This window comes from Propithecus coquereli, unplaced genomic scaffold, assembly GCF_000956105.1.
Source record: "Propithecus coquereli isolate 6110/MARCELLA unplaced genomic scaffold, Pcoq_1.0 Scaffold3, whole genome shotgun sequence".
Taxonomy (NCBI): domain Eukaryota; kingdom Metazoa; phylum Chordata; class Mammalia; order Primates; family Indriidae; genus Propithecus; species Propithecus coquereli.
In genome coordinates this window covers 2,577,689-2,641,095 of record NW_012148618.1, presented here as the reverse complement: position 1 = coordinate 2,641,095, position 63,407 = coordinate 2,577,689, and the positions used below count along the sequence as shown (strand labels likewise).

Sequence of the window (63,407 nt, the reverse complement as noted above, 5' to 3'; positions counted from 1 at the left end):
AGACCCATCTCTGCAAAAAATAAGAAAAAATATCTGAGTGTGGTGGTGTGTGCCTATAGTCTCAGCTTCATGGGAGGCTGAGGCAGGAGGATCACTTGAGCCCTGGAGTTTGAGGCTGCAGTGAGCTATGATGGTGCCACTACACTCGAGCCTGGGCAAGATCTTGTCTCTAAAAAAAAAAAAGAAAGAAAGAAAGAAAGAAAGAAAAAGAAAGAAAAAACAAATCCATGGAATACAAGTACAGAGATAGAACCACACATATATTGTCATTTGATTATTGGCAAAGTTTCAAAGGCAATTCAGTGGAGAAAGGTAGGTTTTTCAACAACTGGTGTTAGAAAAATTCAACAAAAATATTTTTAATTCCTACATCACACCATAATCAAAAATTAACTTAAAATGGATCATAGACCTAACAAGAAAACCAAAAACTACAAAATTTTTAGAGTAAAACCTTTGTCAGCTTGTGTTGGGAAAAGATTTCTTAGATGCAACAATACTGAAAATAGGACCTACAAAAGAAAAACATGATTAATTGAACTTCATCAAAATTCAGAACCTCTGACCTATGAAAGACACTGCGAAGAGACAAGCCACACACTGGGAGATAAATATCTTCAGAGACGACTGTCTCCTAGGGGACATTTGACAATATCTGGAGATAGTTTTGGTTGTCAAAGCTGGGGAGGGAGAGCAGTATTACTGGCATCTTGTGGGTAAAAGCGAGGGATGCTGGTAAACATCAGGCAGTACCCAGGATAGCCACCCCCATAACAAAGAATTATCCAGTCCCTGTTACTGTGGTAGAGTTGACTTCAGTAACAAGCCACATGGGCAAACTTACCCCTTGCCTCCTTAAGGCATGGGCCAGTCAGGTTCCATCCCCATATACGAAAATGAACTGTGACTCCTTCCCAAAGCCTTGAGTAAAGAACAGTGCCTGATTCAAACCTGGGTGTGATGGATGCCAAATCCTGCCCAGTGCACTTCCAGGGTACCATGGGTACCTGGGGCAGGAAGGTCATTGCACTCAAAGATCAGAAAGTAAGGATGTCCTTTAAAGAACTCAAATTCTGACTTTGAACTCGTGTTAGGACTCTTTGTAGGCTGGGTGAGGGCCAAGGTGGTCTTCCTGGTTGGCTCAAGCCTGGGAGTTGAATCTTCTTTAATATCACCTCTCTGAGCTAGGGGACCATTGCCCCCCCAAGGTGATTCGTGTCCTGCTTAACTCATCTCCTTTGCTATCCTGGTGGTGGAGCTGGAGGGAAAGAAACCGAAGAAGAAGGGGTGGGTCCAGGAGGGGGTTGTAGTAAGAGATCAGACAATGAGCAGGTGGAGAAATAGGAGACAACAACCTGTAGGAAACGCAGTGGGGAGTCTATGGACTCTGTGTACAACTGCCCAAATTTTTTGTAGTTGACACTTAAGAGTAAATGAGACAAAGGCTCACCTCACTCCCTGCTCCCTTCACCCTACTCCTACCCTACCTTTCAGGAAACACCCTGCACTTTCAAGGTTATTTCATGAGCTCCCTCAAGGTAGGCTGTGAGACATTCATTCATTCTCTGGTCCCATTGCCCCAGTCCAGTGGTAAGTATTCAGAAAATGCAGATGTTAGGTTTTGACTTTAAGTCAAATCCAGGGTGAGGACACACGGAATAATCACTAGTGATGCAGAAAGAAAAGGTTAGCAGTGGTGGGATTCGAACCCAGGCCTCTGGAAAGACCAGAGCCTAAAACCGGCGTCTTAGACCGCTCGGCTACACTACCGTCCTACCCAGAGTTCATTTCCCTACTTTTCCTAATTATATCATTCTGTCCTTTTTTCAGTGCTGTACTCTGGACCCCCGACTTTAAACCACGATTTTAGATATCACCAAAAGATGCTAAGGAAGTTCCCGGGAAGAGCCTTTTTTTTCTTCCCTTCTTCCGCGGCTCCATTCGAGTCTGCATCCGTCCGCCCCGACCAGCTGCTCTGGGATCTAAAGGGAAGCATCTTCCTTAAACTCTCGGTTCGGACAGCGAAGCTCTTGGGATCTAGAATGCAACCGCTCTCAGACGGCAGGGGCCGCGTCGGCCTGGCACTCAAAGGCTATTTATTGAAAGGACGAATTGACTTCTTGATTTCGACCCCAGACCGCTTGAGGGGACCGGTGGCAGTGCGAAAGATGAGCAAAACTCTCTCCTGTCGCCCCTGCATGCCGCGACTGCAGTTCTTTGCTAGATATTGATACTTTTCGGTTCTGAAGCGGGAGGGGAGTCTTCCAGTCTCCAAGAAGCGTGGGCCGGGCGTTAAAAGGACGGAGAAAAAACCTCGCCTCCCAGTTCTCCTCTGACCCCGGACACCCAAAGCGCAGGTAGCCTGCGTCAGTCAGTGCTCGCTCCCCAGTCTCGGCCAGACAGACTGCAGTCTTCACGCCCCAATTCTGCAGGTCCGCAGAGAAGGCTGTCTTTCAGGCTGGGTCGGTTCTTGCAGCCGGGGAAGTCCCCGGGGCCCCTTCCTTGGAACCTGCATCTTTGTGTCTCCCAGAGAGTCCTCCTGCGAAGCTGCAGGCGCGTCCTCCACCGCGTGGTGGCTATTGTGACGGGGCCGGGGAAGGAGATGAGCCGAGACGCCCTTCCCTAGGGACTGTGCCCAGGTGCGGAGCCTGGGCTGGTGCTCCGGCACTTGGAATTCCTGAGAACTCAGCACCCTCCCTCTCCTCATCTTCTCCAGAGGCCCAAGACTGCCGGCCTCGGCTCAGGAGCTAGCGAGCAGGGCCAGAACAGACAAGAAAAATAGATTTCCACGGCCACTCCCCTTGCCACCGGGAAGAGGGGCCACACCTCAGTTCTCCAAGCTTTAGACCTTCTGTTATAGGGTGCACCAAATGTGGGTTTCCACGCTCCCTGTAGGAGAAGGCGTTCTTGATCCTTTTGATTACAACGACACGGAAATTACAGAACGCCAAAATGCTGATGGGTCTCTTTTGCTATTGTGTGGCAGTAGCAGAGACTTAACTCACAACTACTACCTAGACTTGCAGAGAAAAACGGGTGACTGTCCCAAAAAGAGGCTGGGGGATTGGATTGGGAATGTTTTGGCCAATTTTCTACATTTCAAGGGCAGAAATTGTGGCCCTCTGGTGACAACCAATCACATCTTTCAGTTGATAAAATTAAGGCTATTTGGGGGCTAATTTCCACAAAGAGGTTGTAAACCGGAAGGCTATATACGTTCATGTTCTGTGTTTTCCTCTCTCTTTAAAATATACACTCCATGTGGCAGAAGAGGCACCTAAACATAGCATACATCCTTAAGAGCAGATAATAGACAAAATTACAATTTTCTCTGAATCATTCTTCCCAAGAGAAGGGAAAGTTACTCCCATGGTGAGGGGGAGGGGAGGTTGGGAGGTATTCTTAGGACACATTTAGAGGATTTTCCCAAGAATCTCTGATAAAATTCCATAGTCTTTGTTGTAAGTTGAATTTTGTCTCTCCAAAAAAATATGTTGAAATCTTAACCCCTAATACCTCAAAATATGACCTTATTTAGAAACAGGGTTTTTACAGAGGTAATTAAGTTAAAATGAAGTCATTTGTGTGGGCTGTGATCCAATACGACTGGGGGAAATTTGGACACAGAGACAGAAACAGAGCACAGGGAGAACACCATGCATGTGAAGATGAAGATGGAGATTGGAGTGATACGTCTATAAGGCAAGGATACCACAGACTGCCAGCAAACACCAGAAGCTAGTGGAGAGCCATGGAACAGATTCTCCCTCACAGCCTTCAGAAGGAACAAACCCTGCTGATACCTTGGATTCAGACTTCCAGCCTCCAGACAAGCCGGAAGTTGATAAGCCACCCAGTTGGTGGTACTTTGTTTCACATCCCTAGGAAGCTAATAGTCTTTAAGGTACTATCTGAATTTTCTAGTTTTTTGAGTTACTATGCAGATAGTCTCTGTGGCAGAGATGTTAATAATTAGCCTTACCCCAACATTGTCCATTCTCTTTTCCTTAGTGGTAAAACTTCTGTGTTAGTGAGGCAGTAGAGTGCATTTTCCCACTTCCCTTTTCATTCTTTCACCTTTATTAATCACCTCTACATGGCAGGCAATATTCTAGGTACTTGGATAAAGTAAAATGGACAAAAATACCTCATGTATAGAATTTTATACTTTAAAATTTTATGGGGGGGAAGGAGACAATTTATAAGTAAGTATATACATATATATGCATGCTATTTCCAGTTGTAGTAAATGCTACAGGGGAAAAGTTAAGTGGGATAGGGCATGTGGGGGTAGTTGGGAGTTTGTGCTTTTAAATTGAGTGATCAGTGAAGGCCTCACTGAGAAAATGACATTAGAGTAAGGATCTGAAAGAAGTATGGTCATGAGCCATGAATATTAGGAGGAAGGACTTTCCAGGTGTAGAGAAAGGCAGGAGCCAAGGTCCTGAGGCAGAAAGTGCTTGCTCTGAGAACACGGGTGAAAGTTGAAAAAGAAAGGTCAGAGCGATCACTGGTGTCCTGGTCTTCTGTGCTTTGGACTTTACTCTGAGGGAAATGGAAAACCACTGGAGGGTTTTAAGCAAAGAAATGGTATGACCTACTTTACATTTTACCAGGATTACTCTGGTAGTGGAACTGGTAAGTGGTGGTAAGAGTCTATGTTTTGAGATAAACCTGACAAGATTTGATAACAGATCAGATGTGGGTGCAGAGAAAAAATCAAGACCATTCTAAGGTTTTCGATCTGGGCACCTAGATAATGGATGGATTTGGTATTTACTGGGATAGGTAAACATGTAGGAGGAGCAGAGTTTTTAATTGAGTATGTGGGAGGACTGGGGTAGGAATATTAGTTCAAATTTTTAATTGATAAAAACAATTTATATATTTATGGGGTACATGTGATATTTTAATACATGCATACAATGCGTAATGATCAAATCAGGGTAATTAGGATATCCATCACCTCAGACATTTAGTATTTCTTCATATTGGGAAGAAATCTTCTCTTCTAGCTATTTTGAAATATACAATAAATTATTGTTAGTTATAGTCATCCTACTGTGACTATAGCTACTACACTATAACTTATTCTTGCTAACTATATTTTTGTACCCATTAACCAACCTGTCTTCATCCTCCCTTCCCTGGCCTTCCCTCCACCTTTCCAGCCTCTGGTAACCATCATTCTACTCTCTACCTCCAATGAGGTCAACTTTTTTAGCTCCTACATATAAATGAGAACATGTGATGTTTGTCTTTCTATGCCTGGCTTATATCACTTAACATAATGACCTTCAATTTCATACATGTTCCTGCAAATGACAGTATTTCATTATCTTTTTATGGCTGAATAGTATTATGCTGTGTACATATGCCACATTTCCTTTATCTATTAATCCATTGATGGACACTTAGGTTGCTTCTACATCTTGGCTATTGTGAATAGTGTTACAGTGAACATGGGTGTGCAGCTATTTCTTTGATATGCTGATTTCCTTTCTTTTGAATATAAAGCCAGCAATGGGACTGCTGGATCATGTGGTAGGTCTATTTTTAGATTTTTGAGGAGCTTCCATATTGTTTTCTATAGTGGCTGTACTAATTTACATTCTAAACATACTAGCATTTCCTTTTCTCTGCATCCTAGTCAACATCTGTTATTTTTTTGTCTTTTTAATAATAGCCATTTAAACTGAGGTGAGATGATATCTCATTGTGGTTTTGATTTGCATTTCCCTGATGACTAGTGATTTGAGCATTTTTTCATATACTTGTTGACCATTTGTATGTATTCTTTTGAGAAATGTCTTTTCAGGTGATTTACCCATTTTTTAAATCAGATTATTTGTTTTTTTGTTATTGAGTTATTTGAATTCCTTATATATTTTGGCTATTAATCCCTTGTCAGATGGATATTTTGAAAATATTTTCTCCCATTCTTAGGTAGTAACTTTACTCTGTTGATTATTTCCTTTGTTGTGCAGAAGTGTTTTAGCTTGATGTAATCCCATTTGTCTATATTTTCTTAGAATCTTTGCCCAGACCAATGTCCTGAAGCATTTCTCCAACGTTTTCTTCTAGTAGTTCATGGTTTCAGATTTTACACTTAAGTCTTTTTTTTTTTTTTGACAGAGTGTCGCTCTATCACCCAAGGTAGAGTGCAGTGGCATCATCACAGCTCACTGCAACCTCAAACTCCTGGGCTCAAGTGATCCTCCTGCCTCAGCCTCCCAAATAGCTGGGACTACAGGAGTGCACCATGATGTCTGGCTAATTTTTCTATTTTTTAATAGAGACAATGGGGGCTCACTCTTGCTCAGGCTGGTCTGTAATTCCTCAGCTCAAGCAGTCCTCCCTCCTTGGCTTCACAGAGTGCTAAGATTACAGGCATGAGCCACCACACCCAGCCTATGTGTAAGTCTTTAATCCATTTTGATTTCATTTTTGTATATGGTGAGAGATAGGGGTCTAATTTTATTTTTCTGTATATGGATATCCAGTTTTCCCAGTACCATTAATTGAAGAGACTGTCCTTTCCCCAGAGCCAATACCAATAGGAGAAAGCAAAGAGAGAGAGAGAGAGAGAGAGAGAGAGAGAGAGATTTTAAGAAATTGACTCATGCAATTGTGGGGACTGACAAGGCTCAAATCTGAAATCCAATATCTGTAGAACAAATTGGCTTGCTGGAAACTCAGGATATAGTAAATAAGACTGGATCTTTCTACAACTGTTGCTTTCACTAGAAAATTATCTTAAAGTTTGATCCCTTCTTTAAATACTAGCTTCTAATTCAAAAACTGGCTGGGTGCATTTGAACAGGAGAGGGACGTGAGTATCTGGGATTTTCAGCTTCTATAATAGTGAAGGTGTTCTGCTTCTTACCATGACTGATAAGGTAGGGAATTCCCCCAATTTGGGAAATGGGCTCAGAGTCCAGATAGAGAAATAAAGAATAACAAATATCTACTAAATCTTCCTTTGTAGATATGTTCATATAAAGGGAATATGCTAATAAGGGAATCTAGGTATATAACCCAACTTGACAGTTGTTTTTATTATAAATTAATAAATTGATATCCTCTTTTATTAATTTGTATAAATCTTTGTCAAATGTGCAAATGTGTTTTTCAAATGTGTGCAAAAGTGTTTTCTAAAATTCTGCCTATACTGAGTGTGCTGAAAATGTTGATTTTTCCAGCCTACAAAAATGACAGCTGACCCAAGACTATGGTGGCCCTAAAAGGGCACTGGCTTCTTAAATTCTTGACTAACCAACAAAGGCCCTTCTCAGAGCTTCATGCATTTGCTTCCCTCCTAATTTAGGTATTGAGATTAAGTAGGAGTCACTCAAGAGAATAGGGGCAGAGAGAGATCTAGGCAGAGAGAAAAATTTGAGCAAATGTACAGAGGGAGCCAAAGAGCCAGTAAAGGATTGGAAATTGTGATTACCTTTCCATGTCTGTTACTCAATGCCTCATTTTCTTCCTCTTCAGAATCCAATCTCACTGCATTGTTAAATATAATATCACTGCCTATAAAGTCTGTGCAACTAATATGAAGGGAAAACATTGGGACAAATTTGTTAAAGCAGGGAGAGGCAGCAGTCTTTTCTGGCATGTTCCTCACTAGATTGCAACGTCACAGGTGTCTTGTAAATTGTCATTGATCCAGAATGAGTTAAATCACCAGCGATCTTTCTTATGGCCCAAAAGTCCCACAAGTCTGACTAACTCCACAATTTCCTCCCCTCTTTCTTCTTGGAGGATCATCCCTACCATGTGTTTCCAGATTCTGTCCATATAGATGGGTATGATGAAAGAGCACACATTGTATTAAGCTTGATACTGAAATCAGACTGAGAGGCAATTTCCTTAAAGAAACTCCAGAGTTGCTCAGAATAAGGACAATAGTGACAGAGAAAAGATTCCAAAAAAGCATTGAAGGAAAGAGAAATATGGCACAAATTTAATACAAAACATGTATTAAATACTCAAAGGGTGCCAAGTTGTGTATTACGGTTTCTAGCAAATATGAGAGTGGCTTACTCAGCATTCACTACAAACCCTCCTGACATGATTTCCTGCACCACAATGTCTAAAAAGCTAAAAATATTTCACAAACTTTGGTAACTAAAGTCCTGCTTGTGACCTAGGCTCTGGTGCCTATAAGAGACTGACAAAGAGGAGTAAGAGTCATGAGGTAGTACCATGAAAGGTTTTGTATATGCTGGGGTAGCTGTGCTAAAGATTACAAAGCTGGTCCTTAGCATCACACATGCAAAACTGCACACAGCAGCAGCAATGGCTTGCCAGAGATTTTCTGTTGTTATTTGAGGCTCTTCCTGCCCTTCCTATTCTTCTCTGTATACAGGGCACTGGAAGCTTTAAACTTGTAGTTTCCAGACTCTCTTGCCAGCTGGTTTCAGCTTAAACTCATTCAGTGGAATTTACTGGCAGGAGATTAGCAGACAGCACCTACAATGAAGCCATTCTACTTTGGCAGCAGCAGTGGTAGACCCAGTATCTGCAGGCTACAACAGCTTTAGTAGTTCTATGGGTAGCAAGGCACCTCCGCTTTGGGAATCACTGATGCTTTCAACAATTCAAGGATAATGCATCTCTAGCTTTTCCAACACCTCTGTTACCAGTTTCTCTCATTAAAGTTTTCTCTGCTTTAAATATCTAGTATGGTTTCTATTTTACTGATTGGAGACTGCCTGATATAAATGAGGTTTCCACTACTGTACTCTAGTAACATATTTGTTCCTGGCTGTGTGGCATCCAAACTTGGTATTTTAGCACTCTTGGGAAAACTGAAATCTATTTAATACCTAATAATAGGAACTTTGCCTTCACAGTAGGCATCTTCAATATGTAGCCATATATTTTCCCATTTTTCTGCAAGGATATTGTGTGTGTGTGTGTGTGTGTGTGTGTGTGTGTGTGTGTGTGCATATGTGTGTATGAGAGAAAGAGGGAGAGGGAGAGAGAGAGAGAATGTACATGCATTGAGTAAGAGCAGGGATAACTTTGTTCTACTTTAAGTTATACCATTTAGTGAGTACGCACACATACAAAATGAGAATTGGCACCTGAATTGAGATTGGTTTCCTGGAATTCATACTCATACAATATCAAAGGTGGAGGGAAGTTAGAGATTACTCAGAAATTCCAGGAAGAGGGAACTGAAGTGTTCCATTTCTTCATGGGTAGTAATGGGTAGTAATTTCCAAACTCTGCATGTTTGTAAATTTTTTTGTTCCTGCTATTAAGAATTTAATGACACCCTTAAATTGTGCTGGACACCATGTTAGGTATTTTGGACTCACAGAAGTATAAACCACACAACCATCCTAAAGGAACTGAAGATATAGTTGAGATTGCCAGACTAATGTCCATGAATCTGAGAACAGAACAAAAGAATCAAAAGTAATTAAGTACTTTCTCTTCTTTTACTCCTCATTCAGCACTTTGTTTATGTCTTTGAAAAATTTTAAAGATGGCTGGGCGCGGTGGCTCACGCCTGTAATCCTAGCTCTCTGGGAGGCCAAGGCTGGCGGATTGTTTGAGCTCAGGAGTTCGAAACCAGCCTGAGCAAGAGCGAGACCCTGTCTCTACTAAAAATAGAAACAAATTAATCGGACAACTAAAAATATATAGAAAAAATTAGCCGGGCATGGTGGTGCATGTCTGTAGTCCCAGCTACTCGGGAGACTGAGGCAGAAGGATCGCTTGAGCCCAGGAGTTTGAGGTTGCTGTGAGCTAGGATGATGCCACAGCACTCTACCCCAGGCAACACAGTGAGACTCTGTCTCAAAAAAAAATTTTAAAGACGATGAACATTGAGATAGATGAAGAACCATGACTCAGAAGTAGTCCTGGAGTATTTAAAATATCATACATTTGTTTTCTCACATCTTTCTACACATGGTAAAGATATGTAGGATACTAAATAGGACAATTTGGTGAATTTGTGACTAGAAAGAATATATATGTGAAGACTGATGTTGAATGAGTTTTATTAGTCTGAGGCCTTCTTGGTGTCATGGATACCACCTCCCTGTGTCCTGTTCAGCATTTTGAGAGTAAGGGTGAGATAGGAAACTGATAGGAATTGCATAACTGAGCCAGGAGCCCCTCTTATCAAAACAAGATAGGGGCAGGACAAGTTCCAACTAGTTAGAACCAAGATGGCTGAGAAATCTACTGCTTCTTGACTTTGCAGCTTCATTATACCCTCATTACCATAGAAGATTCTAAGGAAAACTCCCACTCCCATCATGCACCTGATGCCATGACAATTCCGGTTTGACCATATTTAGTCAAAAGGAGGGCATCACTCTAATTCCAGGAAAACACTGTCCCTTTCCAAGAAATAACATGAACATTCCTCCCCTTGTTTAACCTATAATTAAGCCATTGCTTAAATAGAGGTACTAAAGGAATGACAAGGGCTATTCTCTGCAGAGAGAACTAGCCTCTACTCTATGGAGTAGATTTTCTATACTTTCTAAATGAAATTTGCTTTCATTTATACTGTTAGCTTCCTCCTGAGTTCTTTCTTGTGTGAAGCCAAGGACCCAGTTGGACTTCAAGTGATTCCCAGCATAGTGAATTACTTTCCCGGTCAGGGGCAAATCAAAGAAGAAGGCATTGGCCTGAGGAAGCAGGTCAGACATTTTTCAGAGAAAACCTGCCTTAGCAGGGCTGAATACATATGCATGTTAAACTAATCTACCTAGTGTTTTGTTGAGGATATGAGAGGTTCACATTATCAGTTACTAATCCTATGTTTATTTTCAGGTAACTTTCTCCTTTTTCTGTAAAGATGCTCTGTATGCGTTTTGGGTGAGTGAAACATTCATCTCTGTACTGGTGTAAAGTACACCATTTAGTGACCACATGAATCTAAGAATTGGCACCTGAATTCAGACTTGTTTTCTAGAATTTATACTTAAATTATATGAAAGCTGGAAGGCATTTAGAGATTTTTTTAGTGCTTGTTTTACCAAGAATTCCAAGAAGAGGAAACTAAAGGTTTTCATAGTGTTTCAGATTTCTGTGGGAAGCAATTTCCTTTATTCTCCATACATGTCTGTTCTCTATTTCAAGTATTTATTAATATCCTGATATGTGATGGTCACTTTGCTAGGTGTTTTGGAGACCCAGAAGTATGAACCATACAACCTGTCCCTCAAGGATCTGAGGTTATAAACTGAGCATGCTGTACTAACGCATATGATTCTAAAACCAAATAAAGGAATCTATAACTAAGTGCAGTAAAGTCTCCTTCCTTTCTTCTTTGCCTTCTCATTCAGTTCTTTGTTTGTATCTTTTGTAGCATTTTCAAAAAGATGGACTTATGAATAGATGGGAAACCACAATTCAGAAGTAGTTCTGGAAAAATTTAAAAAATTAAAATGTGCATTATCTTTTGACAATCTTTTCATTTCATAAAATGAAGAAGTATGGGAAGGAGAACAATTTGATGATTTCATAATTGACTGAATATATGTGCAGAAAATGTGGTATTGAATGGTTAATGTCAGTCTGGATGCTTACTTCTGGGAACCATGGGTCACCTCCATTGCATGTGTCCTGTTCAGTACCTTGAGAGTGGACTGAAGAGGAAGCAATAACAAAGATAAAAAGGTGTCATGGGCTTAGAGGAGAGAAGAGATGAATCTACTGGGGTGAACAGTAAAGGAATTGTGAATTAGAACATTGAGATGGTCTTTCTAGGATAAGCAGTGTTTAATAGGTGTAGAGAAATGGGAAATCATTCTAGTTGAAGGAATAATAAGCGAATGATAAGAACTGAAAAGATCTGAGTTTTATTTGGGAAATTATAAACAGACCAAGTTGACAGGAACAAAGATCTGTACAGGAGTATAGGCCAATCTGTCATTTGATAAATGTTGACCCAAATATTAGAAGATAAAGGCAGTAATGTAGAGTGTTAACTGACACTGAGAGTAAATTAGTGTTAGGTAAGAGCCTTTAAGTTGAAAATAGTTTTGCTAAAATAAAAAGGCAGAATTTCTGTATTGAGTCAGGGAAGTCTCATAGAATCTAGGAGTGAGATTCAGCCAGGCCTCTGGAGTGGACTGGAACTAGGGATTTAGGAGGTATCCAGGTTCCCTTTCTAGCTGTCACTGCTCCCCCCTTTTGTGCCTGGGCACTCTCTCTCTTATATTCTCTCTATAGTAATGCTCTGTCTGCTTCTCAGTCCATGTGGTGCAATATGATTGCTGTTATGGCTCCCACAACTGCAATTTCCTTTCTGGTAATGGTGGGCTAATTAATTTGGACCAAACCTCCTTAAAGAAAGATGACTAAAAATATCAGATAAGACTTTACCAAATCTCCTTAAGAGCATCAAAGTGTTGATATGGTAGTAAGCAACTAATCAGCCAGAATCTAAGGGAAAGGTGCATCCAGGAAGTTAAGGGAAGTGTCTGGGCACTGACCTTTGTAGCCCTGAACACACTTGCTAATTCCTGCAAAGGTGGGCTATAGTTTTGGCAGCCTATTTGGGTAGGAGAAACAAGAGGAGCAGATGTCAAGACCCAGCATGTACCAAAGTTGGGAAATCTAGTAAGACACCCTTCCAATATTAAGTTGGGACGCCAAAGAGCTATTCCTATGAGGTAAGGGTGAAGAAGAAGTAGACCTATGTCAATTCTCCCACTTCCAGGAATTTCTGTGGAATTCAGGAGAAATAAGTTGAGCTTACCAAGGGCATAGGTGCTCCTGATTTGCAGCTTGGGTTTACGTATATTGGAGGCTCAGAGAATGCCTAGCCATGCACTTTGTTTAGGGTCTTCTTGGGCTGATAGAGCTCCAGGTGCCTGGGAGAAACAAAAGGAATGTTTTTTAAAAAAGAAATATAGCCTTCATCTTGGCATCAAAAATTCACTGCACATAATTTTACAAAGACATTGAGCAGTACACAAAGATGACCAATTACACAAGGAAACAAACAACATGAATAAGAATTAAAAACAACAGATAGCATAAAATTCAGATATTAGAATTATCAGTTATAGATATTAAAACAACTACGATTATTATGTTTAAAGAAATAAAAGACAAACTGGAAAATATCTGCAAGAAACAGGAAATCACAAAATTTGACCAAGCAGTTTTGAAAAAAAATCAACTAAAACTTCTAGAACTGGAAATTACAATTTAACCAAAATAAATGATTCTTTGGCATATTTAATAGCTGATTAAACAAAGCTGCAGAGAGAATGACTGAATAATATTATAGGTAAGAATATGTTATCCAAAAAGCAACATGGAGAGACAAAAAGACAAAAAAAAAAAAAAGGAAGAGGGCTGAAAGGAATGGAGGACAGAGTATGAAGCACTAATATATGTTTAATTTCATTTCCCAGAAGAGAGAAAAAATAGAGCAAAAACAATACATGAGAAGATAATGGATATTATGGGCTAAATATGTCCTCCCACAAATTCATTATGTTGAAGCCTTAACCCCTAGTACCTCAGAATGTGACTGTATTTGGAAATAAGGCCTTTAAAGAGGCGATTAAGTTAAAATGAGGTTGTTATGTCCTTATAAGAGGAGGAAATTCAGACACAAAGAGAGACAGCCATGTGAAGAGAGAACAGGAGGGTGGCTGTCTGCAAGTGAAGGAGAGAGGCCTCATAAGAAACCAAACCTGCTGACACCTTGATCTAGAATTCCTGACCTCCAGAACTCTGAGAAAATAAATTTCAGTTGTTTAAGCCACCCAAACTGGCATTTTGTTATGGCAACCCTAGCAAACTAATACATTGGCTCAGAATCTTCCAGAACTAAGGAAAAATAATAGTCTATGGATTTACGAAAACCTGCACCCCAAAACCTGACACCTCCACCATATATGGAAAAACATGGATTTTCCTTATGGGATTATCTATTCCTGTTTTACACTTCCAAATAGAAACCTTCCCTGGATGAATCTGATTGGTGGAACCCAGATCGCACGTTCCCTCCCAGCGGCAAGCTAAGAAAGCAAGTTTTCTGGGACAGACTTACCTATAATATGTGAAATTACCAAATGTAAGGAGAATGTTTAAAAGATGTTGGGCAGACATTAATATAATAAATACCTACAATAGGGCTATTTCAAGGTTCTTGTTCGGGCTTTTGTTTTTTTTTCTCCTTCTTCAAGGGCTCATAACTCTTAGAGGCTCTAACTCAATGGACGAGTTGTATAATTTGATCTAACTTTGACCTATCGATCCACGGAACCCTAGAAACAAGCATATTCTGGCTATTGTAAAATTCCTATGAACTGCTCCATCCTAACTCCTATTCACCTTACCTAAATCTTAGCACTTCTTCAACTCGCTGCCCTCTCCAGATACCCTGAAGAGGTAGACTTCCGTTTTTTCTTTCTCTGTGTTAGACTGTGTCATCTTGCTTCCTCAAGGTACCTTTGAGAGTTCTCTCTCTTTCCTCTTTATTATACATCATATCTAAGTTCAGCAGAGTCTCCTTTCCCTATCTCTCTCTCATTCATTTTTTCCTTTCCAGTCCCATAAGGTTACCCTTTTGCAGCTTTATGTTTGAGCATCTGCACCATTGCCAATCTCTGGTGTTCCCGACTGTGGTTTTTCCTCCCTTCAGTTCATTCTGCAATCCATGCTGGGTGAGTTTCCATTTTCCGTTTTTAAAAGGACCTAACTTAATCCCTGTCTCCTATTACCCTGTCTTTTCACCTACCCTCACTTCCAGGAGCAGGAGAATCTGCCCCAGCCAGTGTTCTCCTGTGGCCCCTTGAATGCTGCAGTCTTTCTCTTTGATTTTGCCCATAATTTCCTTCTAGCAGGGATCACGCTGCCTCCAAACTTGTCTAAATCTTAACCTCCCTTCATAATACAGCTCAAGCCCCTGTGCCCTCCTGAAGGCCCTGCTGGATGGCTCACTTTGGTGGACCTTGGCATGGCCACTGTCCCTTCACACCAGATACAGCCACTTTTCTTTGTTCTCTTTCGTGAATACTCAAGTCCTTTTGTTCCACAAGACTATGACAGTGACTTCGGGATAAAGATTATATCTGGATCATATATATATATATATATATTTTTTTTTGATGCTCAACAGGATCTCATGTTTATTGAGAAGTGATTAATGGTAAAATGAAAGGCAATGCCCTTTCCTTATTGGCTGAAAAAGAAACTGAAGAAACATACACTATACGTTTTACAATATTTTTCTCTTCCAAAATGCATTTCTGTAAACGAGTTTTTAACCACTGTTCTTAGCTAGGAAATAAAATTAATCCTGACTTAATCAGTATAATGTACAAGAACAGAGCATTCCTTAGGATTCCTAGTACTTTACTCTGAGTAACAAAGGGTCAGAGAAAATGAACCACCCTTAAAGACACAACCTTGGGGTAACACTGTTAAATTCTCCTAGACAAAAATTCTTCATAAAAATGTTCTTCCAGTTCGGAAGGGAAAAACCAAATTCCCGCTTCTGGGGTGGATGCCCAAAACCTTTGCAACTCAAGTGTTCTCCAAGTACAAATGTCAAAATGGGAGGAGGAAAGGGTTTTTAAAAATTAGAGAAAACTGTATGCACTTACGGACTTAAAAATCCGAAAAACATAGTAAAAAGACAAAAAACCAAAACATTATGCTCTGAAATCACAACCAAAGCCAAAATAAAAGGGACATTTTTCACCTAAACTACCTAGAGGAATTTTTTGTTTAGTTTTTTCTTCTTCTTTTTTTTTTCATTTTCCAGTTAAGTCCTATGTCTTTTGTGAAATTCCAATATTTAAACTGCAAGTCTGCAGTCGTCTTTGAAGTCAATGAAATTAAGAAAAAAGTCCTTATTCTCTTGAAGGTCATTTTTTCCTTTTAGGATATGCAGATGCAACCGTTGCTGCAGTCTGTGCAGAACTGCCTTTCATTTCCCACGACCTTGACGTTCCTTTTTAACGTTTTCTTCCTCTTGGCGTTTCTCATAGTGTGGGAAGTCATCAAAAATGGAAGTGGTGTGCTTGTAGCTGGCTGTGATTTTCAACACCTGCTTAGCCTTTTCCGGAGGCACTTCCTGAGTGTTCCTAGTGCAGAGCCTGGCACAGAATGGGAATTCAGTGTTTGTTGAATCAAGGAATGAACTAAACAGTAATTAACGAATGCCTCCTTTGGCGGTGAGACTCAGACCTGCAAGAAAAGTCCCTATGTCTAAGGAAGTTGGAAGCGGCAGGCGGCTGGAGAAGTCCTGAGTAAAGAAGAAACCCAAATGCGGATGTCAGCAGATTCACTTGAGAGCTGTGGTAGGCTCCTTCTTCCTCTACGCTGAGTTTCCGTTCTTAATTTTCACAATCTGAAGCGGGGGAGGGAAAAACAAAATCTTTCTGTGTTAGATTGAGTCAGGTTGGGCAGATTTCTCCAATGTTAGAATACCGGTTGTCCCTGTCGTTGGCCTCCACGTTGCTTCATCCCCAGCAAGACCACAAAGAGCCCGTAGACTGAATTCCAGTAGTTGGAAAGTGGATTGGAATGACGTCCGGGTTTTGTTTAGGGTCTACACTCAGGTATTTCAGTGAAGGGCCAGCAAAAACTTCCCTTTTCTGAGAAACAAAGAAAACCGCTTCCCGTGTGGCCCTATAGCTCAGGGGTTAGAGCACTGGTCTTGTAAACCAGGGGTCGCGAGTTCAAATCTCGCTGGGGCCTGGTAAGTAGTTGGAGGTCTTTTTAAATTTTCCTTTCATTACTCTTAACTAAGCCTGAGGAAATTTGGCTAATTACAGCTTGTCGCCGCAGTCCAGAGCTCCCGAATGCACACCAGCTGAGCGGAACCTGCTTCCCTGTATGTTCTGGTACTAGTGCGCAAGTGCCGCTTTGCTCCCTGGCCTGTGGCAGAGTCCACCACACCATGGGTGGGAACCGCTGCCAGCCTACGCTGACTCCCCGGCTGTGCGGACCCGCGGCGACAACCCTCCTGGGAACCAGAACCCGTGGCCAGAACCTACAGCGCTCGAGCGTGGAATGGGGGCGGCCAGGCGAGAGAACACGATCGAACCCTCGAGCGCTGGTTCTGGGCAGATCCGGAGTCGAGAACGAGGTCTGCCTTCCCAAAGGGGAAGAGCCGGCTACAGCCGGTCCGGGCAGGCATCCGGAGCTGTACGCAGTGCGGCCAGGTTTCGCGTGTCCGTGGGGTTTTCGACACTTCAATATCTCGGCAGGGAAAATTAAGGGCCCGCACGTTGGAGACGAGACTTGGATCACTAAATTTGATACTGACTCAAAGAAATTGTGGCCTCCTTTTTGAATAGCCTAAAAATATTTTCCCCAAAAGCGAACTCTCCCAGAAACATTGGGTTTACCCACTTGTACTCTATTCCACACCCTCTCCCTCCCCAAGTCTGCGGACGTGTACGCGGAAGAGCAGGTCGCCGGTGCAGACGGCCCGGGATTGGGAGGCGAGCACAGGAAGTGAGGAAACCGCAGCGGCCCCAGGCCTGAGCCAGAGGCCCTCCCTTCTGCCCAGCTCGCAGGGGTGCGGTCAGAATTGTGTGTCCCACCGCCTCAGCCCCAGTTCTCGGATGCCCGCCCGCCTCCACCTCCACCCCCCGCCACGCCTGGGAGGTCCCCGGGCCCGCGCTCGGCGAGGCAACAGCCCCCGGGCTAGCAGAGGACGTGCGGCCTCGGGATGCGCGTGTTCCAGCGTGGGCTCCGCTTGGAAGGCCCTCAGTGAAACAAGAGAACCCAGTTCTAGAAGGGTTGTCCCCAGAAGTGCGGACGCAAGACTAACTCCCAAGCTGGCTCTGCAACTTCGCCGGGTTCACTTTGCAGAACCTGGGGCAGGGGCCGGGGAGTCTTTGTCGCCAACCTCTGGTTATCTATTTTCTGAATATGGATTTCTAGAGAGCTACTTTTCGTGCTCCCTTCGATAGCTCAGCTGGTAGAGCGGAGGACTGTAGTACCCGTCATATAGTCATCCTTAGGTCGCTGGTTCGACTCCGGCTCGAAGGAGCAGCTGTTGTTTTGGGCTTCACGTTCGTACTGCCCTTTCTTCGTTTGTTCTCTATAGACTGATCTGAAATCTCTCTTCTCCACGCCTTACTCCCGTCCGAAGGAAATACTTGACTTAGTCTCGAATTAAGCTTCCTTTATCACGCCTTGAAAAACTGATCCTGGGGACCCTTCTGGAACAGCTATCTTACTGAAGGCGTATTTTTGGGAGGCTCTACTTGCTTCTAGGTTGTCCGAAGTCCAAAGGTCGGAGATCAAAGACTACTCGTTGGTACAGAACGTTGTGTGTGTGCGTGTTTGTGCATGTATGCGCCCTGCGGCCTGAGGGTCTCTGATTTGCGGAACAAACCCCTAAACTGTGACCTTCGGCCCTGGTGTCTGCCCCCACTCTACACACAGATATCCGTTTTAATTTATTCAAGTATTTATATATTTCTAAAAAATTACTTCCGAGGCAGGAAGTAAGAATAGAATTCGACATGAGTTGAGATGAGACTGGGAGAGTGAATTCCAGACGGAGGAAACAACGTAAGCAAAGATGGGGAGACAGAAAGCTTGTTAATTATCAGGGAAACTGCGAGGGGTCTACAATATCCGAACACGCGCCCAACTGGTTCACCTCCAACCTGTTTGTTTACCCCCAACCTACCTCCGGCTTCCGCGGCCTTGCATCTGAGCTCCGCTCTGGCCCTTGAGCTCTGACTCGGCTCCCTCCGGCCTCCGCCGCGCCGCTAGACCCGCCCTGACCTGGCTCTGTGGGACTCAAGCGTGTGGCGGTAGGTCTGGAAAGCTGCCTTCCCTCACCCCATCCTGCGTCTGGAGGGGTCCGGAAAGTGGATGGAGGAGAATAAAAGAGTCTTGGGCCAGAGTCAGACATGAAACTTGGTAAAGATGGAAGAAATAACTAAACAAAGCAAAAAATAAGTGTCACAACAAAAGCAAAACTTTGGAGCAGTCTTGTGGCCTGCTGCTGGAGGAAGGCTACAATTCATAGGGAACAAAAGCAATATTAAAACGCCGTGGCTCGTTGGTCTAGGGGTATGATTCTCGCTTTGGGTGCGAGAGGTCCCGGGTTCAAATCCCGGACGAGCCCTCGTTCTTTTTCCCTTGTCAACTGCTGAAAAAAGTTCCGTACAAACTTTATCATGTTTTAACTGTCCGGCCAAAGAGCAGCATTGAACGAGCACATACATGGCAGATGGTCTAGTGACCAGTTTCCGCACTAAACTCCTTAGGTTCCTAGACGCTCCGCCAGGGGACCCCTCCGAGGGCCTGCCTCGCTCTTGGGAACCGGGGCCAGTTTCCCGCCATCTCCTCGCCGCCGCTGCCCACTGGGCTCCGCCGAGGCAGAAGCGCGCAGCCCAGGCTCGTTTTCTGCCCGGGCGGGGACCCGCCAGCTGCGCGTGGGGCGGGGGCGGCTGCAGCGCCAGCTCCGGAGGCGGATCCAGGCGGGAGGGGCCTCCCCGGGGAAATGGGGCGCGGTCCCCACTCCGCACAGGCTCGCCCGCCGACCCTCCTCTCCTCACTGCAGCCCCGTCCCGTCCGGGTGCACAGACGCGCGCACGCCGACCCCACGCAGATCCAAAGCAAGATTCAAAAGAACATCTTTGCGTTTCCTCCAGCTCCCCATCATCGTGCTAGGGAGGAGGCAGCGGGTGAGAAACAAAACTTTCCACTGCCGTCGTGTTCCGAGGCCGAGGTGCGTTCCCACGCTTGCTCTCTTCTCTCTTGGCAGCTTCGTCGGGAGCGTTCTGGCCCGGAAGGCCCGAGCTGGCAGACGCGGTCTGGGGCCCCTCGGGGAGGCGTCTGCGGGACCGGACTGGGGGAGGGAAGTAAAGGTCCAGTTCGTGTACGAGTTAGCGATTCTGCATTCCCACCCCGGTTCTTACTTTCCGCAGCTGGGCAGAGACGCCAGCGCAAATGCCCTGCTGGCTAGAACCTAGGCTCGGAGGGGGACCACGCATCAGCCAGCCGAGGTCGGGGAGGCCTGCGCTTGCCCAGGGCTAAGGGAAGTTCGCTTGGTACCCAGGTCGATCACCAGATTTGTGAAGCAGGCCTTGTCCAATTTTTGCAAGCCTAACTAACATTTGGGGACGGGTGTTTTCGTTTTCTGTTCACTCTCCTCTTTCTCCCCACCCTTAACGAGTCAGCCAGTGTTGTGAAATTCTTGGAGACACTTGCCAGTACCCTCTTCTCTAAGCCTTCTTACTGCGAGGTTGGGATCCTCAGTTTTCTCTCTCTGAGACAGCACGTCAAATGATAACAGCACATGGGTAAGCCCATGCGTAGCTTTCATCTTTATTTGGGAAGGCCAGTAAAAACAATCTCGGCACTACTCTGGGGGCTAGGGAAATCTCAAATGAACCAAGACCCTCCCTCTATGACAGTAAGAATCTTATAATCAAGTCATCAATGTAATCACTTAGAAACCCAAGTGACAAAATTATCTGAACAGCGCATGGCCAACTTCCTAGAAGCAGCCTCAGGTATTCAAAGAGCTACCCCAGAGCTACTAACTAGTTAGTGAAGGATAAGTTTGTTACAGACACTTCTGAAAGGATGGCTTTGTTAATGAATTATCTAAGAGAGAACTATCTAATTTTCTGTCTCCAAGATTGACCACAGGGGACCTTAGCCTTAACTTCACTCAATCGCTGTCTTTTAAGACTTTTTGTTACCTGTAAAGATGTTTACACAGCAATTGAAAGGAGCTGAGCAGAGAAAAGGATTTTTCTTAATATTCTCCAGAACAAGAGATAAGCAAGTCTCCAAGAACAGAAAACAAACAAACAAACAAAAACAGTTGCTTCTGTTATCAAGTAGCAGCAATCACTATTTTTTTTTTCCTTTCTCTTGGTCCGTGTAAAAGTGGCAAGCTGCGTGGTCTCAGCGCTGACACTTTCCGCTACTTTTTTTTCAGTGCTGTGCCGTATCTATTCTTTCTCTCTTTCTCTTTCTTTCTCTTTCTTTGTCTTTCCTTTCTCTTTTCTTTCTTTCTCTATCTCTTCCCCCCTTTTCTCTCTCTCCCTTTCTATCTCTTTCTTTCTAAGAAAACAAATAAACTTTTTACTTCTTTATATCCTAATCTTTGTGTTAGAAATCTTTCTCAGCCTGTGTACAGATGCGCATGCTAACAACTTCAATTCAAGCAACTCTTTTACCAATGAAAAGGGGAGTAAAATATTTTTGGAATTTATGGAAATATTCAGTGTAGGTTTCCTTTAAACAGCAACTTTCTGTTACACATTTAAAATTAGCTTTGATTTTCTAGAAATTACTAGTATCAAATATAAAAGTTGTGTGGTGCATTGGAAAGATTCTAGTCCCAGGAACGCCATATGTTCCTTAGACAATGCATGTCTCTTACTCTGTTCCTTAGTTATCTCATCTGTAAAATGAGGGGTCCTCAGTTGGTCTCAGAGGTCCCTCCCTCTCTTATTCTATGACCCATGGAGTAGTGAGGAGTTAGCAACATGACTCATATAAAAGAAGGTATTCTAGTAGTGTCGAGAAAAACTATACTTTGGCACAGAGGATGGGAAAAATCATTCCAGGAAAAGAGGAATGGCTTCGGCTATTGTTGAGAGAGCAGATGTCAGGTTATAAGCAGGCAAGAGTAAGAGGTTTGTCAAGTTATTGTTGGAAGCATTTGCCAATGTGACTCAAATTAAAGTAGATGGATAAAAAAGTGGACCAATGCAGGCCTGTGAAACCCCTTTTTGGGAGTTTTCATTTAATCTGTATTTGAGCAAAGAGTAATCCTCTGTAAACAGTTATTCTCAGAACACCTTGAAATACCTGGGAAAGGGAATGGGCACAAAGCTCAGAGTTTGTTGAAAAGTGGATGTTTAAATTTTGTCTTTGTTTGGAAGTCTAGACATATCAGCAGGCCTTTGTCCCCATTCTCCCTCAGTCAATAGTGTCCCTGCTTCCTGAAGGCGTGACCCTTCTTTTCATGTGAGCTCTTCCTCCTTTAACTATTACTTCTCTTACAGAATAAGTCTCATGCTTATAGACCTAAAAAATGTTAGAGTTATAAAGGAATTTAGAAATTATCTAATCCATTCCTTCCATCACTTAATCTTATAATTAGTCCAAAGGACAGAATTCAACATATATACTGTGTGTAAAGGAGGAAAGTACTTCAATGCCAGAGTCTTTGGAAGGAGAACCCATGCTTCCCATGTCTATGTGCAGGGACACTATTGGCTCGAAGGAGAGACAAAAAAATTCTAGGAAAAGGAGAATGACTTTCAAGTTCAAGTTATCAAAACACTTTTTAAATATGTGAGTATTTTTTTCAATTGGCAATTGCTTCACACATATTAAAATTACTGACAAAGATACAAAGATAAATGTTCATTAATCATAATAATTTCTTGTAACTATTTTGAAACACAAATAAGTAACTAGATGCATTTTAATGAAATAGTAAAAACTTTTTTTTCAAAACTCGATTTTCTGTTTCAATGTAACCTCCTTGTGTCAATTTGAAAAGAAAAAGAAACAACTGGCTTTTTGCACTGTCAACTATGTGGGCAGGTTGCGAATCCTTCAAAGATTGTTAGGTGAACGCCCAGAGCAGAGAAGAGACCTGTCTGTGTTCAGAGGCTTCAGGCTACCCCACAGCATAACTCTAAAATCAGAGGCTGCTCTGTTTGTGCAAGTTGGTGCTTGAATTGGTGTTTCAGGCCATGAGACACTGTGTGTGTGTGTGTGTGTGTGTGTGTGTGTGAGGGTAGAATACCTTGTCTCTGCTTTTGGGCAATTTATCAGAGAAGGACCATGTTGAACAAGTCATCTCAGGCTGTGGCAGTTAGTTTGGCTGCTGCATCCGTCAGGGACTGCTGAGGCAATCGGGATGTTGCAATGAATCTGGCAGCTCTCCTCCCTAACAAATGAGTGGTTGATAACTTTTTAGAACTCAGTTCTGCAGTGTCTGTTTAAAAAGTGATATGTGATTAATTTAAATGGTACCTATTTGTCCATGAAAGGAAATTAAGCATTTGGTTACTCTATCAGATGCCAGTAAAGGCCCCACTCTGTGGGCCCCACATCCCATTACATTACTTCTCTTTGTTCCTAAATCACTTTGAACTTTGGCACTTGGCAGAAGAAACTTTGGCATTTGGTGGTGCTGGTCAGAGGCTTGCCTGGCCCTTTCTTCCCAGAGACACATGGTACTGAGTGAAAGCAGTTGATGGCAGTTTGCTTAGTTCTCTTCTCACTACTCCCAACCTTTGATTTGGTTGGGGGTGCAGACAGAAGGGAAGAGAAAAGGAAAACAAGGTCAGGCAGGGCTGTGCCCCAACAAAGCTAAAAAGCAGATGAAGTTTTTCTTTCTCCAGGCTCCACTGCCCACTCTTCCTCCTCCTAAAGTCCTCAGTCCCTTCCAGTTACCAAAAGCTGTTCTTAAGATAATGCCCAGGATACTGACAGCTGTTTAAATAGTTTACTCTCCTAGGGACTTTTGCATTGGGGTGGGGACCAGTACCTCAAAAATGAAGGCATATCAGTGATATTTCAGGAATTATCAGTAAACTAGAAGGATTTTTAAAAAGATAACACTATTCTAGATCCAACACCACTGTTGGTGAGTGCTGGGGGTCTGTGAAACAGTTGGTACCCTGCTGCTGCCTGATATTTGAAAATGTAGGATCTATAAAGTGATCCTGGTGACCTTTGGCCCACTGTTTCTATGCAAGCTACCAATCTACTTTGTGAGTGGATGCAGTATCAGCATTGCATTAATGGTGAAGATAATCTATAATATTTTGCAACTGTGTTACAAGGAACCGAAGATTGAGAGTTCAGGGTTAGTTTCTTCGAGACAAGTAAAGATGAAAGGAAGGAGAAGTCCAGAAAACATGGCCAGGATATTGCTGGGGGTTAGTAGCTGGGAGGTTGAGGTAGGGGGCAGGGTACTAATAGCTGTCACATAACCTCTCGAAGTGCTTTTTTGGTTTTGTGAAATCTGTGGAATAGCCTGCTTAGCATCCTTCATGAAACCAAATTATGTGGAGAAATAGAAAGAAGAGTGGAAAAACATCTTACTAGAAGACCGTAGCTTACTCTGCCACTTCTTCCAAGGCAGCTCTTGGAGTTGACCTGTAAAATCCAAGATTGTATCTTATGGATCCAGACTACCGCACGTGAACAACAAAACCTCAATTCTGTCATTGGCAAGAGTAAGAATCACAGACATCAGAAAAGGGCAGCTTTGGTACAAAAGGCCATGTTTATCAAACTTTGCCTTTCAGAACAAATTCCCTAATCCATTCAGGTGGGTTACTGTTTAACCCAGTCATACCCAGGGAAAAGGTGAATGACTTTCCTCTTCGTTTGTTCAAGAGCAGTGTCCTTGGTTTTCATGTCTTTGCCAGGATTGGGGATCCTTAAATCTGTTTGCTCCACTCCCTTTATATAAACATTATATAATCAGAACCAGGAGGGGGCCTCCAGGTTCACACAGCTGGAACCCATCTCCAGGAACAGCTGGAACCCATCTCCAGTTGAAGGGAAACTGCCAGATTTTTGTAAGATTCTTCCTCCTGCGTGATCTATTTTTCTATTTGTTTATATATGTATTATTTCCAGCCATCCATCCATTTCAATGAAACTATTTTCCCCTCTTTAAAACCTCTGGGCTCAAGCTCATGAATTAAAAAGAAAACAGATCAGATTCTAAAGTTTAAAATGAAAACAGGTTTCTTTTGGGATAGCCTATATGTGGATAAAGAAAAATTAGTAAGACTGGAAGCAAGTGGAGATGTAGGAGGAATTTCTAAATTGTGATGAAATCCCCAAAGATCTGGGAAAGCCATTTGCTGAAGGGCATCTGGAGATCCCCCCACCACCCTCATTACAGGTATTTTATGTAGCTTAACAAGGAAAGAAACAGAAAGTATGTTTTTAGCACTGTTTCCTTCTAACCTTCCCTGCTAATTTCTTTCCTTGGAAGTTTTGGATGCTCTTTAAAAACAGAGTGGAACACATCCCAAGATCAAAAGAAGGCACACTGGCAGGTTGAAGGGAGGAAAGAAGGAAAGGAAATAAAGGGAGGAATATGCATTGGGCGTTATGCTTTCACTTTGGGGGATTTTGCCCTAGAATATGTGAAAGTGTGAAGCCATAGTTATGAAAATAGTAACCTTAGTTACTCATCATAAACTGTCCAGTTAACTCCCTGGTGTGTAAAATTTGATAGATCCCTTGAATACAGAACATTGCCTGTGAGGAGAGGGAGAGAATAGTAATTCTTGTGAAGACTAACAGAGTAGTTTGAGACAGAAGATAAAGTTAATCTAAAGAACAGTTGGGACAAATTCCACTAAAAAAAAAAAAGCTGACTGACAGTTATGTGTTTGGGTATAGAAGGATATGTCTATATGACTTTTACCACCAGATGTGAGGCTTTGCACCCTTGATTTAGGCAGATTCACTTCTGTACCACAAATAATCTGTCTCTTGCTCGTTTTCTCCCTAATCCATTTTACCTTGCTTTTTGGGAAATTTAGAATTGAATATATGAGTGAGAAAGCTGTGAGTGAGGGAGCAGAGGTTAGATATTGGTGGTCATGCTGTGTGCTTGCTGGGATTTGGTTTCTGGATGTCCTAGGGAGTCTAAATTACAGTAAACCTGAGCAAACCTTAGCTGAATTGTTACAACATGAATGTGCACATTCTGCAAATCAGAAACAAAAATACCCTTCTACCTCTCCAGACTGGGATGTGAGGGCCTTCAAATTCCAAAAAGCAAGTGGCTTTTTAAAAGGCAATTCCCCATGTAGTGTGAGTCTAGTGCCTTACCTAGAGGTGATATGTGACCGTGGCTTACACATCGAGCCTTAAGGGATGATACATCTCAGTGAGCTTGGGCCACAGGTCATCCTGACATCTATTTGTTTCAGCTAGTGCCTTGTGTCACCAATTAAACTTAAAATTTGTCTCTATAATTCCAGGGTCACAGGACTTTTGCTAGTGAAACTAGCAAAGGCTCTATGATGTTTAATGAGAACCATGGATTTTGGACTTTTAGAACTAGCACCTCTCTTATTTTATAGATGAACAAACTTAGGCCTGGAGAGGAAAATGAAATCAATCATTTAAAAAATATTGAGGGTTTTATTATGAAGCAAGCACTGTGGTTCAAGGTGAATAACATGGGCCCTACACCAGTAGGAAACACTGCCAAGTAAATAGTCCTCTGTTTGTCCAAGATCACATGGGTAATGGCATGCTTGAAAATGGCATCCATGAAACCTGACAACAGGTAAGTTATTATTTTGTGATATCCTGCTGAGCTTTGTGGCTTTTGCTTTGACACTTGTATCTAGTGAGGTATTCTTGGTCTTAATGTCTAAGTCAGAGAGTGTGGACTTAAGCAGGTCTACCAGCTCACACTCCCTTTGTGAACAGCAATATACCCACAACCTGTAGAGCAGTGGCACCTCCTACAAGAACTGTCTCCTCTACAACACACGACATTGGTAACATTCCTATCCACCACTGCCACCTAATGTCTCTTCTGGGTACTACCAGCTCTGGTTCTACTTAGTGATTTTTGAAATCTGGAATGCTGGCACCAGGCAGAGGGGTGTTGACTATGTAAGTGAGAACCTGCGATTCTAAAATTGCCTTTGACATTAGAAGTAAATATTTGCTTATTACAGAGAAAAAGACGTAGTTGATCGCAAATCAATAAAACTTTAATAAGATTAGACAGAGGAAACACACCCAGGAAACTGAAAAGCACAATGGAAATGTAAAGAACTTTGGCAAGTGGGTAGCATGGCAGCCCAGCAGCTCCAGCTGCCGTGTATGAATACTTACTCCTTTACAAGTGGCTCTCCCTTCTGCCATCATATACCACTTTCTTGGTAAACTCCCCAGAATATACCTTCACCATGGAATTTCAGACTTTTCGAGCCAGCAGTTCTCTCAAATGTAGACAAGTGTCAGTGTAGACAAATTTGGTACACTGCTGAAGAATACCAAATTATATGCTAAGGAATTTTTTGGTCATTTCACAATACTGAAATAAATAGCAGCTGAAAAGTTTCCGTTAATTATATAGATTATAATTGGTAATAGAATCAATGCCAAATACCGGTTAGAAAGAGAGCTCCCTTTGCTCACCCAGTCACATGCCTTCTCCATAACCAGTAGAACTCGGATTCCCTTGTCTTTCTGGATTCACAGTCATATCTGTTTAGCCACACTATAGCCCTAGTGCTAGGACACATGGCCTTCCTAAGGGCTACAAAAATATTTGATATGAAAATGTTCATTAACTTACAGGAGAAGATCAAAATAAAAATTAATAATGAATTTAATGTCTATGAAAATATACCATTTATTTTTAAATTTAGAGTTCATAAGAAATATGTTGCATTTAAGAGCAATTTGGAGATCATATTTTTCTACTATTGTAAGACTTTCTCAGTATATATGGAGACTACCAAGAAATCTTAGTCAATCATAAATTAAATGAGTTATTCATAGGCAATCTAAAAATCAAAATCGTAAAAATAAGGTAAAATTTTACAATGAAAAGTCACTTTTATTTTCAAATATAGGGACATTCACGTATATTTGACATAATGTGGGCTAGATCAATGATTTGAGGTTTTTTTCTGTAGACAATGATGGTTTTAAAAGGCTTTGAATGGTCTTTATGGTCTTTAAAATTTTTTCCAAAGAACTAAAGGTATAGTCAGAAACTACCGAATGCCTTTCAATTCTCAAAGTCTTCAAATTTCATTAAAAAAATCTTAAAAGTTCATAAGAAACTTGTTTTCTATTTTGTTTAGTTTTATTTTCCATTATCTGTCATTGAGTTAAAATCATGTTCCAGGAAGAAGGAACATATTTACCGAAAGGTGTGTTTGAGTGTCTGTGATGCACCACCTCTGGGATATGTGAGTTCTGCAGTTTGAGATTGAGAGCTCTTGAGAGATGATGGCAGGAATCCTCTTCTTCTCTCTCTCTCTCTCTCTCTCTCTTTTTTAGAGACGGGATCTTGCTCTGTCATCATCCTGGAGTTCAGTGGTGAGATCATAGCTCATTGAAACCTTGAACTCCTGGATTCAAGGGATCCTCCTGCCTCAGCCTCCCAAGTAGCTGGGACTACAGGTGTGCATCGCCACACCTGGCTAATTTTTAAATTTTTTGTAGAGATGGGATCTTTCTTTGTTGCCCAGGCTGGTCTCAAACTCCTGGCCTCAAGCAATCCTGCCACCTCTGCCTCCCAAAGGGCTGGGATTATAAGCGTGAGCCACTGCACCCAACTCTTTCCTCTTGTTTTGAGGAAGGTGTTAAGAGATGATTACAGAAAAATGTAAGGCTTTTGATTTGATGAAAAAGTCTAAGGAGTTTTCTTTTTTTGAGACAGAGTCTCACTCTGTTGCCCTGGCTAGAGTGAGTGCCGTCAGCCTAGCTCACAGCAACCTCGAACTCCTGGGCTCAGGTGATCCTACTGCCTCAGCCTCCCGAGTAGCTGGGACTACAGGCACAAGCCACTGTGCCCGGCTGATTTTTTTTTTCCTATGTATTTTTAGTTGTCCAGATAATTTCTTTTTTTTTTTTTTTAGTAGAGACAGGGTCTCACTCTTGCTCAGGCTGGTCTCGAACTCCTGAGCTCAGAATGGTACACTCGCCTCGGCCTCCCAGAGTGCTAGGATTACAGGCGTGAGCCACTGCACCCACCCAGGCGTCTAAGGAGTTTTTTTTTACCATATGCTAACACCATTTGCCTGTCATGTAAGTTTATGTACGTATGCAGGAGGACCTAAAAAATAGTCTGTAGAGTAATCAAAATTGTTTCCAATGTGAAAAGTTCCTACAAATAAGAGTGAATTCCTTTTTCTCCTCTGTAGGAGTTAATGCCAGACCCACTTTGCATGGCCTTTTCCATGTTCCTCCCTGTTCTTTCTAAATAGTACATAACAAGTCCACTTTTGGCAATGAACTACCTAATTCTTGAGGAAATAGGTCTCCCTTCACCCCAGGGTGAAACTACTCTCAAATGCTCTCCTCACAGCTAGTCGACTAGTGGTTATCTAGAATTTTGTCTTCAACAATCCTCTGATTGGCCCTTTCCTGGGTTTAGGGCTCCCTGAAAGTTTCTCTTCCCAGTCTCGTCTCAGTAAATTGGAACTCCCATCCCATCCCTACGGATGCCACATCTCCTTTTAGGAAGGCATTTTGTGTGTCTTAATGGTCTTTGCGCCCCAGGACCTAGCACAGTCCCTACCTGATACCGGTAGGGGCTTATGTAATGCTTGTTATTAAATTAATTAATAAATGAATTAAAGGATACAAATGGATTTTATAATGCTACAACCTACAGAAAGACAAATAGTCTGTGATCCTAAGAGATAGGATAGAATGGTTGGGGCTGGGAATTGTGATTAGGAAACTGTTAAATAGACTTTCCAGAGGGATGGGTTGAGGCCAGGCATGGTGGTTCATGCCTGTAATCCCAGCACTTTGGAAGGCTGAGGTGGGGAGGATCACTTGAGCCAAGGAGTTTAAGACTGGCCTGGGCAACATAGTGAGACCCTGTCTTTACAAAAAATTAAAAAATTAGCCAAGTGTGGTGGTATGCACCTGCAATCCCAGCTACTTGGGAGGCTGAAGCTGGAGTATTGCTTGAGCCCAGGGGTTTGAGGCTGCAGTGGGCTACGATTGCACCACTGCATTCCAGCCTGGGTGACAGAGAAAGACCCTGTCTCAAAAAAAAAAAAAAAAAAAAAAAAACAGAGGGAAGGATCAACAAGAAGTGTGAGATTAATAAGGAAAAGAAAAGATGTAATTTGGTGACTGAGTAGACCTGATTTATGCTGCCCTGTCGGAGAGAAAAGTCCCTTCCCATCTAGCCTGATTTGGCAATGCTGTTCTCTGCCCCTACCATACCTCCTTTTGCCCTTGGCAGGAGCCTGTGTTGGAAGAGATGGTGATGTCCCTGGGCCCCTTGTTGTTGGTCTTCATGCTGGGTCTTGGTCTGACCCCACTGACCCTGGCTCAGGATGACTCCAGGTACAAACACTTCCTGACCCAGCACTATGATGCCAAACCAAGGGGCCGGAATGACAGATACTGTGAAAGCATGATGGAGAGACGAGGCCTGACCTCACCCTGCAAAGACACCAACACCTTTATTCATGGCAACAAGGGCAACATCAAGGCCATCTGTGGAAATAAGAATGGAAGCCCTCATGGAGAAAACTTAAGAATAAGCAAGTCTCCTTTCCAGATCACCACTTGCAGACACGTAGGAGGGTCCCCTCGGCCTCCATGCCGGTACCGAGCCACCCCAGGGTTCAGACACATTGTTGTTGCCTGTGAAAGTGGCTTACCTGTCCACTTTGATGAGTCCTTCCTCCGCCTGTGACCAGCAGGCTCTGGCCCAGAGCTGGCTCCACTCTCCTTTCCTTGGGTTTCTCCTCCGGACCCAGGACAGTGTTGGCAGCATCCATTGCCGGGGCCCAGAGAATGAGCTACCTGGATCTTTTGTTTTCTGTTTTACAACATGTTTAATAAATAAAAATGTCTCTGAAATCAGTAAGAATCAGAGTCTTCTCACTGATTCTTGGCATATTGATCTTTCCCCATTTTCTCTACTTAGCTGCCCCCTGAGAGGATTGGGTGGAATAGAAATGCCTTTTTCCTTATTGGTCAATTTCTTATCAGTCATTAGGGAGGTAGACTTGACCTCTCTGTGAAGGTGAGGATGACAAAGTGATCTACAGACAGATCTGGAAAAATTCCAGGGCTCATAGCCACTAAGCAGAATTTTCAAGAATGGAAAATTGTATTTTCTGTCAAATAATAAGCTAATATTACTCTTACAGATATGAGACCTTGGGGTGAACAGTTTAGAACCGAGTAGCAACCTACCAGTAGATTAATTATACTCTGTCTGTCACTCACAAACACACACACACGTATAATCCAGCGTGAATACCAAAATTCAAAATTCATTCAAGGCCGGGCGTGGTGGCTCACTCCTGTAATCCTAGCACTTTGGGAGGCCGAGGTGGAAACAAATGTATTCTCTCAGAGAAAGCATCTAGACTTTGCCCAATTTACCAGATAGCACAACTTTGGGAAAGAAAGCAGTGGGTACAGTTTGTGTTGAAACATGCGTAAGAAATCAGGAGTCTTATCATTATAAGTATGAAACATTTAGGTCCAATGCAGTTACAGATACAAACATATGTATTCTCTCAGAGAAAGTAGCTATACTTTTACCAATTTACAGGATAGCACAACTTTGGGAAATAAAGCAATGGGTATAGTTTGTCCTCAAACACACGTAAGAAAGGAGGAGCTCCGGAGTTCGAAACCAGCCTGAACAAGAGCGAGACCCCGTCTCTACTAAAAATAGAAAGAAATTAATCGGACAACTAAAAATACATAGAAAAAATTAGCCGGGCATGGTGGCGCATGCCTGTAGTCCCAGCTACTTGGGAGGCTGAGGCAGAAGGATCTCTTGAGCCCAGGAGTTTGAGGTTGCTGTGAGCTAGGCTGACGCCACGGCACTCACTCTAGCCCGGGCAACACAGTGAGACTCTGTCTCAAAAAAAAAAAAAAAAAATTCATTCAAGAGGTAATTTTTATATTGGTTTGAATGGAACGCTCCCAGGATATTTTCTTGTCATGGTTACTTAAAATAAAATTCAAAAAAAGAATACATTATTTTCTCTATAATCTTTTATTTTATCAAATAATGTCTGGCAATTGTGATGCCTTAGAGAAGTTATAGAAAGATTCCAAATTAATCCCTTATTCTTCTCCAAGATTTGTTTCCAAGTAAAAATAACTTAGATTAACAGACACTGTTTGTCAAATACACTAATCAATCTGCAGGTTCCATGCTTAGCTTCCTGTTACCTAATTTCTATCAACAGGTGCCTGGATATTTTATTTAGAAAGTAGTTGTTAATAAATGACAGTTATAAATCACTAGTTTTGCTGTCTTGTGAACACGATCATTGTGGTCACAGTATTCCCTATGGTGGCCTCGCCTGTTGCCTGCATTGTCCCGAAATGGGTCAAAAGCCCTGGTTCCCCCATACCTAGATTATAGACCAGTGTCCAGCTACCACCTGGGAGAGCACAGCCTCCCTGAAAGTATTCACATTTAGGAAGAGGTTTGAGAAGTAGGTTGCACGGGAATCTCTCCACCTTGAGTTAGTCTATTTCAAAATGGAAAACACTGTCACATCCTAATAGGAAAAAGTTTTCCACACCTCTCTTGTTAGAAAAGTTGCCTTATTATAAAACCTCAAAAACTCCTCAGGAAGTGAGAAAGTCCCAGTGTTTGGTAGAATATTTGGACCCTTTTCTCAAGTTCTCAACTAGTACTCTCTGAGGTGAGACAAAGTCACTGAAGATCATTGCCCCACTCAAAACCTTGATGGGGAAAGTCAAAGGCATGGGCCATTATTATACTGATCATGCCACAGCTGTGAAAACTCACTTCTTCTCCAGACATCTGCTTGGAGCATTATCATTGCATGCCCTGCTCTGATGTTAGGGGAAATGACTATCTCATAGGAAATCACGCAGCAGGAGAATGGGGCTGCTTCCTGACCTGCTGATGGTGCTGGCAGCTGGGTAGGCAGTCCTAGTACTTTTTGCTCTGGGTCTCTTGTTCCATCACAACCAAAAGCTATTTAGAATAAAATGTCAAATCACAGGCAGGCCATTTTATCTTAAGTGAATCATTTGAGGAATTGAAGACCTGGTCAGCTGTCATTATTGACTTTACAAGGAAAAGAGAAGAAAAATTCCAAAATATCAAGATTTTTAAGAACGGCAACATGCAAGGAAGAAAGTTCCATGCAATTTTTAATGAAACATTTCTCTAGGGATCCAGTAGCTGAGATATTTTATAGTTTAACAACAGACTTCTAATTTCTTGAGAATACAATTAACTCTACCAAATAAAGAGATGTCAATAATATTTGTAATCCAGTATAGCCATTCATTATTTTATCCAGTTTGGAAGAAGTAGAGGAAAGCAAGAGAAATGGAAATGGTAAAAATAATACAGTAAGTGCCGGCTTTTACTGAGCACTTACCATGTGCTAGGCTTTGTGATAAGCACTTTACTTTGATTTTCTTCCTTTTTTTTTTTTTTTTTGTAACATCACTAAGAGGTAGGCATTATTACGCTCATTTTACTTACAAGGAAATATGCTGAGAGAGGTTAAGTAATTTCCCCAAGGTCACAGCCTAGGTCTTTGGGACCACAGTGTCAAAAGAAATTCCTATTGAGAGTCAGGATGGTGCAGTAGAGAAAGAATTTTGGGCAAGTCCTGACCAAAAAATATGTGTTGGGATGATTTGGAGAACATTTCATTTTGTCTTGTAGCTAGAGCTTTGAGACACCCATTGGTGTCGACATTGGCCTGCTGTCCTCAAATATTTTTCTGTCTTGTTTACTCAGTTGGTTAGGATAGCTGAGGTCCTGGATTTGCTCTCACATGAATAGTTTACGCCTTCTCTGTAGCCAGTTATCTTGCTAAACTGTATTTTTGATCACCGAGAATCAAGACGAAAGAAAGTAGATAAAACCATGTAAGACTGGAGGTGCCATTGGAAAAACAATCCAAAGTACATTGTTCTGCTGAAGCTGTAGCCCAAGTACTATGTGTATCTTCAGAAGTTGTATCCATTGATCTTGGAGTGAGGAGTATATCAAGAATCATCGCTCTCTGCCACCCTGCCTCCCGCAGACCTTCACCTCCCTCTCTTCCTAACACCGCATCTCCTATCTACAGCTGCAGGCTCAGGAATATGACATAGAGCTTTATACCTTTCTGTGCAAAGGCAAAAAGTGGCTGTGAATATAGGAAGTAACATTTAAAAGAACGATAGCTATGTTTGATAGTGCTTTCCTTATCACTAATCAAAGGATAGACTTTAGGTGGAACGAAGTGCGGGTCCTTCATAAGCCATTTCTGTCACTCACACAGTGTGATCTGCCGTCATGAAGCAGGATCTTTGAAAACGAAGGACAGTAGTACATATACATAAAACCAGGCGTTCAGCTGGGGCCAGCCCTTGGACTGCATATATGGAGATGAGTCTGACTCTTAAAAATGTCGCCCTTGCTACTTTGGGTTGTTTGGTTCCTGTTGAATCCGGGATGATTTTTCTTTGCTCTTGTGAATCAGCCCTGCCTCACTGCAAGAGTCAGGTGGATTCACACTTCATGTCAATCCCAGGAGTGACGCCAGGTGGCAGCATCTGGTTAGTAAGTGTTGGCGAGTGATCCCACCTCGATCCCTAATTAAACTGATTAAACTGCTGAAGGGTAGCAACTCTGAGTGTAAATGTCTTTAATATCCTGAATATTTCGGGAGTGGGATGCGAGAGGCAGTAGAGGATGACAGAAAGAGCACAGGGGTTCGAGTCAGATAGACCTGGAATCCTTTCTTTAATCAGTCAACAAAAGCAGTGAATGTTCTGAAACTACATGGCCATACTTTCTTTGTTGTTGCTCTGGATATATATCTCTCTTAATGTTATAAAATATGTGTTTATTTTCTGCAATGATTCTGCAACTAGAGAAGACAGACAACTACCAACAACTATTGACAAGACAGAAAGAACATTAAGGAGAGATGCATGACAGTGCATGGCATTGCCAGCGCCTATATTTTTAGGTTATGCATAGAAACAGCACGACAAAAAAAAAAAAAAAAGACAATCCAAGTCCTCTTTTGTGGAGATTGTGCTATTTAGATTTATTTTTTAATGTTTCTTAGCTTTTCTTATCAGTCGATTCTTCAAGCCTGGGAAACACCTTCGTCCCCTATACCCATTTAGTTTCACTTGTTCATTAGCTAATCCGTTTCATTTATTAGTTCATTCAAGCAGTAGTTGTTACCTACTATCTTAAAATCACTGTGTCTGTCTCCTGTCAGGTTCAAATCAGCCTAGTTGTGCTAACTCCACCTGGAGGCCGGGAGTTTTCACAGTGACTCAGTGGCCAATTAAATGCTTACAAATTCACGGTTTCACATACTGTGAGGCTTTCACAGAAATATATTTGTTATCATGCAGATATACCCAATACACACAGGCAGTAATAAGAGAGACAGGGAACAAACCACAGGAAGTAGCTTGGGAGAGAGACCAGCATGCGGACTGATGAACCCACAGGTCCGGTTTTCCTTGGACGGCCCACCAAGGGGGAGTGGCGTCACTGCTCTTCTCCCAGCAGGGCTTCCAGCAGCAGCCGCTGAGGATGAAAAGGAAGCCTGAGAGTTCTCGTGGGTGGAGCTTCTGCAGGCATCTAGGCCATGCCCTGGTCAGTTTTTGTGGTCCTCTGCAGGAATGTTCATAGCCATTACCTCAGCTGCATTTTAGCTTCACTTTCATGTCCCCTCTAGGGGGTGCCTGGCCACAGCAGGTGTCATCTTCTCATTTCAGTCCACCATACCCATGCTTGTCACTCTGAGGGATCAGCAGTTTCACTGTGGGCTGAGTCACTTGTCATAAGTGACTCCATTTTGAGACATTTAGGATCACAAAACATTATTATGTATCAGTCTAGGTACTCTTTTTTTTTTCTTAATAGCATTAACAGGATTTCCAAAAGGACCTGATTTTACACTATTAGAAGACTAGCCATATGATAAAAAAAATAACAAGAAAGGAAAAAAAGAAGGAAAAGGAAAAAATAATAAAAGTTTTTTAAAAAGAAGAGTAGCCCCATGAGAGGAAAGGTTAAGCCTAAATGTTACTCTATCTCCACCTTCCTTGATTCCTAGATGTAAGACAGTTTCATGTAGATTGACCACACACACAGTCCCTGCCCTGCATCATTGTACTGGCTATAGCAACTACTCTCTATAAAAAAGAAAAGACCATGTTTGCAAACTATTCACTCTTAGGGAAGAAAGTGTGGGAGAAGTTGTGAGCAGAGAAGAGTGGGAAGATGATTCACATAACAGTCAAGAGGAAATGGTGGGGCCAAGGAAGTATCAGATTGCCATCCTCAATACCTCTCTCCAGTGCCCAAATTCTTACCTTCCTTTCTCCCGCCCCTTTCTTTTCCAGGCACCTCTAAGGTACTGATGGCTCTACAGAGGACCCGTTCATTCCTTCTGCTCTTGCTGCTGATCCTGCTGGGGCTAGGGCTAGTACAGCCCTCCTATGGCCAGGATCACATGTACCAACGATTCCTGCGGCAACATGTGGACCCTGAGGAGACAGGTGGCAATGATAGATACTGCAACTTGATGATGCAAAGACGGAAGATGACTACGCGTCAGTGCAAGCGCTTCAACACCTTCATCCATGAAGACATCTGGAACATTCGTAGTATCTGCAGCACCACCAATGTCCAGTGCAAGAATGGCAATATGAACTGTCATGAGGGTGTAGTGAAGGTCACAGACTGCAGGGAGACAGGAAGCTCCAGGGCCCCCAACTGCAGATATCGAGCCATGGCAAGCACTCGGCGTGTCGTCATTGCCTGTGAGGGTAACCCAGAGGTGCCTGTGCACTTTGACAAATAGATACTACCCTGCTGGGGTTATGGCCAGTGTTTGGCCTTTAACTTACTCCTTAAATAGAAATGAGTAATGCATTTGAACTGTCCCAGGCTCTGTCTCCTCTGTTTATTTCTTATTCTTTTTCTCTATATAACCCATTCTACTAAATATTAATACATTGCATTAAAGATAAGTGGAGATGTATGCCTATAATGAGTCTGGGCTTTTCTATAATAAGCTTCTTTTTATAATACTAGTCAGCTTAACTCTCTCAGATCCTATCCTCTGTAATTTAGTCATTTGTGTATTTATATAGGATTTTAAGCATTTCGAAGTGCTTTCATTTAAGCTGTATCATTTTAATATCGTAGCACCCCTGATGATGTTGTTATATATAGAAGCTTGAAGTTAAGGAATCTGCTGAAGACCATAAAGTTAGGGAAAGAGCTGAGACAAAAACTCAGTTTAATTAGCTACTCATCCAGGGATTTTTCTACTTAGTCACAGGAATGTTTTGAGTGTCTGCTTTTGGTTATGCCCCAAAGTCAGCTGTTGGGAGAAACATTAAAAATTTGAAAATATATACCAGCAAAATCAAAGTTCTGTGTTATTTGTCATTGTTGTTATGTTTGGGTCTGATAAGATTAAGAAAATGATGTTAGGAATTTTCTCTTCCTTTTCCCAAACCTTTAAATCGCCCTAATAAGTTAGAGTATTAAAAATGTGCTAGATCATTAAGACTCATTTATTCTTCCTGAATGAAAGATTTTTTTTATCTTTCCCTTTATTAAAGGACTTAAACTGCAGGTATCTGAGAAGACTGTGCTATGGGATCATTTCTTTTTCTTCTATTCACTTTTAATTCTTCTGCAGTCTATAAACATGCATGCACATTAATAACCTCATAAACTCTGGTCAAAAACTAATGCCCATCACATCCATGACCACAACACAGAAAATTTGTCTCATTTACTCCAAAAGAAATGGTTCCTCTCAAAGACAATTCTCATACCCCACTCTTCTCCCTTTGAATATTTAGAAACAAATTAGGGAGCAGAGATATATAAAGATGCTAGCTTCTAAAGAAGGGAAGAGTGTGTGTGTGTGCATGCGTGCTGCACGCGTGTAAGGACTAAACTGAAAACATTTGAATTACAGCAGATACAGAAAGAAATCTTACCTGAAATTCCCTCATCTGACTAAAGCAGAGCGTCTGGAAAATACAGCCACCATTAATCTCCTTCCAAGGGAATCTCCACACAGGAGATATTCCAAGAAAATTGTATAAACAAACTTTATCCGAACCTCTCATTTGTCTTCCCCAAAAGTCCATTTGTTTTTCCTGTAGAAGCCCTTTCTCCCTCCTCCCTCTCTCCTATTAAGCTGCTATATAAACCCCCATCTCTAGCTGTTCGTGAAGCCTCTTCATCTGAAGGCTTCTCTAAATTATGAATAAAACTTTTCTTTTCTCCTGTTAACCTGTCTATTGTTAATTCACAGGCTCCTAGCCACTGAACCTAAATTCATAGAGAGAACGTTTTCCTCCTAACAGCGTGTCTCTATATGTATATTTACAGTAAGGGAGGAAAGAGAACTCTCTTCTTGGCACCAGCCATGGGAGTTGGCAGCTGTGGTATAATATGAAATATATTTGGTCTTTGTATCTGGTTCCTGTCACAGACTCCTAAACCACTTGGAATTTCTTGAGTGATGGAAGTGTCTTTTGTTATTCAAAACAAGCCCCTTTTGATCACAGATGAGAGTATGCTAATGAGGTGTCTCAGGGTGGGGCCCCTAGATGGCCTGAGGATGGGGCTGGTCAACAGCAAGACCTCCAGGAAGCCGGCAGAAGGCTGGAAACCAACCAAGCTCCATAAAGAGCTCGTCAATATCAAGATTTGATGAGCTTCCAGATCGCTGAGTACATGGAGGAGCTGGAAAGGTGGCATGCCCAGAGAGGGCGTGGATGCTCCGCACCCTTCTCCCCCTCAATACCTAGCATCTCTTCCATCTGTCTATTCCTGAGTAATATGCATTACAATAAACCAGTAAACATATAAGTAAAGTGTTTCCCTGAGTTCTATGAACCAGTCTAGCAAATTATTGAACCTGAGGAGGGGGTGCCTGGAACCCCCAGTTTATAGCCAACTGGTCAGAAGTACTGGAGGCTTGGACTTGCCATTGGCATCTAAACGAGGGGCAGTGTTCTGGGACTGATCTCTTAACCTGTGGGATCTAATGCTAACTCCAAGTAGATAAAGTCAGAATTGAATTAAATGGTAGGACACCCAGCTGGTGTTTGCAGAGTTGGAGAATTGCTTGCTGTGGAAAAAACCCACACATCTGCTGTCAGAAATGTTGTATGAGAATGTAGAGAACTGATTTGTTTTCCTAGAGTAATGAAAAGAAGTAATACATGCTGGGCACATTATCTCATTTGTGGTGGAATTTATCTCCTATTCCTGTCTCTATGTCCTCTGCCCATATCCTGCTGAACTTTTTATCCCCCAGTTGTGTCCCAGACCCTATATTACTGTCCTTCTTCAAGAGGTCACCCTTTTCATTCTCAGTTTAATTGTAATGTAGCCGAGACTTGTATATAGTTTCCTGATTGAATCTGAAAAGGATATTTGAACATTTTCGCTGGGTTCTTTCAGTTCTGCTTCTAAGGTTGCTGAATGATCAGATACACATGTGTTTAATACACCTGATCCTGATCTGAGCTGTGTTATTCCTCATCATTCCTACAATGATCATTCTTGGCATTCCCTCAATATTTTACAAAGGAAATCTGTGGTCATGTCCTTTCCTTAACACTTCCTCCCAACTTTCTGACCTCCTGAGAGAAAGAGTAACAGTGAGAGCAAAGGGACAGAGAGTAACAATGAGAGCAAGAGTGAGAGAGAGATGGCAGGGGTGGAGGGCAGGAGGCCATGTGTTAGAGCTATGTAAACTAAAAATCCTGAGCCCCCCACCCCATTGACTAAATGGATCCCCTGTTGGCCAAGGGACCCCAGAAAAACCTTAAAATTGAGTTCTCAGCCATGAAGTAAAGGGCAGTCGGACACACCTCCTTACACCCCCTCCCTTTTGGAGCTTATACTAATTCCAAACAGGATCTACGGCCATGCAAGACAGAAGTTAAGTCATGGCCGTAGGCCATCGGTTTGCTTAACAGATCACTTTGTGTTGGTATACTGTAGCTTGCTCTCTGATTAACAGACTTCCTTATCTTAATTTAAAACATTCCTTTTTACTGATTCCAAGTCTTTAGACAAAACTTTATTTCTTTAACCAATAACAAATCAAAGAATCTCTGAACCCACCTATAACCTGTAAGCCCCCACTTTGAGATGTCCTGCCTTTTTGGGCCAAAGCAGTGTACACCTTCCATGTATTTATTTATGATTTTATCTGTAATTCCTGTCTCCCTAAAATGTATAAAACCAAACTGTAACTAACCACCTGGGAACCACTTACTCAAGGCTTTTTGGATTTGTGGATCCCCAGGCTGTGGTCACTAATATTAGCTCAGAATAAACCTCTTTGAATTATTTTACACATTTTTTTTATTGTTGTTCTTTTAATCTTGGCACCCAACGTGGGGCTCAGAGAAGACTCAGGACCCCCTGAAGGAGTAACCCAAACTTGGTGCTAGGCATTGGCACAGTCCCCCCCTTGAATCCACCAATTCTGAGCTTCTCCTTAAGTGGAACTGGTAAGTTCTCCTGAGCCCCAGACCTCCTGCTCTTGGTTGACTGTCCTTGCTTATTCTGATCTGTCTGTTCTTTTCCTAGGAAGTTGTTGCTTGGGATCCTAATTTTGATTTGGAGGTGTACTCTAAAGGGTTTTCTTCACTTCCTCTTCTTCTGAAAATTAATCTCAATTGGCTTGTCTGTGCATTTGGGTGAGAAATTGAATTGAACTGTCCTTTTTATAAATGAATGAGAGACTGAGCTTCTCAGCTCCACTTCACTAAACACTAGACTACAATTTAGTTCCTTCTTTAAAAAAAAAAAGAATAAGGATATAAAAGAGGGAAACAAAGCCTCTAAAAATGAGGAAAGACAAGGAAAACAAAGCCCTTCAGGCATCTCTCTTGGTTTATGGCACCTCTACTTGCAAATATTTGTGTAAACAGAAAGGTTCAAAGGCATGCCAGGTTTTTCAGGACTCCAACTGGTTACACATTCTTGTGTACATTTTTAAACTGTTCTTGTGCACATTTTTAAACTGATGGGCAAATTACATCAAAGAAAATTCAGAGCTCAAATGGTCAACCTGAAACTATAGAGTTAAAATGTTGAGTTAAGTCTTTTATTTGTCCATCTCTCCATTTGCTTTTCTGCCTTCCCCAAATCTGCTAATTTTTTCTACTGGTGTTGAGACAAAACTCACTAATTCAAGGCTACTTGGAGATCTCGTTTTTCTTATACAGTTCAGCCAGTTCTAGTTAAAATGTGAACATTAAAAACTCATCTGAAACTGAAGGAAGAAAAAGAGTATAAAAGGTTTATTTAAATCAAACTACCATGGATACTGCTTTACTGAAAATTTTGGTTCACATCCTTCATTACATTACCTATGGGGGCAAATAAAGTTTAGTCATGTGAACAAGTTCCAATTTTGTTGGAAATAATTTGAATCCAGTGTCTTTTGCAAACTGGTGACTTCATACTATCTCTAGCTATCTCATGGCTGGAGTTACAAGGTAAAAACTATTGGATCTTAATCTGTGTGTATGTATGTGTCTCAATGTGTTTTGTGTATGTACATGTATTATGTTATATGTTGTATCTAAATCATACAAAGTTGACTTATAAATGAACACTCACAAATTAAATAAATAAGCCTAAATGTTTTTCAAGTTTCCTTGAATTTATTAATGTTTGTAAATAAGTTAATTTAAAAAATTATTGGTAAAGTATAAATAAAAATGTCTTCAAAATTGTCAACATACAATTTTGCCTGGGTTTACTGGTTAGTTTTATATTTGTCTTTGCTAGATATTTTAAAGTGTCAAAGGTTATAAAATTATAAACCCAGCCAGAAACAAAATGATCTTTGTGTGATTTTTGATAGATAAGATTAATTTAATATTTTTGGTTCAAGGAAAACAGCTGAATCTTCTGAGTTATCAGCAAAAATACCCATGTGTTTAAGTTTCCTACTCAGATGAGTATCTGATATTCACAGGCTATAAAAATGGTTAATAAGAAAATAACTTAAAATGATGGCTAATGTCTAATATCTCAGTTTTCATAAGTAATCTAGGCAAATTGCTAAAATAAATAAATTAGGTGAATGTAAATGCATAAATGCTTGTGAATAAAATTTTCATGTAATTTGAAATCTTGAAGTTATATGAAATTAAATAGTAGATACTCTTTAAATGTCTGGGTTGTTTCCACTTAATAAAAATATTATGTTATAGGGAAACATGTTTCTAAAAATAATAAAATGATTCTCATCTATAAAATACTGATATGTCACAGACAATTCAAGATTTCTTACTTTCTAGGTTTCTACCAAAATTCTAATTAATATAAATAATTCCATATATAAAATGTGCCAAACGAAATAATAAAATGTGTGTTCAATTTTTTTAAAAAAGCATAGTAATGTGTTATTACTAAGAAAAAAATAATTTTGTCTAATTCCAGAGTTAACTAAAGGTTACTTCAAAATATGGATTAGAAAGGAAATAAAACAAGATAAAAGGAACAAGTAAATAGGACAGATATGAAGAAAGTTATACATATGAAAATATATTTTTGGGCCAGGCGTGGTGGCTTACGCCTATAATCCTAGCACTCTGGGAGGCTGAGGTGGGAGGATTGTTTGAGCTCAGGAGTTTGAGACCAGCCTGAGCAAGAGCAAGACCCCATCTCTACTAAAAATAGAAAGAAAGAAATTGGCCAAACAACTAAAAATAGAAAAAATTAGCTGGGCATGGTGGTGCGTGCCTGTAGTCCCAGCTACCGGGGAGGCTGAGATAGGAGGATCACTTGAGCCCAGGAGTTTGAGGTTGCTGTGAGCTAGGCTGACCCACAGCACTCTAGCCCAGGCAAGAGAGTGAGACTCTGTCAAAAAAAAGAAAATATATTTTTGGTAAGAAAAAGTTAAAAAGAAAAAAGATTTTTTTGTGTGTCATGCACCTGTTACAGCCCAATCAGATTCACTGCCTGCTTCTCAAGAGGAAGCCAATACACTGAGACAGCAGGGGTTACAGCAGATAAAATGTACACTATCACAGGGTGCCAGGTGAGGAGATGGGAGGAATTTCTCAAATCCATCTCCCCAAGAATTTTTGGGCCAGGGTTTTTAAAGATAGTTTGGTGGGCAAAGGGCTAAGGATTGTGTCTGCTGATTGGCTGGAGATGAACTCATAGGGTTGGGAAGCACAAATCATCTTCTTGCACTGAGTCAGTTCCCAGGTAGAGGTTTTTAAGACCAGTTGAGTCAGTTCCTTGGTATGGGCCACTGGTCTGGGTGGGTCAGCCATTCCACTGGAATACAGGGTCTGGAAGATATTTCAAAGACCAGCCTTAGGTTTCACAAGGCTGATGTTGTCTATGGGAGCAATGAAGAAAGCTAAGAACCTTTATGACCATCAGCTATGTGACTCCTGAGTAGTAAGCAATTATAGGAAAGCAAGCTAGGGAACAATGGCTGGAGATTATTTTATATATATATGTATGGTTTTTTTTTTTTTTTAACTATGCCTATACCTTTGCAGAATTTAGGCCCCTACCACAGTTCCCACCTTACGGCCTTTTATTTATTTTCTAAAGCATGGCTTCATACCCCTTTGACATTCTGGTAAAGCAAAAGAATAATTGAGAACAATAATAACAACTGAGAAAAAGTGAATGAAAGGAAATCAAAATATTTTACCCTAAAATATATTTCTTTGACATATTTTGAAGTGGCTCTGCAAAGCTGTCTTTCGTGGGGGAAATTTGCATCTAGAGAATCTGCATTGATGCAGCCAGGCTTTCCCTTGTCCAGATCTAGGAAAGATTAACTGAGAGTCTGATACTTTTAAAGGTCTGAAAGAAACATTCACCATCTATCCTCTCCGGGGGCTGCTATCTGTAAGGTTTTATCTATATAACAAGACCACCTTTGTTAGCCAAGCTTCCTCTTATACCCCTACCATAAGTTGTCTTGCCACTAAAATCTGATTTACCACCATAATCTGGCTTTGGCCATGCTCTGAACTCCTATTTTTTCTGTAATCTCAAGATGGTTATATAAGCTTCTGTACTTCACTGGGAGGTTGGGTCTTCATTTTGAAGGATCCTGTGTATGCGTGTTTAAAAACAAAATTATGTATGCCTTTGCTCCTGTTAATCATTATGCTTCATATCAGATTTTCTTTTCTTTTCTTTTTTTTTTTTCAGACCGAGTCTCGCTCTGTCACCCAGGCTAGAGCGCCCTGGTGTCAGCCTAGCTCACAGCAACCTCAGACACCTGGGATCAAGCGATCCTTCCGCCTCAGCCTCCCGAGCAGCTGGGACTACAGGCATGCGCCACCATGCCCGGCTAATTTTTTCTGTATATTTTGAGTTGTTCAGCTAATTTATTTCTATTTTTAGTAGAGACAGGGTCTTGCTCTTACTCAAGCTGGTCTTGAACTCCTGAGCTCAAACAATCCGCCTGCCTCGGCCTCCTAGAATGCTAGGATTACAGGCGTGAGCCACCACACCCGACCCATGTCAGATTTTCAATGAATCTTCCGAAGGCCAAGTGCCTTGGCCCCTACAAGAAAAATAATAATTGTTCTCAGAAAAATATTATGAAATGCACAAAATAAGATACTTTGGATTACAAAGGAAATCAAGTTTCAAACATTTAAAGTTTGTGATATAGTAATATCTGTGTTTATTAATGCATCAAAGAATCAGATCTGAATTTGGGTTTAATTACTATTATAATTTTGAAATTGTGATCAATGTAAAATAATATAATATTTTGGGATATTTGCAATGAATATAAACTGATATAAAAATATCCTTGATTTCTATTTTTTTCTACATTTATAAGTGAAGGAATTGCTTAATTTCAGTTGTGGGTTAGTGAAAATAAAGATGCAATTTTTTCACCACATCAGTTCATGGATCCTGTGAATTCCATTGATGGAGCCCTCAGAAGCCCATGGATCACAGGTTAAGATACCCTGAAACATTGTCATCATCTGCATGAGGAAATCTGAGTCACTATTATGATTTTGAGAAACAATTGTCTGAAAAAAAAATTTGAGAATTGAATAGTGGCTAACAAAAGGAAATATCAAAGAATTAACGGAAAAGAGTTAAAATCAAAGAAACTGTTTTAAAAAAGAATATTATTAACAAGTGATGTAAAATTTACATTCAAAGGGTAATATCTCTTTGAGAACTCAAATCAAAAGTCACTACCCAAGAAGCTTTTGTTACAGGAGCTGATAGAAAGAGCTCTAGGAAGTAGGAAGTAGAGCCACTATCAGTTCCTCGAAATAATGGTTAACTTACCTTCCTGGGATGCTTTGGTAGTTGCTAATTTCTGCAGATATAAGAGGATACCATTCCCCACAATTTAATTTAGGCTGCTTCCTAACTGGCTTTATATCTAAAAGGCCTTAGGACTTTTGGCTTAGCTCATAGTAGGGTTCCGGATGTATGCTAAGAGTCCCAATAAATTCTTTTCCACACTGAAAATGGAATATTACTTATTTGAGAACACTAGATTAACTAGTTCACATTGGAAATGGCTGAAGGAGAACAACCCTATAATAATATTTTCAACAATAGATACTAGCATAACATTTTATTGTTTAAAAATTACTTTCACATGCATTGCTTCCTAAAATTCTCAAAATCACTCATTGCTGTCCTATTATATACCATAAAAGATGATGCCTTGAAAAACTATAGATCCCTTTCTTCTTCACACATTAGCTCAGGTGGCTTCTCCCTCCCACTTCTCTCTAAATTCATTGAGTCACTGCTTGAATTCAAGTCTTCAGTAGATGATACAAACTTGTTAGAAAGAGCTCTGGATGTACAGGCACAAGACAGCCAGCTTATTATTCCTCGGAACCACCTCTCAAGTCATTCAAATCCAGATGCCCAGAATTCTTCCCTTTTTGCTCTCCCCTGCCACCAAAAGAACTAGTGAGTGAAAGGATGTACAGAATGTTCTCTGAGACAACACCCCCATCCAGTCTGACTGCACCTGATTCTCCATTATTCAAGGATTGCTTGACATGAGCTGGGATTTGAAGATAAGTCCTAGATATAATCGGAACATTCTGACATTCTAATAACGAGGTGGCCCAGTGAGAAACTCAAGCAAGGTGGCTTAGCAAGGAGCAGCCATTGAAGGTGTTGATAGAAAACACATTCAAGTATCTTACTTTATCCATAAATTGCACCTTTGACTAGTGTTACTGAACCAGTACCAATTACATGTGTCAATTTGGGGTGCGTCAGAATGAAACATGCAGTGGAAATTTGAGCTGTGAAGTCAAAAGTTACCCATCAGACACTCTTACAAACTCAGCTGAAGGGTCAGTGGTCTCAACCAGTTTGGGTGGAGTTCAGGACTGAGTCTTGAATTCCTGAAAACAACTTAGCTAATATCTTCCATACGTCAGAGTGAGGTGTTTTCTATAGGAACATTGTGGAAACTATAGTTAGGCTACATGACATTTTAAGAGTAATCAGTATAGTTTAAGCAAATAGCTAAAGGTTACAGTTAATAACTGCCTAAAGAAACTTCAGATACCAGTTACCTAATCAGTAATGCCTATCCGGCTGCCGGGTTTCACTAGATACTCTTTCACTTCTCAATGAAGGTCCACAGTTCACAACTTTAAAGGTGGTTTTCCTCACTGAAATTCCTATAGAGCATAGCCTAGCCATCCAGGGACTTCCCCAGTTTTTCAGAAAATGAGTTTAGCTCCAGATAATCCCTTTCTGGAGTCGCCTCACTCTAGGACCTTGCAATTTTTTTATGCCCAGAGTCAGTCTTTGATGTTTGTAACTTTTGCTCGAGGGCTACCGTCTGAGTGAATTCAAGTGTTCTAGATGAGAAGATATAGGAACAGGTTCATATAATAAGGCTGTTTGTTCCCCACTCCCCCCTCCAGTACCAATCAGCCAGAGCACTGCACCTCCCACTGCTATTCCTTTCTCCACTGCTGCAGACTTCTGGTCTCTCAGTAAAGGAAGAGGACGCAGACTCTGCTTTTCAGATCCACATGCCGATTCCACCTAACAGCCAGTGACCCAAATGCTGAATTGAACAGGGTAAGAAGGGTTCATGCTGAGGATGCTTGGGGGAAAGGCTCAGGAACACTAGCAGGAGGTCGACTGAACTTTTAGATATAAAGAATGGAAAATTAATTGATTCCATTGATATAACCTTTTCCTTGCCTCTCCCTCCCTCTACCCCCAGTCTTCTCAAGCATATTAAAGCAGCCTGAATCCTGGTCTTCTCATCCTGGTTAGGCCTTTATGACCAGGACAGGGTTCCACAAATGAGAAAGTACCTACCGCTTGTTCTGTGTCTGGTGTAGGCATTTGATATCCTTAGAAGTGCTCTCAGGTGCATGTATCTCATTATGCTCTCACAGGTCTGTGCGGGAGCTATTACTAGGCCTGTTTGAGGGCACTGATGCTCAGAGTTGTGAATCAGGTTAGAGGGTCAGTAGGGCCAGGTATACTCCTCATAGTAAGTGAGGACAGAGGGCTGGTTTCAAGGGGAAACTTCTTAAAATAACTTTATACCCTATGCTGTAATGAGAATAGTCCCTGTGAGGACAGTTTTAGTTTTGGTACTTGATTGATTAGATAACTATTTCAAAACCGGGGCTCCTTTATGAAGGCATTCTCAACAAGCAGCTCTGACAATTCAGGATTATTTGTAATAATAATTAGGGAAATGGCCCCTAAGAAGGGCTGTAGGTAGTTAGTAGTGTTTCGCTCAGGCTTTGGGGAAGTGTTGTAAGGTAATCAAGGTTGGTGAAGCATCATTCTGCAGATCAGTGTAATTGCAGGGATGTAATTTCAAGGAACAAATACCTTCCTGTCCAGGAAATACCTCCAAAGTCGTTACTCATCTTTTATATTATCTTAAAAGATGACAACCCTTTCCACCTCCCAGACGTAAAGCTTTAAATACCGTTCTCTGCTGAACACACGATTTCCTGAGAGCTGATTTAACAAAAAGGAGCTAGATAAAGGGTGATTGGCTTCTCAGGACGGGTAGAAGAGAGGGAAGACAGGAGATGTTTGGAATTTTCAAAATAAACTTCATCTATTTCTTCCAATTTTGTGTTTTACTCACTCAGGCTGAAGCATATTTTTAGTTCTTAGAAACTTTATTATCTAATCAGAGTTATCATCTTCTAATATGGGAACCAAATATTAATAGTAAAATTGCACCCAAGTGCCTGCATTGGCAGGGAAAGAAATTTTATGGTAGAGCTCAGCTCTCTGGGAAGTATCTGGATAATGCGTTTCTCTCTCTTCCCTGTGGACACATAGGTGGCCCCGGTGACTGAGATGGCATCCTCTTTAAAGATCTGGGGCATTCTCTTGGCCCTGCTTTGCATCCTGTGCAGGCTGCTTGTACACAGAAAGGATGTTTCCTGGAGAGAATTCATGAAACAGCACCACATAAGTCCAAGCCGAGAATTCAGTGAGTACAAATGTAATGTCCTCATGAGGGAGCAAGAAGCTCTGAAAGACAAGAGCTCTCATGTGTTCATCTATATCTCATGGTACCAAATTGAGCATATATGCAATAATGGCAACTGGAAGGGCCGCTACAGAAATACATACGTATGGGTCCAGAATGCCCTCAAAGTACTCAAGTGTCACCAGGAGAATGACAACAAATGGCTACACAGAGAGCAGAAGCTTCAATTACATTGAATTCCATTGTGGCATGGATGGTTATGCTGATAGCATAGAGGACCTGAAGATGGTACAACCTATCAACGACTAGAAGGTCTATTCACATCCCTGGCTTTGGTAGTATACTCAGTACTTCCCAAGTGGTGGTCTCTGCCTACATCAATAGCCCCTGCCATTCCCCACTTTGCATTTATGTCAATGTTTTCCAACTATTTAGAGTTATATATCACATGGTTTCTTGCTACCGTAACTTTGCCTATGTAGTTTCTCTGCCTAGAATATACTTCTGTCCTCATTTACCTAATTTACTCCTACTTTTTTTCAAGATTCAGCTCATATGACATCTCTTCTTGGCTAACTCAAGAATTTCTTGATACTGACTCTTCTTATACCTACTCAAGCTGAATGATTTTCCCGTCCCTAAATAAATTGTATTATTCCAATGCGTGTGATATTTCTGTATGTTATGTGTGCAGAGTATATATTGTGTGATTGGTATGGGTGTGCATAATATCAATTATGCTTGGATGTGATTCATGCTATGCATAGAGTTTAAGGTACATTTTGGGTGTGTGTCTAATGTATGTGATATGATTATGTGTATGATGAGGGTATAAATGTTTATGTGTTAGGCTGGAGACAAGGTTTGACCTGGGCATTGATTGTGGTGTCAACTTGAAATAATCAAAATGTTCAGTTTTAAAGAGTTTATTCAAGTGAAAACTGAGAATGGCCATTCCTTAACACACAGACTTCAGAGAAATGGGATCAGTGCTCCAAAGTTAAAAGTTAAGTTCTTGCTTATATAGGAAAAAGACAAATAAATTTACAGGATTACAACATTTTCTATGCAAGCCTAGTTTAAGAGTTACAACATATTAGTTATGGTTTGCTCCCCCCTCCCAACCCCTTACAGATTATTTTCTTTTCTTTATAGTTGGGTTTCATTTCCTTTCCAATTTAACAGAGAGTATTTAACATCCCATCTTAAGACAATGTGATAGCCATGAAATCTTTATGTGAGAAAGGGAAAAGGGAGGTTAATCTACAATGAAGATCAACAGTGGGGAGGAAAGGGGTCTTCCCCTTGACTCCTTTACAACATTTTACAAAACAATGCAGCTAAGAAAGAAGGCTTACTCTATAATAGGAGAAACATCCTTTACAGCTGATTTGGTTACAGGTGCCTATCATGTGACTTGGGCCCCATAACCACATTCCTTTAAGGTTCAAAATAATAGAGTTCCAACAGCTTAGATTTTGAATTATTTTCACACTGGTGACATGCTTAGTTCCACCCAGATTTGGGGGCATGGGCAAACTGACGAGATGTAAAACATGTAGCATGGTTCCCGGCTCATAGTAAGTGCTCCATGAACGCTGGTTCTTTTCCTCTCTCATTTGGCTTGGTACTTTAATTTTGACTTTGAGAAAACAAGGATGACAAATGACCATCAATCCTCTGCTCTCCCTGTCTCTAGACATGGGGACTTCTAATATAAAAATACAGTAGGCTGTCATCTATGTGGAAGCTGTATATGCCCAGGACCAAAAGGACTCCCTTCTTCATCAACCACAGACCTCCAGATGTCCCTAGTAGACTCAATTCTTCTAAGAAGACCAATGCATTTTAAATGGGTTAAGGCATCACACTTCCTTTTTTTTTTTCTTTTCTTCTTTTATACACAAAGCCCTTTGGCAAAGGCATTACACTTTCCTACACATCAAGTAGAAGATATTAGCACAAGTGATTTTATCTGATAATAATTATTTTTACTTGGCAGAGAAATAGAAATTGGGTTGGAAGACTTTAAAATGCAATATTCCTCAATAATGCGGCTTAAGATTTAAATTCTGCTGGAGGGAAGAGGAAGTAAATGGGAGAAATAAATATTGGGTTCACAAGCAGGTAGAGTCCACAAGAAATTCTGTTTGCTAAATGTGGGGAAGAGACACAGAGTACAAGAAATATTTGCCTCATATAATTTTGCCTGGGGCAGTTATGGAGAGGAAAAATACCAAACATTAAGTACCTTGTGTTCTTCAGCATCCTGTAATGTTGAATGACTCTGGCTTTGAAACAATTAGAGAAAAGACCAAAGTATCAACATTTTTAATTAGGTGACTGCACACCTTCCTAGAACTCTAGTATCAATAAGTAGCCAGTGTATCTAGATTGGCCATTATGTTCTAAGGGCAGTTGCTCAGCTTTGCAATTTTCGAGTGCATCTGGGCTTGAGCAGACATGTATACCAACCAAACTCACAAGAGACTGATATTAAACCAGTAGTTCATCATCACTGATCAATTTACATATGGAAAAAAATACTGATTATTTTTTTCACTTGATAAATGTTCTTCAAAATGTAGTATAGGGGGCCGGGCGCAGTGGCTCACGCCTGTAATCCTAGCACTCTGGGAGGCCAAGGCAGGCGGATTGTTTGAGCTCAGGAGTTCGAGACCAGCCTGAGCAAGAGCGAGACCCCGTCTCTACTAAAAATAGAAAGAAATTAATCGGACAACTAAAAATATACAGAAAAAATTAGCCGGGCATGGTGACGCATGCCTGTAGTCCCAGCTACTCAGGAGGCTGAGGCAGGAGGATCGCTTGAGCCCAGGAGTTTGAGGTTGCTGTGAGCTAGGCTGGCGCCACGGCACTCACTCTAGCCCGGGCAAAAAGAGTGAGACTCTGTCTCAAAAAAAAAAAAAAAATGGGGAGGAAATAGGGGAGGAAAAAATATTTTCCTTCTACCCTTTTAGCTTCTTGGCTGAGGCCCCATAACAAAAGTCAGATTAACAAGAGCAAAACAAACAAAAGTTTATTAACGTGTGCATCTCGTATGTATATGGGAGAAACTCAGCGAGTAACTCAAAGAAGTGGTTAGAACTTGGGCTTAAATACCATCTTCGGCTAAACAAAGGAGGAAGAGTATAGGAGGCAAGTTATAGGGAGATGACCAGGAAATGTATAGTAAACAAGGGAAAGGTTTGTTGTGCAGATTTAAGTTAGTACCTTCTCCATTGATAAGAGTCTCCAGTGATTTAGAGTCTTCCTTCTCTTCCTGATACAGAGAGGGACACATCCTTATAAATGGAGATTTCCTTTATAAATGTAAATTTCCCTTAAAAAGAGGTAGTTTATACTCTATTTTCAGAGCTTCTCTTGGGTATACTGTTTTTCTCAAAATAAGCAGTCCAAAATAATCTTTGTTAGGTTTGTTCCAGGTGGGAACCCAAAAAGCATGTATAGGATGGAATCTGGTTAATGAAACTTAGGCTTGTAAAACAATAGCCGCAGAAGTCTGGAGAGTCCCCAGACACTGTAAGTCTAACAGACAGCTGCAGCCAGCATTCCTATCCCCCACCCCATAGGAGCAAATTTTATCCCGCCCTATCTCTCCTGATAAGGAGAGGCTGGAGCTGAAGGATGAACGTAACTGGGACAGGGGTCCTAGGAGCTGGTTGTTTGAAAAAGAATTTATTACAAGCAGCTGTTCTGACCTACTTATTTACTCCCCTTGGAGAAATTCTCTATAAAACTCAAGGCTCTCCCCTTTTCTCTCATGGACGCTTTTCGCCTCCACCTATCTGCACCCAGATGCTCAAAATAAGCAGCACTTTGCTACATATGAGGCTTAGTGTGTCTTTCTCTTGGCTCCAGGACCGAACAATCTTTATGCCACAGAAGCATATTTTGAGGTGACATATTCTGGTCTCCTATAGTAGGTTCTCATAAATACCTCATGTAAGAAACCCTTTAAAAGTTGCTTTTATTAAAGGGTTGGCAGATAGTGGTTCAAAACAGTTGCCTATGGAAAAACCAAACTCTGCCAAAATATTTAAGGAGGTTTTTATTAGAGCCAATATGAGTTACTATGGCCTAGGGAAACACAGTCTCAAGAGGTCCTGAGAAAGTGTGCCCAAGGTAGTTGGGTTACAGTTTGGTTTTATACATTTCAGGGGTCCATGAATTGCAGGCAAAATCATAAATCAATACATGGGAGGCATACAATGGTTTGGCCCAAAAAGGTGAGATATTTAAAAGGAGGGAGAGTTTACAAATTGTGAACTCAATAAAATCCTAAGCCCCCACACCAACTGAATGGTCCCCCTCTTGGCAAAGGGTGTAACTGGCTCTATGAACAAATTTCAATAACCTTTATGTGTTTTTTAATAATCTTCTCCCTTAACTACTTGACCTTTTGAATTGTTTCCCAGAAATGGTGGATTTTCTATAAGGCAAAGGAGCTGAGATTCCGAAGGCTCCTGGGCAGACTTCCTTATGCCAAGACTCACCATACCCCACAATCTGCCTCCAGTGCATGTAGCCCCTTGTTAGTTACACCATGACCTGCCCCAAGGCATGTGGCCCTTCCTTTAAAAACCTATGATCTCTGTTAGTTGGTGACAGATTTGAGGAAACTTCTCCTATTCTCTCTACAAGATATCTTACATGTTAAAAAAATTCCTTTCTTCCTTGGTAATCTTTTTTGTCTCAATAATTGGATCTTTGTTTGACAAGCACCTGGACCTAGACCAAACCCCCCTTGCAGTTTTGACAACACGGGGATCCCAGAAAAACCTCAAAACTGAGTTCCTGGTCATGAAGGGACAGGAGATCAAACATATCTCAGACAATAAAGGTATTAAATTATTAATAGGAGCTAAGGCCATGCAGAGCAAAGCTTAAATCACCTGCAGGCCATTGAAACTGCCTGTATTAAAGGAATGTAGGGACTGGGCGTGGTGGCTCACACCTATGATCCCAGCACTTTGAGAGGCCAAGGCCAAGGTGGGAGAACCACTTGAGGCAAGGAGTTCTAGATCAATTTGAGCAACATAATGAGACCCCCATCTCTTAAAAAAAAAAATAGAAAAATTAGCCAGGTGCAGTGGCATGCACCTGTAGTCCAGCTACTCAGGAGACCGAGGTAGGAGGATAGCTTGAGCTCAGGAGTTTGAGGTTGCAGTGAGCTATGATGACACTATAGCCTAGGCCTACAACTCTAGCCTAGGCAACAGAGTAAGACCCATAAGGCAAGAATTATGGTAGAAGTCGGATTTCTACAGAAGTATAGCCCTAGCTGAAAGTTAACCAGCCATTGTTTCATCACTTGCCTTCCTGTAGTTGCTACTGCTTAGGAATCATGTATCCCTGACTGTCATAAGATGTGTAACTTCCCAAATTGCTTCACAGATAACATCACTATTATAAAACCTAAGCCTAGTCTCTGAGATATTTTCCAGACTCTGCATTTGGGAGGACCAATGACAGCAACCAGACCAGTGGCCATCCATGGGAACTGACTCAAGAAGTCCTGTGATCATCTACCCAGGAACTGTCTTAGCACAAGAAGACAATTTCTGCTTCCCAACCCTCTGAGTTCATCGTTAGCCAATTAGCAGACCCAATTACCTAGCCCTTTGTCTGCCAAATTACCTTTAAAAACCCTGGTCCCAGAATTCTTGGGGAAGTGGATTTGAGAAATCCTTCCCATCTCCTCACTCAGAACCCTGTGATATTAAACTCTTTCTCCACTGCAACCTCTGTTGTCTCAGTGTATTGGCTTCCTTCTGTGCAGTGGGCAATAGAACCCAGGTGGGCGGTAACTCCATCAATTTGCTTAACAGATTATTTGAGTTGGTATATTGTGGCTTGTTTCTGATTAACAGACTTTCTTATTTTAATTTAAAACATTCCAAGACTTTATTTTTATTTTTTATTTTTTTAGAGATAGGGGCTCACTCTCTTACCCAGACTGGAGTACAGTGATGCAGTCATAGCTCACTGCAGCCTCCTGGGCTTGAACTTCTGCCTCAGCCTCCCAATTAGCCAGGATTACAAGCACATGCCTCCAAGTCAAGTTAATTTTTTAAAAATTTTTTGTAGTGACAGGGTCTTGCTATGTTTCCCAGGCTCGTCTCAAACTTCTGGCCTCAAGTGATCTTCCTGCCTGCCTGCCAAGGTGCTGGGATTGCAGGCATGAGCCACTGTGCCTGGCCTCCAAACCTGTAGACAAAGTTTTATTTCTTTAACAGATTCCAAATCAAAGAAATTTTGAACCCACCTATAACCTGTAAGCCCCCACTTGAGATGTCTTGCCTTTTCAGGCCAAACCAATGAACACCTTCCAAGTATTGATTTATGATTTTACCTGAAATTCCTATCTCTCTAAAATGTATAAAACCAAACAGTAACCCAATCTCCTCTCGACTATTTGCTCAAGACTTCTTGGACGTGGCTGCCTGGGCCATGGTTGCACGCATTGGCTCAGAGTAAACCACTTTAAATTATTTTACAGAGTTCGGTTCTTTTCCATTAACAAAATCATAGCTAGGTTTAGTGATTCTTTGGTTGGCAGTTGGTTGAAAGAGTTAAGCTTTGTCTAAAAACATAGTCACTAGAAAGGAATGTTAAGTTACGATAAGGGGTTCTGTTATCTGTCATGTGATGCCATACCAGTGTCAGGTTGGAAAATAAGCCACAATATGCTGGGTCAAAAAGACCTGTTTAACAAGATTTTATGGCTTATAAAGCATGACTTTCCCCACACCCCTTAGAAAGGAATTTGAGCAAGGAAAAAATGTCAGAGCTCAGTCTTCACAGTATGGGAGGAAAATGGATTTAAGAACAATTAGTGTAATAGCTTAGTGTTGTTACTTTGGCTTTCCCAGTGTCCACTCCTTTTTCAGATAGCTGTATATTCATTTCCCTTGGGGCCTGTTTTGTGTACAGTATTGGTGGGGCTGTCCATGAAGTTTCCCAGTCTGCTCTACTGAGCCAAGGGGTGGTCATGAGATCCAAGTTAGGCTAACCGAACTCTTTCTTGTAGGAGAACAGAATATATCACTGTAAAATATGCCTCCAGAAACAGAGTTGCACAGCAGTTAATTAGCATTCTTGCTGCTCTGCATCCTCACCAGCTTTGGTGATGTGTTTTTTTTTTTTTCAGTCATTCTAATAAGTGTGTAGCAGTATCTCATTGTTTTAATTTATAATTCTCTAATGATATATTGAAGGAATTAACAACCCACCAAAGTGGTATGAAAATGAGTTTAAATTGAAAATGTCTAAACACATAATGCTGCAGAAAGAAATATTATCTAAACTTAAGTAGAGCCTCCTGAAAATTCAGTTGCTATTGTTCCCCCTTCCAAGGGATTTTCCTGTTTGAAAGAAGACTGCCCTTTCGCATTGCAAAGTGTGAACTCTGCTGCCATAAATCCCCATGCAGGGAAATTTCCATCCAGGAAGTCAGGCTGCCCATCCCTATTACCCTCAAAAAGCCCTATAGAACCTTCCATACTTTTCCACAGAAGCCCTAAAAAAAGCCCCTTTTGTTAAGTTGGTATATAACCTTTACCTCTGACTATTCAGTGAGTTACTCCTTATGTACTACTCCTGTGTGCATATGTATAGAAACTTTGTCTTGTCTCCTGTTAATCTGTTTTTTTTTTCAGTCAATTCATGAGTATAATAGAGAAAATGGCCTGAAAAAGTGTAAAAATGTTTTCTGTCCTTCAAAACCGCCTCACCCTTTTTGAGGACTAAAACCTACATCCCTGTCTCAGGCCAGTGATCAGGAGGGGCGGAAGAGTGTCCTTTGTTCACTGCGCCACAGGGGATGGCTCACGGGAATTGCCTGGGCAGAGGTCGCAAGATTGTCTTAGCTGAAGATAGGGTTGATTAGCACCTTTAAAAGCTCTGTGTTTCTGCCCAGAAGTAGAACATTGGTACTTTGAGACGGGAGTCTGCCAACCTCCTCATTTGCTGGCAAATTAATAAACTTCTCTTTCCTTTTCCTCAAACCACTTGTCCTCATTCTTCTGATGCAGCCTCGGGGACAAGTGCCGAACTTTCTGTAACACAATCTCTTCTCTCACCACCATTCAAACCTAAAATGATAGAGGAAACATTTTCCTCCCAATAATACGATGCTGAGCATCTTTTCATATGCTTATTTGCCATCTGTGTATCTTCTTTGGTGAAGTGTCTGTTGTTAGGGTACAGAGAGTGATACCACAATGATGCTTTGGCATGTTGAGCACTTTTGAATTAAAGAAAATTGGAAGTTCTTAGAAGCTGCCTCAGAACCAAGGACTTTCCAGTTTCTTGTTCCTCCCCCCACCTCCAAGCTCAGCGAGTGGCTTTCTCTGGGAGTTACCTTATCTGACTGAGGAAAACTTCCAAGAAATGCAATTGTCTTAAGACCCTCCTCCCTAGGAATCTCATCAAATAGCCAGGAAAGATTAACCATCAGAAAAGAGAAGAGACTAAAAGTCCACACAATGCCCAGACAGACTTTTCATCTGTTCTTCTGAGGGCAGTTTCATGAGATTACCTAAGACACTTGATCTGCATAATAAGATCACCTTTGTTCACAGTGCAGTTCTACCCTTTGTCTTCCCATAATCTGTCACCCTTCCATTCAGTTTTCAAAGAGAATCATTTACAAACTACTGTCTGCTCTTTGGGCCCATTCCAATTCCCCTAAAAACCATTTACAACTCTAAAATTGCCTGCGCTTCCCCTGCCACTCTTTCCCCTCTTCATAAGGGCTTCAATCATCTGGCTTTCTTTATTATTATTGTTTAGAGACAGGGTATCGCTCTGTTGTTCAGGCTAGAGTGCAGTGGCATGATCACAGCTCACTGCAGCCTCAAACTCCTGGGCTCAAGGGATCCTCCTGCCTCAGCCTCTTGAGTAGTCGGGACTATGGGCATGTGCCATCATGCCTGGCTAATTTTGTAAAAAATATTTTTAGAGATGAGGTCTCACTATGTTGCCCAGGCTGGTCTCAAACTCCTGGGCTCAAGTGATCCTCCTGCCTCAGTCTCCTGAATTGCTGAGATTATAGGCATGAGCAACCATGCCCAGCCATCTAGCCTTTCTTTGAGTCTCATAATTTGTATGGCTTCCATGTTTACGCACGTTAATAAATTCGTATGCCTTTTATCCTGTTAATTTGTTTATTATCAGTTCATTTCAGCAGATTTGAACCTTCAGAGGAGTAGAGAAAATTCTCTTTGCTCCTATACTATTGAAATCTTTTACACATTTTCTAACTGGGTTGTTTGTTTTCTTATGGTTGAGTTTTTTAAGAGTTCTTCATATATTTTGGATAACAGTCCTTTATCGGATATATCTTTTCAAATATTTTCTCTGACTCTCCAGCTTGACTTATTCTCTTAACAGTGTCTGTTGCAGAGCAGAAGTTTTTAATTTTAATAAAGTCCAACTTATCAATTTTTTTCTTCCATGAATTATGCTTGTAGTGTATATCTAAAAAGTGATTACCGGGGCCAGACGCGGTGGCTCACGCCTGTAATCCTAGCACTCTGGGAGGCCGAGGCGGGTGGATCGCTCAAGTTCAGGAGTTTGAGACCAGCCTGAGTAAGAGCGAGATCCCGTCTCTACTAAAAAATAGAAAGAAATGATCTGGAGAACTAAAAATATATATATATATATATAGAAAAAATTAGCCAGGCATGGTGGCGCATGCCTGTAGTCCCAGCTACTTGGGAGGCTGAGGCAAAAGGATGTCTTGAGCCCAGGAGTCTGAGGTTGCTGTGAGCTAGGCTGACGCCACGGCACTCTAGTCCGGGCAACAGAGCAAGACTCTGTCTCAAAAAATAAAATAAAATAAAATAAATAAAATTACCAAACCCAAGTTTGCCTAAATTTTGCCTGTTATCTTCCAGTATTTTTATAGTTTTACATTTTATATTTAAGTCTATGGTCCATTTTGAATTAACTTTTGTGAAAGGTATAAAGTCCAGGTCTACGGAAAGGTGTAAAGTCTAGGTCTACGAAAATGTGTACAATCTAGATCTAGAAAAATATTTTTTTTTGGATGTGGATGTCCAGTTCTACTACTATTTGTTGAAAACACTATTTTTCCTCAATTGTATTGCCTTCGATCCTTTGTCAAAGATCAGTTCTCTATATTTGTGTGGGCCTATTTCTGGGCTTTCTATTCTGTTCCATTGACCTATTTGTCTATTTTTCACCAATACCACACACCTTAATTACTGTAGCTTTATAGTAAATCTTGAATTTGGGTAGTGTCAGTTCTCTGAATTTGTTCTTCCTTTTCAGCATTGTATCGACTAATCGGGATCTTTTACCTTTATATAAACTTCAGAATCAATCTGTGAATATCCACAAAATAATGTGCTGGGATAATAATTGGAATTATGCTTCGTCTGTAGATCAAGTGGAGAGGAACTAACATCTTAACAGATTGAATTTTCCTACCTGTGTACGTGGAATATCTAGGCATTTATTTAGTTCTTCTTCAATTTCTTTCATTAAAGTTTTATACTTTTCCTCATATCAATCTTTATATAATTTGTTAAATTTATACCTAAGTATTTCATTTTTCTTTGGTGCAATGTAAATGGCATTGTGTTTTTAATTTCAAATTCCATTGTTCATTGCGGGTATATAAGAAAGCAATTGACTTTTGTATAATATATTAATCTGGTATTCTGCAACCTTGCTATAAGCAGACATCATGTTTATCCTGTAGCTATTTTGAGCCATTAAAAGCATGGGGCAAGCGTGTTGTACTATTTTATCTATGTTCAAGGAAGATTAAACTGAAAATAATATGTAGAATGGATTGGAAAGAAAAGAAATTAGAGGTAGGGACTCCATGTGGAAGGCTTTTATGTGAGCCCTCCATGAGACAATGAGGTTCTGACTAAGAGTATTACAGCACCAAAGGAAAGGTAAGAACCGATTCAGGAGGCAAATACCCTAATTTGCCCTTCTCCTTCATGCTTATGAGTCTTTTCATATGCAGTTCCCTCTTTGGGAGGCCCTCACAATTCCCTTCACTCAACTTTTAATTATTCCTCAAAATTCAGTTCAGGTGTTGTGGCCTCCAATAATCCTTTCCCTTTACTATTTCCCCACGGTCTCCTGCAGTGTTTTCCATCACACAGTAAGTGCTATTTCTATTTATTAATATAGAATGTACTTGTCTATTTACTTATTTGACCGTCTCTTGTCTCTTTCATTAGATCATGAGCTCCTGAATTTGTGTAGTTCACTACCTGGCCCAATAGACATACACATAAATGCATAATTCATTCCCATCTGTTGTTGAAACTCACAACATTACCAAGTATTTGGTAGATCTATTATAACAGATTTACGTGGTGTATTCTCTCTTAAGGAACTGAAATCACAGAGCTTCAAAAAAACCGAAGCCTCAGATCAGGAAGGAAGCACACACCCCATATGAGGAAGGGATAAGTTCCTCAAAACTCTGAGTTTTGAGTCATCCTGTTTCTTTAAGTGCACTTACTCTTCCTGTGTATGCAATGATAATAATACTGTTCTAAAGAGCAGCTTTAAAAGTCTAAGAGTCTAATCCATACTCTGCACAAGAAGTTCGTCTGCCAAGTCCTAGGGTTCTCTTTCCTAGAGGTCGGGATACTTCTTCCCCTGCCCTACACAGGCAGCATCGACCGACTTGGAGGAAAAAAAGCACACAAAAGCCTCTGAGCCTGAAACTAACCACAGCCTCTGTTCTCAGTGGGAGCCCCAACACTGACACCAGGTAAGGACCCTCAGGGCTGGGGTGAATAGGGCAGTGAAGATGGCTGGGAGGTAGTGATCAAATAGATAGAGCTTAAATATTTGAGGAGAGAAGAGGGAAAAACCAGGTTTCTGACACGAGGGTCATCAAATGCATGAGTACAGATCACAGAGAATGGGATCTGCCAATCGAAGAAAAGTGTTGCTGTTGCTTGCCTTGTATTTCTTGTCACTGGGATTCAGCTTCTTCATAGAACCTTCACAGAACCAGGTTCTCACTTAGACTCTATGTGAGAAAGAAGATTTTTTAAAAAGGGCTGTGAAATCTTAAAAGGCAGAATAAAAATCTAAATAGTTATGATTAATAATTTTGCTCTTATTGTTTCTTCTACTATAATTCTCTTCCCTCTTTCTACACAGAAAAGATGGTGCTGCGTTTTCCCCTCCTCCTATTGCTGATGGAACTGTGGGGACCAGTATGTCCAATTTGCGTTCAGCCTAAGCATCTCACCAAGGCTCATTGGTTTGAAATTCAGCATCTACAGCCAAATCCTCTCCAATGCAACAGGGCAATGAGTGGCGTCAATAATTATACCCACCACTGTAAGCCTCAAAATACCTTTCTGCACGACTCTTTCCAGAACGTGGCTGCTGTCTGTAATTTGCTCAACATTGTCTGCAAAAATGGTCGGAACAACTGCCACCAGAGCTCCAAGCCTGTCAACATGACTGACTGCAGACTCACTTCAGGAAGGTATCCTCAGTGCCGCTACAGGGACGCTGTCCAATACAAACTCTTCATTGTTGCCTGTGACCCCCCGCAGAAGAGCGACCCTCCCTATCATTTGGTTCCCGTACACTTAGATAGTATTGTCTAAGGTCTCCATTACTTTTTCTCTTATTTGACACAAGTTGTCTTGCAATTTCTTCTGCTTTTTCTTTTGTTAATTTCCTTATTCCCACAGAAGAAAGAAGGTAGGTATTGGGAGAATGAGAATGAGAATGCCTAGGATACCAGACGAGAGTTGGGGCAAAAAGAAATAGGATTCTTTTCTGCTTTGAGTTCTGTGTGTTTTGAGGGAAGGCAATGGGGAAGAGGACAAAGGAGGGTTCAGACCTCCAGATTTCTAACTTTGCAACTTTTGCCAAGCTTTATTGCACTGTGTTCACAGTAATAAAACCACTTCCTGCTGCATTCTAATGAATATGAGTGTGTTTGAGATCCCCTTTTAAATTACTGCCTACCAATTTTCAAAGAACTATTTTGGCCTTAGGTCCCTACAAGGCCTCCCTGGGACCTCTGCCATTTCCACGGATTTGGAACATCCCTTCAAACTCTGCTCATGACTTTATATATTTCCCTGAAAACCATAGTCTTTGTTTACTTGGAGGTAGTACTGATATCTCATAGATAGTTGATGATACTTTCACACATAGATTCTAATATTGGCAACTGAGAGGTCCTAGATCTTTCATACTTGATTCTGTTTTTAATCAGATAATGTTTTAAACATAAGGTAATAGTAGTAGGGATAATAATCCACTGAGACTTAAGAGTTAATCCTCCCATTATCTATTGGATATTTTATGAATATTTAATGAACAGTTAAATGAATTTCTGGGGGCGGGACCTGGGCACTACTGGCTGTTTTGTTTGTTTATTTTGAGACCGTGTCTCACTCTATTGCCCAGGATGGAGTGCAGTTACATCATAATAGCTCACTGCAATCTCCATCTCCTGGGCTCAAGCAATCCTTCTGCCTCAGCCTCCTGAGTAGCTGGGACTACAGGTGCATGTCACCATGCCTGGATAACACTGGATGTTTTTTAAAGATCCCCATGTAATTGTAACGGGCAGCAAAGATTGGGAAACATTGTCAATCCAGGGGCAGGCAAACTACAGCTGCGGACCATCTGGCCTGCCCACAGACCTTTTGTACTACCTGGAGCACTATGGTTTTTACTATTTTAAGAGGAGAAGAAGAAGAGGAAGAGGAGGGGGAGGAGGAAGAGGAAGAGGAAAAAGAAGAAGTGAGAGAGACCCTTTGTGTCCCACAAAAGTAAAATACACACTGTCTGGCTCTTTACAGAAATATTTTGCTGACTCCTGGTCTGCTAGACTAGGCAGTAGATCTTGTCCTCTGGCTGTGGCTGACAGGTGGCTGGAATTCAGTAGGAGGGAAAGCACCCATCGGGCTGAGAATTTTGAACTGGGGTTTGGGGAAAGTAATGGAATCAGGACTGGTAAAATGTCTGGCCTTTCTGTGTCTCTCATTAATGTTCCTTTTTGTGCACTGTTTCAGTCTTTTTCTGTGGTATATTCATTTCCTCTGCTTTTCTGTTTCACATGGTAAGTAGAAGGTCAGCCCTTTCCATCTTCTTTTCTAATTTCCTCTTAAATATAATTTACTGGTGAAGGGATTTGGATTGACTACCTGGATCAGACAGTCATGACCACTCAGAGTTACACTGCACAAAATAGCTTCCGGAGCCTTTATTGGGGACCATGCAGAAGAAAGAGTCAGAGAGAATTGCCCTTAGGACTGGGCAAGTGGGTCTCTGACCCAGCCTACTCCTCAGGGGCCCCCTTGCACCTTGGAATAGCTGTCTCAACATTTTCTAAGTCTCCCTGCAGTCAGCCCAGGCTGGCAGTGCCTGGCCTGAGACCCACAGAGGCTCTCATCCTGTTTCTCCCACCTTCTACCCTCCTTCCCAGCACATGAAGCCCTGAAGAGCTCCAGGATTCATGTCTGTAATGTTATCCTGGGGCCAGGCCTGGTTCCAGGAGGGTTACCCGGGCTAGAGATGTCATGGTTCCCATCTGGTCTATGATATTTTTGTTACAGCAGCCTGAACTTACTAAAACATCTACAAAAACCCTACAGCTAACATCATATTCAACTTTTTGTCCCTTACCACCTCCCTAAGGAGCTGTCTTAGTCGATTTAGTGCTGCTATAACAGAATACCACAGACTGAATAATTAATAATGAACAGAAATTTATTGGCTTGTGGGTCTGGATGCTGGAAATTCCAATATCAAAGTGCTGGCATCTGAAAAGGGCCTTCTTGCTGTGTCATCACATGGCAGAAAGGCAAAAAGAGGGCAAGAGAGACAAAAGATGACCAAACTTAACCTTTTATAAGGAACCCGTTCCTATAATAACAGCATTAATCCATTCATGACGACAGAGCTTTCATGGCTTAATCAACTCTTAAAGGTCCCATCTCTTAATACTGTTACAATGACAATTAAATTTCAATATGAGTTTGGGAGGGAACAAATATTCAAACCATAGCAGGAGGCTTTTCAATATTTTTTTCCCTAACTACCCACCAACCCCATGAAATTAAATACTAAGGAATAAGTTTTGCTGAGTAGGCTTGAGTTTGAAGAACCACAAACCATTATAATATCTCAGATTTTTGGGAC

The 63,407-nt window shown here is 41.3% G+C and overlaps 4 protein-coding genes and 3 non-coding genes across 8 annotated transcripts; all 7 read left to right on the top strand.

Annotated features, from left to right (window-relative positions):
- Positions 1 to 16,631: 16,631 nt before the first annotated feature.
- Positions 16,632 to 16,704, top strand: TRNAT-UGU. The gene has a single exon. It is a non-coding gene; the product is annotated as a tRNA-Thr (tRNA).
- A 1,213-nt stretch (positions 16,705 to 17,917) lies between these two features.
- Positions 17,918 to 18,006, top strand: TRNAY-GUA. The gene is given in 2 exon segments: positions 17,918 to 17,954; positions 17,971 to 18,006. It is a non-coding gene; the product is annotated as a tRNA-Tyr (tRNA).
- Positions 18,007 to 19,027: 1,021 nt separating this feature from the next.
- TRNAP-UGG lies at positions 19,028 to 19,099 on the top strand. The gene has a single exon. It is a non-coding gene; the product is annotated as a tRNA-Pro (tRNA).
- Positions 19,100 to 19,512: 413 nt separating this feature from the next.
- RNASE4 (ribonuclease, RNase A family, 4) lies at positions 19,513 to 37,213 on the top strand. Its single transcript, XM_012649514.1, has 2 exons — positions 19,513 to 19,705; positions 36,085 to 37,213. The coding sequence occupies exon 2, from the start codon at positions 36,102 to 36,104 to the stop codon at positions 36,543 to 36,545; it is 444 nt and encodes a 147-aa protein (XP_012504968.1). The 5' UTR covers positions 19,513 to 19,705; positions 36,085 to 36,101; the 3' UTR covers positions 36,546 to 37,213.
- ANG (angiogenin, ribonuclease, RNase A family, 5) lies at positions 19,551 to 30,577 on the top strand. 2 transcript variants are annotated; one of them, XM_012649515.1, is made up of 2 exons: positions 19,551 to 19,705; positions 29,942 to 30,577. In XM_012649515.1, the coding sequence occupies exon 2, from the start codon at positions 29,960 to 29,962 to the stop codon at positions 30,398 to 30,400; it is 441 nt and encodes a 146-aa protein (XP_012504969.1). In that variant the 5' UTR covers positions 19,551 to 19,705; positions 29,942 to 29,959; the 3' UTR covers positions 30,401 to 30,577. The 2 variants fall into 2 exon arrangements, with proteins under 2 accessions (XP_012504969.1, XP_012504970.1); XM_012649516.1 differs by lacking the exon at positions 19,551 to 19,705 and adding an exon at positions 24,474 to 24,542.
- Positions 37,214 to 48,060: 10,847 nt separating the features above from the next.
- On the top strand, positions 48,061 to 48,590 carry LOC105814344 (epididymal secretory protein E3-beta-like). The gene is given in 2 exon segments (XM_012649273.1): positions 48,061 to 48,406; positions 48,408 to 48,590. Coding segments are annotated over 2 exon segments (444 nt in total). The 5' UTR covers positions 48,061 to 48,073; the 3' UTR covers positions 48,519 to 48,590.
- An 11,244-nt stretch (positions 48,591 to 59,834) lies between these two features.
- RNASE6 (ribonuclease, RNase A family, k6) lies at positions 59,835 to 60,853 on the top strand. The gene is made up of 2 exons (XM_012649244.1): positions 59,835 to 59,997; positions 60,396 to 60,853. The coding sequence occupies exon 2, from the start codon at positions 60,401 to 60,403 to the stop codon at positions 60,851 to 60,853; it is 453 nt and encodes a 150-aa protein (XP_012504698.1). The 5' UTR covers positions 59,835 to 59,997; positions 60,396 to 60,400.
- The last annotated feature ends 2,554 nt before the right edge of the window (positions 60,854 to 63,407 follow it).

Excerpts from the sequence above, each read along its gene's own strand:
- ANG (XM_012649515.1), top strand. The coding sequence starts at position 29,960 with ATGGTGATGTCCCTGGGCCCCTTGTTGTTGGTCTTCATGCTGGGTCTT.
- RNASE4 (XM_012649514.1), top strand. The coding sequence starts at position 36,102 with ATGGCTCTACAGAGGACCCGTTCATTCCTTCTGCTCTTGCTGCTGATC.
- RNASE6 (XM_012649244.1), top strand. The coding sequence starts at position 60,401 with ATGGTGCTGCGTTTTCCCCTCCTCCTATTGCTGATGGAACTGTGGGGA.